This window comes from Botrytis sinoallii (genome assembly GCF_014898435.1).
Source record: "Botrytis sinoallii strain Bc 23 chromosome Unknown BSIN_005, whole genome shotgun sequence".
In the NCBI taxonomy this organism is placed as follows: domain Eukaryota; kingdom Fungi; phylum Ascomycota; class Leotiomycetes; order Helotiales; family Sclerotiniaceae; genus Botrytis; species Botrytis sinoallii.
In genome coordinates, this window is record NW_024066032.1 from 2,296,794 (window position 1) to 2,368,882 (window position 72,089).

Genomic DNA, 72,089 nt, shown 5'->3' on the forward strand with positions numbered 1-72,089 from the left:
TCCTTATTAATATAGAATTTCGATAAATTGACAAAAGATTGTATATTAAAATATATCAATAGTTTCTTATCCCTATCATATCGACCTCTATTGTTCTTCCTATCATTATCACTATTATTGTTATTATCAAGATCTCCTTCTTCGTTACTTTTCTCATTATCTTTTTAATCATTTTTATTATATTCGAAATTGTTGTTAATGAATCTTTAATTATTTCGAATCTAAATTTAGATTCTTTAAAATTACAATCTTTCAGAATTTTCTGAACTTAGTCTTTCATTTATATATCTATAATAGACCTATATAATTAATCATATAAAACTTTAAATACTTCAATACCTAATTTCAGTATCCATACCCCTTAAACACATAATACTATTCGTAGTTTTCGTACATCCAATTAATGGATCTTCATAAATTGCCTATTTATGAATATATTAAAGTTATTATAAAAGACCTCAGCTAACTCATCATTATTGATATTCTTATAATCATATTGCTTATACTTGAATTTGATATATTTAGTAAACTCCTTAGAATCAAAATCAACAATTCCATTATTAGCTTATTATTCCTTTAATAAGCTTAATTACTCTTTACAGTACTCCTCTTCCTCTTCCATATATAATTTCTTACTGATAATCTTAGAAATAATCAGAATGTTATTGCTATCTAATATAATAGAGTGTATATAAAGGTATTTCGAAGATTATAGATATTTCGAAGATTGTAGATAGATTATAGGTATTTCTAAGGTTATAGGTATATTATAGATATAAAAATATAAGAGGGTATATGAAAGATATTTAATAAAAGGTTTACTTTGTACAATATATAATACAAAGATAAATGCATAATAAATACAAAATCGATTCGTTATATTTAACTAATCGATTTTTTTGAATATATTTTCCTGATATAATTATTTAGAGTATATTCTTTAGCACAACAAGGAGAGAAAATACACCATACCCAGTACAATGATATCTTTCTTTATAATCTCTTCAGAATTTCTACCAATCCTGAATACTACTTCTAAACACCTAATGCTTTCTAATAGAATCCAAGGTCCTAATTTGTAATATTACTAATTAGTGTTAGTATCAACTTGATATTGATTAAAGTGTAAAGTACTTCAGTCTTATCAATATAATTGATTGTATTATTCGTTTTGATTATTATTAATTATAAAAAACTAGTACTTGATATAATAGAAGTGCAAGCGCTAGTATTAGCGTTAGTATAATACAGTGCCCTCTTTAGATCACATAATTGATATCCCGACACAGGGTTTCTCTAATTATAGATGATTATAGCAAAGTATACTTTCTTGGCAATCTTGAATTCGATTAGGGTAACCACAGCAGGAAACAAATCGAAATCTAGATTCTCTTCGTTTCAGGATAATATGACTTTGATGTAGAAAGTATTCATCCCCCTCCTTAAAAAGATCTTCTAACCTCCTGATTAGTGTATCAGGTTTGACATCTAGCTTCCCAAAGCAATAGATAATTCGGAAATTAATCAAAACAGAAATTCGGATTAGCAGGCTTAACGGCAATTCAATAGCTTTGTTATAATAAAGTATTCCAGATTTCTATAATCAGTAATTACTTAAATTAATAATACAGCGCCTTTTAATTTAGAATACTATTTTTTGAAGCATAGATAATAGTTAGTAGTTCTTTATTGTAAATCTTGTAATTGTATTCAGCTACCGAATGTTTTTTAAAGAAGAATACAATAGATCTAAGTACTCTATTATCATTATATTGAGAGAGTACTCTAACAGATATATAATCAGAGATATCGGTTTTTATAATTACTTCCTTTTCCCAATTGAAGGAAGCTAGAACAAATACTTTGATAAACACTCGCTTTAATCGATCAAATGCTTTTTAATAGACAGGGCTCTATAGAAACAGAACATTCTTTTTGATTAGATCTATCATCGGGTTGATAATCTTTGAAAATCTCTAATAAACTATCAATAAAAGTTTAAAAACCTAATAAATATTTGAATATTGATTACACTAGCAGACAATTTCTAATCCAAAATTATTCGGATTTCTCTGAGTTTATTCAGATACTATCGCTTTCTATAATAAGGTCTAGAAACTTGATTTCGGATTTCAGGAATTTGTATTTTTCGAATTTAGTGAATAAGCTGGCTTTTCTCAATACTTGCAGGATCTTTTGGATATAGTAAATATATTCCTTTCAAGTTTAGCTATATATCAGAATGTTGTTTAAATAAATAGTACAAAATATATCCAGGTATCCTTGTAGAGAATTATTGATAAACCTTTGGAAGGTTATGGGAGCCCCTGTTAGCTTGAACAATATAATTAAGGATTCGAATAATCCGAATTGGGTACGAAACACAGTCAGGTATTCCTGCTCTTCTTTCACTCTTATATTGTTGAAGGTAGAGATAATATCAATTTTACTGAAATATTTTATTTCTTTTAGATTATTAAAGATTCTTTTGTTAATAATAAGGAATATCAATCTTTAATCAATAAGTATTTAAAATACAATAATCTATACAAAATCGAAGACTTCCATCAGCCTTCTTAATAAACAAGATAAGGGAAGTGATGGGAAAAGAGCTTGGCTTGGATAAACTCTTTCTAAGATTCTTTTCCAATTATTCTTTAAGACTTTTTAATTCGAATAGGAATAGAATATAAGACATTGAAAGGAGAAACAGCTCCTTTTTTGAAACAAATCTTATAATGATATAGTTAATAAAAAATAGCTTCTCTATATTCTTTAAAAAGAAGATATCTTTCCAATTTCGGAATTCGGATAATAAATCTTTAAAATCGAATATCTTTTTTTATTTAAAATATTATCGATTTGTTTAATCGATATCTGGAACATTTCATATTTCCAATAAACATAAGCCAAACAGGCTTTCAAAAAGATTATAGCTATATCCTTATTCTTTAATTCTTCGGAATGGGGTAGACAGATATACAAATTAGACTTTGAAGAAACTTTAGTAAAGCTTTTATACAAAATGAATGGGATGAAGTGTTACAAAATTCGTAATAAAATGGATTATTAAATTAAAACAAGTTTATTGCGAAATCAATATAGGGGTTATATTTCTTAAGCCAAGCTATCCTCAATATAATAAAATAATGGGCTAGTTTAATTATATACAAGATAATCTTCTTCTCAATATAATTGTTAATTTTGAATCCTACTCAGATATAGAAGATAACTCGATTATCAAGCAAAGTATTTCCATTAAATCCTATAATTTCGAATACTATAATAGTTGATATACTAGTATTTTCTAGAAGATATTTAGTTTCGATTTGTAAAGGCAATTTCTTTGCATTTGCTATCGATTATAGTATATATCAGAAGAATATCTTTTTTCAAAAATAGGATAATAAATAGGATTATCAAATCCGCATAATTATTTAGTTATCTTTTAAAGAAAGGTATGAATAGTAGTAGTAGATAAGTGGAGGGTATATAGAAAATCGTTCTAATTATGATTTAGATTAAACGTATCCCGTTTTCCAAACTGATTAAGCTGAATGACGAACGGGGAGGAGAGCGAGGTAAGGAATAAATAAGGACTTGACCCCTAAAGAACTATTCAGTATAAGACTAGTTCTTGTAGGGCTGGTTATAATAATAATAACTCAGAATTGAATAAAATAGATATCGGATATAAGCAATCTCATATCAGATGGCTAACAGAGCTGTAGTAATAGTATTTGTTGCGGTTTTGTTACAAATCCAGGTTTCTAGTAGTATATTCCTTTTTCCCTAAGCTCAGATCTATTGGGTTTTTAGGAGTAACCTTCGGGCTAATAGATTGTAGAAGTGGAGTGGTGGTTATTTTCTAGAATAAAGTTTTAAAAGTGATAGAATGAATATAGTGAATTTATTATTAATATTGATGGAATCAATTATTGAGTTATTATAGATAATTAATATATTAATAAATTCATAAATCAAAATAGAGTTATATAATAATATATCTTGTAGTTTATAAGAGATTCCTTGGAATAGGAATAGGGTTTAGAGCATTATCAAGCATTTCCCTTTTCAGAACGAGTCTCTAAAATTCTGTAAAAAAGATATCAAAATCAAGATGTCTTTATTTCAATATATATAGTTTATTCTATATATTTTGTATTCAATTAGAATCTTTAAAGACATTTTCGAAAATATTCGAGAAGTGTAGTATAATTGGTAAACTAGGAAATTCTATAGAAGATTTTAGATAGTATAAGTTTGTATATCTTTCTAATAAATCTTCCAATAATATAAGTCAATCAGACAGAAGTTATTAGGAATCTATTATTGTTTGCACTCAATTTTCTGTATATCTATTAAACGAATCTATACAAATCAGAGTAGATGCATCAAACTCTTTTGAATCGGGAATATATTTACTTAATCGAATAATCGGAATAGATATAGTAGATTCGGGAATAGAGTTAATAGAGTTTCAAGAAATACAGTTTCCAAACAAATAGATATAATAAATATAGATTCAGTAAAGCAATTAAGTAAACAAACATTTTGAATAGTAACCTACTTATACAAAGCAGTTTGAATATATTCGTAGACTAGGGATTCGGAAATTTCGTATTCAAGTAATCTATAATCTCCTTAACTCGATATAATACATAAATGCTAATTAAAGATATTGATATTAACCTAAAGGTTCTTTGATATAAAAGCACCAAATTCTGAGAAATCCCCAAGCCAACCAGATAGATACAAAGCAACTATCGCAAAAGCGATATTTTAATAAATAGGAGCCATATAGTATTACAGAGCAGGCAAACGGGATAAAGTTCTAATAACTTTGCCCTAATCTAGCAAAGTTATATTAGTTTAGGTAATAGATTCAGATTAAGAATTAAGATATAGCTCAAAAAGCTATAATACAGAATCTTTCAAGTTAAAGATATACAGGATTTTGCTAAGCGAGCTAGTCTGATCAGACCCTAGCTCACTTATGCTCCAGTGCGAGCGCTCAATTCGGTCCCCTCCAAGAGGACCAATATGTCATGTGATCTCACACCGTGACAATAAAGGAGTAAAGAATTGAAATTAAAGAATTATTTTGTAAAGATTCAATAGATTCAATTAGAATAAGAGAATTATAAAAAGATAGATTTATTTATTTATTATTTATTTATAGTGATTATATAAAAAGATAGAAAGTGATTAAATTGAGAGTTATCTTTATAAAGAGTAGGATTAATAGAACTTAGAATATCAGATATATATATAAAAGATATTTTGAAGGATTGAAAGTAGATAGAATAAAATAATAAAAAGAATAATTATTTAAAGATTTTATTTCATTAAATAATAAGAGATTCAACAAAATTACTATTTTATTAATTATTCTAGATCTTTCAAATAATCAAATTCGTAAAAATAATATTCTGATATCGATATTCATATTCAAAGGTATTAAAAGATCAAAATATTCAATAATATTGATAGTTTATTATTAATTAATAATAATTTAATTGAATGTATAGTTTGATATTATTGAAATCTAAAGATAACTTCAAATTCGTATATTTCGGTTATTCTATACTAATTAAAGATTTGTATTCCTATATCTTATCAATAATATTCAATGTTAAGATGATATTGAATATCTTCAGTGGTATCGAATTCCATACCACGTATGTATATATTTCGAAGAAAATCGATATGTACCACTATCTAGCCCGTATACGGATTACGGGAAATACTATTGCCTACACTGATATACCAACAAATGAACAAAACAAAAATTCAAACTTCAATACAGAATTGAAGAATTCAAATATCTCCATTTCGATTTTAAATAGAACGCATTTGACTCATCTCCTTCTCCTTCTCTATATCATATTCTATCAAATGATCTTCCAAGTTTACCATTTACTACTCACTACTTACTACTTATCTAGAATTATATACAGAACTATGAAAGATAATCTACAATACAAAAGAATTTTGATAGTATTGTTTATTTATCTATTTATTTCTTTCTTTCCTTCTTTCTTTATTTCATTATCTAATATCTATATTACATATTCGTAGACAAAAAGACCATTGTCCTCCGCAAGGAGCCTGGCTGGTTCAGTGGTAGAGTGATTGGGTCACTCTCCTATTATTCTATACTTATAACTATAGCGATCTGATTTTATATAGATTCATCCTATATATTGTCTTATAGGTCACCTTAATGTGAACCTCCTAACACAGCTCCACTGAACTCCGATAATCTACTGCTAATCCTAATAGAGCTTTTCTATTATGAACTGCAAAAAGCGATTGATCGAATATTGAAAGGGAATTGATCCCTCTTCCAACTATCACCACTACACTTATACACCACTCCACTACTCAGCGGAACTATATTCCAACTACTCCTCTCAAGCAGCCTAATAACTGAATCCTCTGCTTCCATAAAGCATCATCATACACACACCTGTTTTTTTAAAGCAATATACCTATATATACACTACTCCTGCTCATATGGTTTTATAACAGGAATAATCGTATAATCAGAGCGCTCCTCTCTACGAGTAACAAAAAGTACTAGGAATATAGAGCCGATCAAATAGCTCTATTTGCAAACATTACACTAGCTTGTTTAGAATATATAGAAGGAACTAGGTTTACTCTATAAGATTTTACTAGCATATATATCAGTACCTTTCTATATTTGTAACTCTAGATCTAGCCACATCTTTCATACCCCTAGGGAGGTCCCCCACAAGACGTTAATCACTATAAATAAATAAATAAATAAATATTACATATTCATCCATCCTACTATATTCTATAATCCACAGAACTATCTAGATATACTCTAGACTTAATATCCATTAAAGATTCTATAGTTATCTATTCAAAGATTCCTTTTTTTAAATCAAAGAAAAAGTAGACGAAGTATGTCATAATCAATCTTGAAATTCATAATTTGTACTTTCAGTACCCATAGAAGTAATTAAAGTTCTCTTAAAAAAGAAAATTATTTATTCTAAATTTATATTCCGATATTTCTAGTTTATAAAGATCTAGTAATACAATACAATATAATATAATATAATCTCACATCTCAGAATCTAGAAGATATGATAAGTATTCATCACCTCTTATAACTCATAATATTATTTCCTATTTCGTTCATTTAGTATTCATAACTCTCTGAATATATGTAGGTAATCTAAGTATCAAAAACCGTATCAGAATACTATTCTCGCGGGGAAATCTACAGGGTCATGATGTTAGGAGAGGAGGATTGCAAGAGTTTTCTTTGTATCTCTTATATTCGCTCTCTATTATTATGATTTTGCGATATGGATAGAGGAAATTCGTTCTCGAGTGAGTGGAAGAGGGAGTGGAATGCTATTAGTGTTTGTAACGTAGTATTATCGATGAAGATTTGATTAGAGAGGTTCAAAATTCAAAGGGGTTGAATTAGTTAAGAATCATTTCTTGTAATATTATTTTTTATTTGATCTATTCTGATATCTACCACCAACTTGTAATTTGGAAGTTGGAGTATGTAATTACCTCTCGTATAATCCATATACCTCCCTAGGAAAAGAAGCAAACTCGCATTAAAAAGTCATGGTATCTTGCCCTAGCATGCCAGCCCTCGAAAGCGCAACAGAAACGAAAAAAGCAAACAAATCATCATCTCCCATCCAATTTCTCTTCCTCACCCACTCTACCACCGGGGATCATAAACCTGTTTCCTAATCCAATTCTCCAACGCCACATCACCCCACTCCTCCCACACAGCCCAACACTCCTCACTCAACTCACTAACCCCCTCTCTCCTCGCCGCCTTCATCACCTCCCTCGCAACCACCACACTCGCATCGCGCACCCGCTCAATCTTCGGATAAATAAGTCCCATCATCAATTCCTCCCGATTCAAACATCCCGACAACGCTTCCGCACTCTGATACACCATTGCATCTGTGACTCTCGAGGCCTTGGCCAAGATCGCTCCGAGTCCCAGTCCCGGGAAGACATACACGTTGTTGCCCTGATTGGGGTAGTACGTTGTTGAGTTTTCCGAGGGGGACTCAGAATGTTTGATCGTCACCGGCGAGAAGGGGGATCCGGATGCGAAAATTACGGTTCCCTCGGTCCAAGTAATTGCTTGTTCGAAGGTACATTCTGCTTTCGTGAGGGGATTGCTGAGCGGGAAGAGAATAGGTCTTCGTCCCAATCCGCCCGCATCCACACTCACCTTCAGCGCTCTCACCACCGATTCTGTAAAAACGCCAAAAGTAGCCGTTAACCCGATCAACGCCGTCGGTTTCACATACTCGATGACTTCTTCTAAGGTTTGGAATTGATGACCATTATTATCATCTCTCGCGAAGATTTTCTTATGCGCGGCTAATTTGTCGCCGCGGTCGGTGGTGACGAGGCCTTTGGTATCGACGAGCCAGAATTTGTCACGGGCTTCTTTTTCAGAGAGTCCGCGACGCGTGTAGTATTCCATGACTTGTTTTGCGACTCCGACACCAGCGGAGCCCGCGCCCATAAATACTAATCTCTGGTCTTCGATGGGGACTCCGGAGAGATTGACTGCGCCAATATATCTATATCAAATTAATACATGGGGGAATACGAGGAGAGGGGAGATACATACCCAGCTAAGACGACCGCTCCTGTGCCTTGAATATCATCGTTGAACATTTTTTCGCCCTTGTATCGATCGAGATACTTGAATGCCTTTTCGGATTCGAAATCTTCGAATTGGACGAGCATCTGGGGGTAGACTTCTTTGACGGCAGCCATGAATTCATCCATGAATTGCTGCTCGACTTCGGGGCCGGGTCGCTTCATGCGGAGACCGAGGTAGAGGGGGTCGCGGAGATTTTCTTCATTGGCGGTGCCGCAGTCGAGGACGATGGGGAGGGTTTTTTCGGGATGGATACCGGCTGCTCCGGTGTAGAGGGCTAGTTTACCAATCTGGAAGGGAGGGTTAGTTAGGTTTTGAGAAGGACATAGAGGGAAGGAGGGGATGTTTTGTTCAAAAAGGGGTGAGGGGTACGAACCGAGATTCCAACCACCGTTAACACCGAGATCGCCAAGACCGAGAATGCGTGATCCATCGGTCACGACACAAATTGAAGGATCTGGATATGGCCAATTTCTCAAAATGGTGGTCATGGACTTGCGTTGCTTGATGGAAATATATAATGCTTCTGGACGAGTGTATAATGTGGAGTACTGGAGACAGACATCGCCGATTGTGGGGGTGTAGACGAGGGGCATGAGAGTAGCGATATTATCGATTAAGAGACGGTAGAAAAGATCTGTATTTTGGGCTTTGATGTTGGAGAGGTAGAGATATTTGTCGATGGGGGTTGCTCGATTATTGATCATTCGCATGGCTCGGATACATTGTGTTTCGAGGCTCTCTAGGACGTGAGGGATGAGACCAGTAAGGTTTTTGTTGACTCTGTCTTCGGGAGTAAAGGAGGTACCTTTTGGAAGGTTAGAAATCTGAGGGTTGAAATACTAGGTAGATGAATGATATGAAAATATACCTTTATTCCATGCAGGCTCACGAAGAACCTGATATCCTTTGGCGGCATCTTGAGAGATATATTCGGTATCATTGGATTGAGTAACCGTTGGATAATTCGTCTGACTATAACCTTTCAAATGGTCAAGAGAAGATTGCTTCATGGCCGCTTCAATGGCAGCAATATCAATGCCACCTATGGGATTCATAGCTGTATTTCTCCGACTTGTCGAAATAGAGATGCGTTTACTGATGGTGGTAGAAGAAGAACGACTTGCGACTGAATAAGTAGGAGAAGAAGATCTAGGAGTATATGGAGTTCCGACTTCAGAACTGGATGTGCTGTAATTATAAGAAGAAGCCATTGGAATATAAAGCTTTTTTGACTTTACAGTAGTGCGACGGAATCAGAAGAAAAAAAAGACTCGTGAGAGAATGTTCATCATTGATATATTTGATGGGACAATACGGTTGTTCGCAATACTTTTAAGTGGGTACCTTGACTTTCGATACGGAGGTTATTCATGATGAAGAAACCAGGATATGGACCACAAGCAGCGCGTGAGCTTTGAGAAGAAGAAAATTTGTAACAGCATGCTGGTAGTTTCGTTGGGGTTTCAATAATCGTCCGAAGAATATCGGGACGGGATGGCAGGGTCACACATGGTAAGTGTTGAGATGAAGATGAGGATTTGGGTAGGAAATCAAGCTAGTCGGTTGATGTTTATTCAATACGACCCGCTAAATGGGAACGGGTTGTGGATATCTTTTCCCGTATGGACCTTCCCGGGTGATATTTAGTCGGATGTTAACGGCGAATGAGGCTTATTGTATTAGGTATGTGGTTTGGGATAGTTGTTCTTAGTGAGAGTAGATTAAATGAGTTACAGTAGTAGAATCTTTCTCTCTGGAATACTTGACATATACTGTTTTGTATTGCGGTTGAAAGTTCATCCTCTGTGACCACCAACATAATATCGTCTCATCAATCCCATCCCATCCATCCCATCCCATCCTCGCAATATAATCCCAATCATCAGCTAAACAACACTCACGCATTGTTGAAAAGTAAGGGGGATTTTTTCACCAAACCACCCCTCTCCATGCCACTTGACGTTGAACCCAACTTTTACTACATCGTACATAATTTGTCTTTCGCTTCCAGGACCGAGCCCGATCTACCCCTAAAACAGTAAAGAAGCAGCCTTGTGAGGACCCCTCCCTCTACCCACCTTTTCTCCCAACCCCAGTTTATGCAAGGGGATATCAAGGATATGAAGGGATTTTTACTAATTAGTCATGTCGACTACAAGGTATGTACTTCCGTTCTGCTCCGACATTTTCGTCGTTCGAGCTTTTTTTTCGACGTTGATGTACACACATACATACATGACATCTCTTAGTAACTTTCCATGCATATAACAAATTTCGGGAAGAATCTTTATCCCCTTTTCCTTTCCATTTTATATACAACATCTCTCTAACCATCACAACTTCATCTACCGATTTCCTAGACGGGTGTTGCGAAAACATATATGTGGAAACCTTCATTTTATCTGGCAAGAATCGTATCTAGACGATTTACGAACACGCTGAATGGGAAGAGGAAGCCGATTAAATAACGCATACAAATGTTGTTGCTGATTGATTTTGTCGATTCTATAAAAAGTAAACTGGGTAGAATATCTGGATGAACGATTTCCGACACGAGACATCCAGATGAAATGTTTCATGTATTGCCTGATGGATCCACAATGGAATGAATGATTATCCTGATCCTTCGGAATACTTTTCCATGTGGTGGAACACGGATCGGACCACTCACTGCATACGGAGTTTTGAGAGTAGAGTCGATGGAATTTCTCGAAATTTACTCTTTTGGGACCCATCGATCATACAGTATCAATTGTGACACTGACACGGAATTGAGTTTAAGCATTACCAAGCATTATCAAGCATTTTCAAACCGTTCTTTTCCTCCTCAACTTCCTTCTTCTTCTTCCTTTTCATTTTGTAGGATCGTCCGTCCCATCTTGTAACATTCTTGTCACATGTTGGGGTTACAAGTTAGTTGTTCACGATCTCAATCCTTGTGTTTAAAAGCTTATCGTGCATCTATCCTAACACTGTTACATACAGTCCCATATCTTGAACGTCTGAATATTTCTATCTCAAGATGAGGAATCGTGGAGGTACATCAAACGATTGATTGATATTTGCATAGCTGGTATTTTATGATTGTTTACCCTGTAGCAACAATCTACGGCATGGATTGAGAAACTTCGAGTTGATGTTTATTTCATATCATCTTCACGACCATACTTCAAGCAATGGAATTTGCTACAAAAACGTTTCGGTCTGCTTCATTTGATGTATCAATTTTTCCATCTTTTCTTTTTCCTAATAGTCTGCCTCCACGGCAGTGGCCCCCGAAGGGTCAGCGAAGCGTCGTTCATATCAACATCGATCAATTGACCAGTCAATTGATAAAAAGTATTATTATGGGGGCAAGCCCCCAAACCCCCATAGCTCGCTGCGCTCGAGATTTGCTCTGTACTTATTCTAGTGGCTCCTCGAATGCTACGCTTACAATTACAAAGAACCATCCATGATTTTACCTAAAGACCCGACTTTGGTATACCGCCGCGCTGTTCACTTTATTCCAATAGGAACAGATATAGACTCGAATGCTATCGCCACGGAATATGACCATACAGAGCCTTGAAAATTCCAGAAAGATATCGTATCGAATTCTAGAATATATGTTGAAAGATTCTCCATATCGAATTTGTACACGATCTATTGGGGGTTTTGATACTTTGTCCCCTCTGGTTCGTATAACAGTTAGTCTATGGATAGCCTAGATCTCGACTTGAAATTGCGAATAACCTTATGCTTTGGGTACCATACCATCTATCATAACTTTCCATACTATCTTCTTACAGTTCTCTTTTACATTTTATACGCACCCATACTATCATCCAAACTTTCCTTCGCGCTCAATCGAATAAATGCGTGCAAGAGTTTCACTATACATACATACATACATACATACATACATACATACATACATACATACATACATACATACATACATACCTAGTAGGTACCTAAATTCATTCCGAGTACCGCGCAATCGCAACCTCATGACTTTCCTAGATACCTATCCTCTTCACTCAATCAAACATGAAGAATATCGAGCTTGTCCATCCCCTCAATATCACGCAGCATCTACATTTGCAATAACAAAATTTCAATCAGAACCGAAATGTATTCTTCCGTTTATTATTGTAAGTGTATAGTATACGAGGTTTCATAGTCCTTTTTACTCCCATTATCATTCTATACGGACGGTATCGAGTCTAGTCTTTAGTATAAAAAATGAGAGAAAGGCTTTGTAAATGTTTTTTAGTATATACTTGCTTATATATTTCTCTCGATTTTAGTTTTATTTCTTATTTCTTATTTATATTGTTGGTTCGAGAAAGATACGGAAGACGTGGTTCCCACTATTAGTAGGCCCCTAAATGTCTATTTGTATTCAATCTAAAGAGCTAGCTAAGTGGGAAAATAGTAGGCCTTATATAGGCACTACTGAAAGAGTTAGTCTCTTTCGCATTCGCCTAATACCTTTGATACAGTAGCCATTGTATTGAAGTCATTCCTTTGAAGTGAATACTCTTGTTCATATAACGTGTTTTATCAGTGTGCGGGTCATATCAGTGTGCGGGTCATATCAGTGTGCGGGTCATATCAGTGTGCGGGTCACTTTTATCTCAATTCACTTTTTCAAATTTATATTATTCAATAATCATTGAATCAATTGATTAAAACTATGAAAATTATAATAATCTAGGATTTATTATATTATTTTGATAAGTTTTTATATTATTTTCGTTCTTTCTGTATTTATTATAGTATCGACTAGAAGATGTTTCTTTATTAGAATTCCTTCCTTTTTAATATTTGTTATATTGAATTTGAATATTAATCTTTTGTTGAGATAATATATCAAGAGCTTTTTATTTAGTAAGTATTCCTTCTTAATATAATTGGATTTTTTTTGTGTATTGATATTTGTTTAATGTTTTATTCGTTACTTGAAATGTATGGATTTTTGTATTTAAAAGTGTATTCTTATAAGCTAATCTCTTTATATTTTTAGCTAAAATTAGTATAGTCTTGAATATAGATATAGGGGAGTTTGATTAATAATAAGTTATTCGAGATTTAACTAATATTGATTGAAAAAGAGTTTCAGTTGGGTTGTGAGGGGTTTGAAAGATTTATTGATTTAGGTTGAAAGAGGGGGGAGTAGGTGTATGAATTCGAATATCTAATTTCGAAAGTATGGTTTCAGGATTAAATGGTATTAAATCTGTTTCTCGAAATCCTGATTTCATATTCTGAGAGGTGATTGATTTTTTGTATGTAATTTTAAAAGTTATAAAGAATTCAATCTTCAAAATATGATTGATATATATTTTGATAAATCCATCAATTTGATTATTATATGAATGTTCAGATTACTAAAATAACTTATATTAAGTGGTTGAGTTAGATAACTTGAATATAGTAGTAAATATAAATATATATCACGCTAAAAGTGATATTGTGTGAACAAGGGAATTCACTTCAAAAGAATGACTTCAATACAATGGCTACTGTATCAAAGGTATTTAGGCGAATGCAAAGGAGACTAGCTCTTTCAGTAATGCCTATATAAGACCTACTATTTCCCCTCATTAGCTAGCTCTTTAGATTGAATACAAATAGACATTTAGGGCCTACTGATAGTAGGAACCACGTCTTCTGTATCTCTCTCGAACCAATACTAATTAGTGATATCACAAATTACTTAAATTACTTATTCGAAATACCTTTTCATTTTTACTTCTTTTATTTCCCATTGTCAGCACTATGACATCCCGGGTAAGCGCTAGCACTAGCTTTAAGCAAGCTAGCAAGAAACCCGATACTGGCAAGAAACCTGTTCCATCCAATCAATCCATCGGTATAGGAGGATTTATCGATACGACAACTGACGACACTGATCCTTTGTAACAAGAGTTCAAGACTTCTTTTTACAAAGATATAACCAATACTTTTCCTTACCTTTCTGCTCTTTCAATCCCTATATTCCTAACAAAGTAATAACTGAAAAAAGGAAAACTCAGGAAACTGCTAAGGATTTGAAGTTCAAAGGAAAATCTCAAGACTATTCCTTTCCAAAAGATCTCAATAAAGCTAGGCAGTTCTACAAAGGATATATATTCAAGATGGGGATAAAGTATCAGATTGATGGATACTTTCTTTTTCGAATAGTTGTGTATTTGAATATAGAGATTACTGACACATCTTTTTAGAACACAATTACATTCGATTTCGAGTTTATTTGACAAGCTCTACTCAGGAGTATTGATAAGTTGATATTATATGACTTTTGTAAGGTTTTGTAATGTTATAGAGTATATATTAATATAAATACAAATCTCGATAATGTTTTAATGGAAGCATTTCTTCGCAAAGAGTATTACAATTGGACTGCGGAATAGTTTCTGGAATACTAGATTAATGAGGTACAATTATTTGTATTTATGAAATGGGCCTATCTTTCTGTTGGACTCGGTTCGAAACCACAAGTCGAATCTCTTGCCGATCCTTTTATCGAACCTTTGAACGGTAACCCAGCTAGTTATTTAATTTTATCAAATATCAGCAAAGCTGTTTTATCTGTTCTTTTTGAGGCATATAGATTCCCTCCATTTTATGGTTTTGGGGATATACGAAATGCTTCTACAGGATTATCTGGTAATAATGATGATTCGGATAATGATAATAATTGGGACAGTGGTCAAGATGGTAATAATGATAGAAGTGATAGTAATAGTAATAAAGGCAATGGTAGAGGTGGTAGGGATAGGAATTATAATATTGATTCTGAGATAACTTTGCCAAATTCCGGCAAAGTTATATCACTTCCTTTAGAAACAGCGATTATATATATAACAAATCCAAAGGAACCTTTTTTGGATTTATTCAAGAATGATTAGATGCCTATATCAATATCTTTCCCGTAAGTAGTTATACCTCAAATTCGAGCTTATATATAAAATTACTATCCCGAATATTTTGTTGCTGATTTTAAGAATCTTATTATGTATAAGAAATTTAGAAAAAAAGAAATTGATGGATTGATAATTAAGAGTGTATTTGAGGTTGTATCACTTTCGGATATTTCTTTTAATATATATATTTTTAAGTTGCAATTTATCAATAAAATTAAGATTAAAGGAAGGGATTGGTTCTACTGGTAAAAGGTTAGGGACTTTAGTTAGCAGATAGAGGATTTTTATGATTTTACGAATTTCTTTTTAGTTATTGTATTTGAAGTTATAAAAGAGAGTTTCAAATGTGTGAATAAGGGAATTCATTTCAAAAGAATGATTTCAATACAATAACTACTGTATCAAAGGTATTTAGACGAATGCCAAGGAGACTAGCTCTTTTAGTAGTACCTATATAAGGTCTACTATTTCCTCTCATTAACTAGCTCTTTAGATTAAATACAAATAGACATTTAGGGGCCTACTAATAGTGGGAACCACGTCTTCCGTATCTCTCTCGAACCAACAGATATCACCAAGAGCATTAAGCTAATTGGGTTTATATAGACATATTCTATCGTGACAATATATAATATTATTCTCTTTATAATATACTTGAAAAGCTTTTGATTTGTGGCTTTTATGCTTATCTAATATTAATATTCGATATTTGCTCTTTCTTTAATTCTTAATATACTTATTAAAGTATTTTATTATTTATTTATTTATTAGATATAGATTTAATAGTCCAATCCGTAGGAAAATCGGTTTAAGTATATCAATTAAAAAAATAAATCTGTTTTTGAATTACTAGAAATAGGGGTATAGTTTTATTTTCCCTATTACTATATATAACCGCTATAGTCTATTCTCTATTATCTAATTGTATTATCTTGCTTCTATTATTTTGTTCAGTATCAATTATTATTATTTCGGGGTATATTATATCTATTATAAAGTCCGTTTTATTAAAATTATAAAAATCGTAATCAAGAATATTGTATTTCGTTTGTATATTCGAAACTAATCGAAATCACTTTTTAATAAGTTTAGAATCTTTGTAGAAAGCTTTTTGAAAGTTATAAATATAACTAAAATGTATCTTTAATTTGATTCGATGCTTTACAAATCGATGCGTTTAGAGCTTTCCAATGTGTTTTGTATTTCTTGATTTAAGAATATAATTTGTTATATTTTCTATATTTCTTAATTTAGATGAAAATCCTTTTATATTTATATCGATTGTATATTCAAAAATGATATTCTCTTTTAATTCTGAAAGATTATAAGATTTTGATCAATATTCGGAACAGGAAGTAATATTATTAATTTTATGTTGTAATATTGTATTCGAAATATTATATATCTTTGTAATTTTTCAAATACTTGTTTTTTTGTTTTTTTGAATAGCTTCGATAGTGAGGAATATATGGGCTTTTTGATTATTCGAATTCATTATGGATTATTGATAAAAACGTGTATTGAAAGAGAAGAGAGTGAATTGAGGTGAAAGTGATCTGCATACTGATATGATCTGTACACTAATAAATCACGTTATAGTACTAGTAAATGTTGAATATAAAGTCCACTCAATTATAATAGTTTCAGACTCTAATTAATGAATTCGACCCGGTAAAATTTTTTTTATAATATTCTTTTTAAAATACTAAAATTATATCTTCTATCTTATAAGAGCAAGAACATCTAGAACTTAAAAATTATCAGAGTGATATCTTCGTTCTTCGATTGATTATAGTGTCACGGATTGATTATAACTCTACTTAGTAGATTTGATATTGATCAAACTACTTATATTCTTTTGGGGTTATATAGCTTAGTGGTAGAATATTTGACGTTGTGATAATTAGTTTGATCCTACCCGAAGGCTTTTCGTAATGAAATCCGATTAGTTAGAAAAAAGCGGTTCCGTTTACTTTTAGGTATATAATCAATTTCTACTACTAGAATCCTTAGCAATCCTATTCCAGAATAGAAAACGAGATTCTGTTATACCCATTCCAGGATTGAAAAAGAAAGTAGTGTTATGGATTGGTTATAATTCTATTTAATAAATTTGATATTAATCAAACTACTTATACCCTTTTAGGATTACATGGCTTAGTGGTAGAGTACTTGGCGCCGTAACATATAGTTAATATTATTGTTTTTATTTAAAAAATAATATAATAATATATCTTTTTGAATATATATATATATAATATAGTTCTATATTCATATAGTATACAAGTAGCGAATCACAGGATCACATGATCAAATCACATGATCATCACTCAAAAGAGCTCTTAGCTCAAAACGACCTAAAAATCGATTCTTTATTAATTCTTTATTAGTTCTTTTAATTCATTCGTAGTAAGATCGACATAGTACTAGTGAAATCGAATAAGAAATAAGAAAGAAAAGCTTTATTTGAAGGAATGTCCGGATTAGGAAGAGATCTACAAGAGATAAACGAAAATGGAAAGCTAGATTAGTAGAAAAAAGCATAAAATAAGACCTTTCCCCCTCGAATATAGAATAAGAAAATAAGAGTATTGTGACGAATATCACGTGACACACGTGATGACTCATCACAGCCTAGTTCAAGACTAGCTTGAACTAGACGTATATAAGAGATAAAGAGATCCCTTAAGATTCTCTTTCCTCTTTAGCTTTCTTATTCTAGTTATTTGATCTCTATGATATGCTCTAGTATGTAATCGTAACAAATATCATATACTGTTTCATGGAATCACGTGTTCCATAGCTATTTAATTGTTAATACGAGTCAGCTTCTCATAATAGACTAATATTAGTCTATTCCCTCTTATATTCTATTTATATTAAATACTCATATACTAGCTCATGACCTACGATAATTTTGATGGTTAAAATATATTTGAATAATATTGAAAAATAATAGGGATAGATAATAATGAAGATTTGTTGAAACTTTATTTATAAAGCTTCAAAAAGCTACTTTATAGCTAATATATGAGGATCTTGAAAGCATTTGTTATTTTAAAAATATTTATCAAATAAATTATTAGGAATTATTTAATAGCTTCAAGTGTTCGGTAAATGTGTTTATTTATCAAATAATTCCCTAATAATTTATTTCACAACCTCAAGCGTTCGGTAAATCTATTATTTCAATTATTAGATCTAAATTATTTAGTAAATAACCTCAAATAAGTCAAAATAAGTCGATCCGAACGCACCCTTAATGCTCGTCGGAGATTGCGACGATTAAACTAAGAATGGGAACTATACCATATTTAACCTAGTCTTCAGTCGCTTGTTTTTGGGTCCTGTGATGGAGAGGCACTGCCTATTCGTAGGAGAAAAAACAGGCCGAAATTGACCAATGCGTAATACCTCTCTCTACGCGTTGTTTTGGTGAGGGTGCACGTACCATTGCGCATTGGTCAATACCGGCCTGTTTTTTCTCCTACGAATAGACTGCCTCTACGTAAGCAAAAAAACAGGCGGAGATTGACCACCATTCGAAAGACCTTCAACAATTAATATCTCTTTTCGATATAATATTAAATAATAAAAACATTTAAAATCAATACAAAGAATACTCAAATTTTCGTTTGCTTTTTTCAAATTTCAATATTTAATTTGAAATGAATTTATAATCTATTAAAAAAGTCCTTTGAAAGGTACTCAATTTCCGCCTGTTTTTTCGCTTACGTAGAGACTGCAAACTTTCTCTTTATACCACGTCAAATACAGTCTTCCTATCGCATTGCTCTATCTCCATTTCTATCGCTGTCTCGATATTATCCATCTCTATCGCTGTCTCGATATTATCCATCTCTATCGCTATCTCGATATCCTTCTATCTCTATCGCTGTCTCGATATTATCCATCTCTATCGCTGTCTCGATATTATCCATCTCTATCGCTATCTCGATATCCTTCTATCTCTATCGCTGTCTCGATATTATCCATCTCTATCGCTGTCTCGATATTATCCATCTCTATCGCTATCTCGATATTATCCATCTCTATCGCTGTCTCGATATTATCCATTTCTATTGCTATCTCGATATTATCCATCTCTATCGCACAATATCTATTACGACCATACGAGCATAGTCTTTCTATCACTATCTCTATCACTATCTTTATCGCACAACATCTATTACGACTATACAAGTACAACAATTCTGGCGGTAGTTACGTTCTTCAGCACCTGTAGGTAGATAGATCTTGAGTCTTCTCTACTAGGCGGACTAGGTATCACCTCTTGTAGGCGGGTCAAATGTCACCTATAGACAGATTCTAGATCTCCTCTACTAGGCGGACTAGGTATCACCTCTTGTAGGCGGATCAAATGTCACCTGTAGGCGGATTCTAGGTCTCTTCTACTAGGCGGACTAGGTATCACCTCTTGTAGGCGGGTCAAATGTCACCTATAGGCGGACTAAGTATCACCTCTTGTAGGCGGATCAAATGTCACCTGTAGGCGGATTCTAGGTCTCTTCTACTAGGCGGACTAGGTATCACCTCTTGTAGGCGGGTCAAATGTCACCTATAGGCGGACTAAGTATCACCTCTTGTAGGCGGGTCAAATGTCACCTATAGACAGATTCTAGATCTCCTCTACTAGGCGGACTAGGTATCACCTCTTGTAGGCGGATCAAATGTCACCTGTGGGCGGATGCTAGGTCTCCTCTACTAGACGGACTAGGTATCACCTCTTGTAGGCGGGCCAAATGTCATCTGTAATAAGGAGACCTAGTATTTTCTCTTTACATCGAGTTTGGTTTCTTGATTATCGAGGACAGTATTCCAAGACTTTTCATTCTGCTTCTATCAGTATTATCTTATTATCTATCAGAATAGCGCTAACAATTGTTTTCCCAGACGTTCTATCTTGAATACCGTATAACAATAGGCCGCTATGGATGATCCAATGTGCCCTTCGAAAGACTCGTCGGTTCCATTAAAAACAGCGGTATATTTCCTCTGTTCTCTTTTTTCTCTATCCTCTCCCCTTATTTCCCTCTCTCTATAAAAGCTAACCCTCTTTCTTCCCAGAATTGGATATCCAAACCTTCGTCGTCGGATTTTCTTCCGGAGAACTGCATTACAGATTTACCAGTCGTTATCAGGTGGACAAATAATCGTTCAGCTCACTTTATCGGTGCAGACCATCACCAACTCCGAATGAATATACAACTTGGTACAGACGAAAACCCCGAATTGCTCTTTTGGTTTAGCATATCAGTTTCAGTTAGCGCGAACCCAAAATCCTCTCATACACGTACAAAGTCTCTCTACTTCGTTGTCAAAGGCAGTTTGATTGATCGGGATACAGATAATAACTGTCTATCCTTAGATTATTCACAGTCTAAGTATTGTTTCGATACTTACGCTAGTATACGAAATGCTGGTATAATGACCGATGAGAGCTCTCTTTGCTGTACATTGTTTAAGCTTCACGATCATGGCACAGTATTCATGCCCCCATATCAAAATTGTCCCTTCACTCCTATATCGGATAATGCCTTGGATCTATTGAAGGAGACACAGTCCCTTTCACAGGCCAAAAGATTCCGGGTATTCATATCGTCTGAAGGAGTAGCACTTTCATCTTTTTGGAAAACGATTGATAAAAGATGTCGAGGAACCTTTACAGATGATTTTACAACTCAGAAGAGTGTATATAAAAAGGGTATGGTATGCGACGAATGGAAGAATTTCAATCCGTTTGTGAAACAGAAGAACCCGGCGATACATCAAAATACTCTTCATAGCAAAAAGCATAACTCGGAATCCCTACCTCTATATACTAAGGGATATCAAAGTACTGGAATGAAACGTAAAGGTAATTCAGAATTGACCCAATAGTGAACGATAGTACTGACATCCTAACAATAAAGATAGTGATCGCCTGAATGATTCTAATGGAGTCTGTAGCGAAAATGATGAACTCGATCAACGGTTTATAGGAACCGAAAGCGAGGAAGAAGTGGAAACAGAGCGGCCGAGCAAATACACCAAGATATCTTCCGATAAAATGCCATCAGGTGTTCATAAGACTGTTACTGGTCCTAACCATAAATCTAGTAAGCGATTCATTTTATACCTCTTTTTCTCTCTCTCAACATTTCTTAAGCACTACTAACTATATCCCCTAGATAAATCCTACGCAGATCGTCAAAGTCCCCAAGTTCAGTTCGCTGAACCTTGTAGCGAAGTCTTGAACGCCCTCGAAGAGAGCTACCTCGAAAAGCAATTAGCTGCTTTCATATGCTGGATATTAGAGTTCGACTCACACTTGGAGAAGGCTTGTGAGCAGGTCTTCTTAGATCTTGGCGAAGCAGTGTCTTGTGGAGATAGAATCGAATTTAACAAAATAAAATCGAAATGTATGGCGGAAATTTACTGTACATATACGAAGAGAGGATCTGAATGGGTTTTGAAGAATACTAGGACATGAAAATGAGGAGAGGGGTATGCTTGTTCACTTAGCAATCCCGTGGGGTAGATAAGCTAAAGTCGACCAACAACAACGACTACTGGGGAATTGGGAATTGGGTAGCAATTCATCTTGATTACTATCGCTAAAATCAATTATTCCATCTCCTGCTTGCAAGCGAGGGTCAGCTGCTACAAGCTGCTTATACTCAAAGTTTAGCCGATCCCATGGAAAACTGGAACCAAATTCTAACAAGGCAAGTTGTGTTTTTTGAATTGAGCACGAAGTTCCATATAGTAAACAAATACAACTTGAAGGCAAAAGAACGCAGAAGCTCGGATGAATATTAGAGGTCGCAATCATCAGGTGTCTTCCACACAAGATTATTGACCCAGAGATTGCATACTCGATATAGCGATATGCATCTAGATACAAGTCATTGCATGAATGACGAAGCAGCGAGGATGAACTTCCAGTGGCGTCTAATGTCTCCCTGTTATGACTTCCCCTTGTCCCACTTTCGCCAAGGACAATACCTATCGATCGTCGATTGGAGGGGTAGATGCAACATGATAGTCACCGCAATTTGTTGCTTCTTGAGTCTTCTCCTCACATCTGTAAAGCTGAACGGTCTATTCCCTTGTGTGCTGATTCCTTGCATCTCCTCACCAAAACCTAATCACGAAAGGATTTTATGGTATCTACTTTCCAACTCCGAGACTACATTCAGCAGGTCCTAAAGAAGCACAACATCCCTCTTTTAAAAGAGCATAACCCCTTGGTTTTGAAACACTTGGACCACCGCTTAATTTTCTCATACAAATTTGAGTGAGTAAAAGAAGCACAACGTTGTGCCTTGTTAACCATATAGGTTAGGTCGTTTAGTTTTACTTGGTCGTCTTGTATATATGGCATTAGGTGGTCCAGGGCTTCCTTGTCGAGGACAGAAACAGCATAGCGTAGGCGTTCTTGGTTTCCTATGAAAGTTGCAGCCTCGAGACGTAACTGAGCCAGAAAGGGGCGAAGCTTCTCACGATTGCCGATGAACTTTTCCGGATCAGGGATTTTTGCGTAGGTGGTAGTATTCATGCTTCCTTGTGGTTGACAGGTTAAGGCTAAGTTTATCTCTCGGGTGTTCGAGAGACTTCAATCTTTTATAGTACCTAGCATCCTCTGTACACCGATATAAGAAATTCTCACTAGGTTTCTTTCAAGACTTTTATCAACTCTATCTCATAGAATCTCAATTGCTTGATAACAATTTTCCGAATTTAGGAAAATTATTGTAAATCTTTAGAATTGTTATAATAACAATAATATTATAGTTAATATAATCTAATAGTAGAAAGATAGTATACAAATTCGATATATATAAATAATAGAATCTAAACTCTTCTCAAAAGCTTAGAAGTATTATTTTCTTTCTTTTTCTATTTAACTTGTTATTGATTTCCAAAAGTAATTCGTTTAGGAAAACAATTCTCGTATCTAGATTTAATAATGTTATAGGAGAAAGCAGAAATATAGATTCGTTAATCGTAACTACTTACTAATTATTTATATACTACTGAATTCAGTATCGCTAATCTTATTCGATATATAATTATTAGTATAGTATTACTCATTCTTACCTTTATTACTAAATATTTAATTGATTTTATCTTATAGATTTTTTTAAATATTTTTTTTATACAAATCCTAGACTTCTGTTATATCCGAGAACTTATTAATATAGAAAACTATTATTAAACAACTTTTTCTTTAACTTTATTTTTAATTTCTTTTTATAGTTTTAATAAACTAATATAAAAGATTTAGAATTAAGAAATTGATCGAGAATTATATTATAATAAGAATAAATAATATAAATTTTTAGAGTTCTTATAATTACAATAATAATTTTTCTATAATTATTGTAATATTATAATGAAATAATTATATATTGTTACGGAATTCACTGTATAGTGTAACCCTATGATATTAATCCTAGTATTCCTCCGGAGTATTCATTCCTATGATTACTAAAACTATTTTACTTAGTTCATTTGTATACTCTATATATCTAATTAGGTGACTCTATCGTCTGATCAGGGTATATAAACCAGATATAATCCTTATGATTATACCTCAAGTCAATCTAGTTTATTATTACTCTATATACCTATCTCCTAATCAAAGTGATCATAGCTAATAATTTTATTCAATTCTATAAAGATTAGAAACAGCACACAGCGAATCATTCCATAATTATCAAAAACAAAAGTCGGATACTAGCTATATTATAATAAATCATATTGAAGGAATCTTATAATACTATAATATTGTCAATATATGGTCATAAGCAATCTATCGCGCCGCCGAATACATCAGATCGCGATTCAATCGTTCCAATAATGATAATGATAATTATATCGATAACTGAAACAAATGGAGATAATGATATATAATTTATTTATAAAACAATAACTAATCAATTCTATAAGGAAAATGAAAAGCAATAAATAATCCTAAAGATTACGAGTATAATTGATATATACATTAAAATCCTGAGCAAAACAGAATTGAGCTATATCAATATATTAAAGTCTGTGTGTATCGATGGTATAATCAAAACTATAAGACAAGCTGGGCCTATATAGAGAATCCCTATATTAATCACAAAAACAATCCTAAAGGGAATTGCTAAATCCTATATTGATGTACTTAAGACTGGGGAGGCGTTTTAGATATCGAAAAGTATTAAAGCGAGTATATTTAAAACGATGAAGATGATATAGAAGTATAAACGATGAAAGCGAAATAGTTACACGATTCTTATAAAAATAGGAAGTGAGTAATAGATAATCGCTAATAATCTCTTCGAATTGTAATTAAAGATTATAGAAGCAGTTTCTGAATTAAGGCTTGAACTGATCCCTTTGCTTTATTGCAATAAAATAGAGTAAACCCTGGAATACAAAATACTAGAGGAATACAAGAATCTTTTGTAAAACGAAAATCGTATATAGTTAATTATTGTATTTGATATAAATGATACTCAAATTGTGGAGACTTGATATAACTATATTGTACCTCAAGTTCCTTATAATACATTGGGTATACTTATAATACTCCCAGATACAATTATCTAAAAAAAGATTAAAGTGTAGGTAGAAGAAGAATCAATGTAATATAGAATCTCTAAATACAGAGTGAACCCTTTTATAAAAAGAGCTAACTGGATTATTAGTTTTAAGAAGATAATAAAATCATTCCGGCTATTTAATATCAATAAATACTCGAAGCCCCTTGATAGATTGCAACATCCTCAATCACAACAGTACTTCAACGGGTGCCAGCTATATTGTAACCTATATATGTATTATCGTCTAGCTTGTTGTTCTAGATATAGCAAACTAATTACTAAATACACCAACAGAAAGATTTATGAGCAATGTCAAAACAATGCTTAATATACGGGATGCCTAGAACCCTTTCGATTTGTATATAGCAATTGCTTTATGGTATTATAATCAGTTAATGGAAAATTGATTAGGCTTATCTATCGATAAATGAAAGAAGTCAGGACTGCTGGTTAAAGGGAAATTTAGAAAATATGTAAGGGAAAGGTATCTGCTTTAATGTTAATCAAACAGTCTTAAATAATCATTTTTAGACTCCCTATATCAAAAACCTGCATTATTGTTTACAAGAACGAATAGCAACTGATAAACCGATTACCCAAACAGACCCGATCAGGGGAGAGCCTTTCCAATAGTCTAATTCATATTCCGAATTGTAATTCTTTGTACTATACTAACAAAGGGGTAAACTATAATATAACAGCTATAGCTGAAAAAGCCTTTTCATCTTCCGATTTTGAAATGAGTAAGAGGAGTAAGTCAAATGCCAACAAAGCTATCATCATTTCTATATAAATTGTATAATCAGTGCAAACTCAATAGGAGGAAGGGGGCTTACGATTGTATAAGTGAATATAGGATGCGGACACTCCAATCATATTACTCTTCTATAGGTTGTTGGAGAGGCTGATATGGATATTATCTGTATCCAAGAACCCCGACTATATGATAACTTGATAATCCAAAATCATGTTGTATATAACTAATATCAGTTAATCGATATCTAAAAAGTAGCTAACAGCTTTAAGTGTAAGCTATGAGTAATTATCTATATACGAAAAGAAGGCAATTTGAAGATTAAACAAATAAAACAGACTGAAAATAGGAATCTATTTTAGATTAATATTAATAGATACTTGATTTTCAATATCTATTACGCCTTACTTGATTTGTTGATAATAAAATATATACTCGAATTAGAGATTGCTTTAAGGACTAATACAGTTATCAGAAATAACTTTAATACTAAGTATAATCTATAGGAATCCGGAGTAGCAACTATCAACCAAGGTGATATGCTTGTATAATAGACTATCGAACAAGAAATGGAGTATATCGAAACTCCTGGTGCCCTTATATATATAAGGGGATATATTCTAAATCTGACCTTTTCTAATCTAATTATTGTTATGACGATAATTAATAACAATCTGTATAACGATTTCAATCACGCTACTCAAATCACTATCATCTCAAATAGAGGAATCTCTAAATACGAGCAAGTGTATATCCGGATATATAATTCAGATCTACCCTGTTTAGTAGGTATAATAGCCAATTGCTTAGCGAATCTCTAGAATCCAAACCTTCAATCTATCTATAATATTGATAGACTGATTATTAGACTCACAAGTATACTAAGCGTCTCTATAGTAACTATAAGGCAGAAAGACTACAAACCCTACCGATTATTCCCATAATAGATTGATAAGTGTAAGAAGATATATTAAATATATATATAAACCAGGAGAACTGAAATTATTGATAAAATGGCAACGGTCTAATAGAATCTACAAAGAATTATACAAGTATCGAAACAAACCTATTAGATTAAATACTTAAACAATATATAGAATAATCAGGAATTATATAAAGTCATGAATTGGTATAAGCTAACCCTAGAAATAAGCTTCAAGATCTCTTCTTTAGTAATCGAAGATCAGGAGATTATTGATATTAGAAAAAAAGCCGAAGCACTTTTTATAATAGTATTCGACTACTTCAAAGTATTGAATAATCTACAATACGACCTTCTATAAAAACAGGGCTGTCAGATGATTTTATTATGAAAAAGAATAATCACTACAAAAGAAATGGAAAAACATATAATAGGAGTTAGGAGCATATCACCCAAAATCGATTGGGCAACTATTTGTCTCCTTAAAATATACTAGCCTAATACGAAAAGTGTAATATATAAGATTTTCGCAATCTGCCTCAAGCTTAGCTATTATCTTAACAAATAAAAACTCGTTAAAATAATTATACTACTCAAAATTAATAAAAAGAATAGAATGTTTCTGAAATCGTAAAGACTGATTGTATTGATATTGTATATTGGAAAAGGATTAGAAAGATATATCGTCAGTCAAATTGTATGGATGGCTATAAGATATAATGTTATTAGCCCTTAGCATTATGGAACACTACCAAAAAGAATCAGTATTAATCTCACAACTGCCTTTACTCATAATACTGAATTTATTTTAGTAACTGGCAAAGTGATCACACTAATAATAATGGATATACAAAGTGTTTATAATATATTCCTTAAAAAACGGCTTCTATAATATATAAAGAAATAGAATTGGCCTATAGCGCTTTTATGATTCGTTGATTTATTCCTGACTGGGAAACGTGTGTATATAAGGCTTGAGAGAATCACAACATAGGATTTCCCAATCGTATATAATACTCTCCAGGGATCGCCACTCTTCCTTATTCTGTATATCCTTTATTTTATTAAGCTTTTTAATCAAGATAGAATATAGTGTTTCGAATATACTGACGATATAGCTATATATCATATATCTAAGGACCTATCCACGAATATATATATACTCTACTGAACTATTCGATATATCCTATAATAGGGAGATTAGAATAAGATCTTTTTCGCTTTGGAAAAGTTTGAGCTATTTTATATATCGAGGAAACATGAAATTGCAAATCTGGCTATAAGGATAAGTCGGGATCTAGTTATTATACTAATCTCTTTAGAGCTTATTAACAGAGTACAATCGATCTTATACTAGTTTGGCGTCTTTTTTGATCAATGTCTAATGTTTTTATAATATATCAAAATGCACATTGCAAAAGCTATGTGTATTGTATCCTATATCTAATCAATAGCTTATACAGCCTACGGACTATCTGTAGTCTACTTGTGAAAAGCGATTATTATTTGTATATTCCTTATTGCCCTCTTCGGTTCCAAAATATAGTTTGATGGGCTATACAAACAACACCCAAATACAGGTTATATTCTGATTAGTATTGGAATCAAGAAACATATTAATCTAATTAGCAAAACGATTTATAGTATAGTACAGAAAGCTTTATCTATTTACAAGACAATCCTAATAATTGTATTCCTTATAAAAGTTGATCTCTCAGTTGAAATTGTTATATTAAAGCAAGCTAGATTGAGGTTTGTGTTTTAGCTTTAAACAATGAATATATAATATTTACTTATAAATCAATTAAAGCTATATATTAGAAAAAAAAAATAAGGTACAGATATTCTGAAAGGTTTTAATACAAAATTATAAAGAATGGAATGGGCGATCCCTGTTATCGAGTACTCTAGATTTTTATGGCCTTATTTCTCTTCCGAATGCTATATTGATCCAATAAATGATATGGATAAAGAGAATGTCGCGAAAGCATTTAAGGAATGATGGGACTTAATCCCTTAAGAAGACTACTTTGTATTTTCAGACGGATCTAAACAATATAACGAATACGATTACTATATGGGGTACGGCTTTGTAATCTATTGTGGCAAGCAATAAATCAATAGCGGCTACAGCCGTATATACAAATAATTATATGTTTTTGATGTTGAAACGATTAATGTGTAGTGAGGACTAGAATGCCTCCTGAGTATTATTGATTGTTCTTATTAGAGATAAATATGGTTATATATTAATAACACCTCAATAATTTGGGAAATATAAGGAAGTATTATTGCCTCCTCTCAATAAGCATATCACAAGTATTATCAAATAATGTAATACTACAATATTATAATCAAATAATCCCCTAAGCATACTGAGATTAAGGGCAACAAGGCAGCCGATCGCCTTGCTGATTAAGGCACAACTGGACCGCTTGATCCTAGTTTATCCTGCTTTTCTACAGTCAGCAGCTCCCATTCTATCCTATATGCCAAATATCGGTGTTCCGAGAGTAGATAATAGAAAGAAAAAAGGGGCCTGATCTCCGAAACATATAATACATGAAAACCGATATATGATATCTTGAAGCCGGAAAGCCTCAAGCTCCCTCGCAGGGTACTACACAGACTTATAGCGATGCGGATTGGACACAATGACTTTGTAGCCTATTATATCAGATTCAATCACAAAAATAGCACAAATACCTATATATATAGAATTGAGAAAAGCCCATTACATTTCTTTCAATATTCAATCAATAATCAGATACGCAGCAATTGACTGCTTACACCAAATCGACTTCGATCCGAATAGAATACAATAATATATATCAACCGTATTCTGTGAATATAATATAGTTTTACTAATCTTCTTACTAAATCCAGATTCTATATTAGAATATACTCAAACTACACGGAACTATACGAATTCCAATCTACTCCAATATTTCGAGAATAAGCTTTTTACCCCGATTAATCTAAAATCTGCATCGAATAGCTATAAGCGTTCTGAATGCTCTTTCGATCAACAATAATCGATCTGATTATTTGCTGATATTTAAATGATATACAAAATAAGGCTCTCTAAAACAAAACTACAAATCCTTAAATAGAATAGTTATAGGATTGCTATAAATAATACTGAATAGGGAAATATCAGAAGCAACAAGCCCCTGTTTAACTAATATTATACTATTATGAGCGGCTGGAACACTAGCGGCCTGTAGGCCCGCTCCTTAGTACATCTAGAATACCCCTTGGGAGGTCAGATATTAGATGTTAATCACTATAAATAAATAAATAAATAATCAAAGTGATCATTAGACATAGCTATTACCTCCGTGATCAAAAAACGACAACAGCGAGCTTAGAGCGTACTAAACCGCACCCCTCTACTATATAAGCTCTTGTATCAGATACAGCTATAGTTGTTGCTAACCGCGCGAGTACTATAGCGACTACCCCTACAAGAATACCGATTGCAATCAATTCTCAGTTCATTTGCAATTGATTATTACTCTCACTCTTATTATTCAATAATAATAATACAAATACGCAAAATAAAAACATTACGAGAACTATTGCTCTATTCTTACTGATATTAAAAGGATCCTTTATTACAATCCAACTTGATATTCTTAATAAATAAACACAACTCAGATACAAAATATACAAAGCATTCGAAGCAATACTCTATCAATTCGAAAACAATAGTATACTAGAGAAAGCAGTTTTCAATAAAGAAATATGTGATATAATAATAAATAATATTAAAAATAGTTTAGCACAATTTACAATAGGATTTATAACTGGAAACAAGAATAGCAAGAGCTCCGATTGTATCTATACAGATATCACAAAGACTCCGAAAAACTTGAGTGCGTTTCTGAATGTAATTGTATATGTGTAAAAGCAGATTAGCAAGTAGAGATTAATCAAACTTCAGAAAACTAAGATGGATATTCGAATACTAGTAGTAGGTATTACGATATCGATAATAAATCATCCTAATACTTATATACTGAGAAAAGCAATCGATAAAGCTATCCTTAGCCTGAAAGATACTGATATTGTAATAATCATTTTTATAGCTATTAAATGGGCAATATGTATTGCTAGCAGTATTATATGCGATAAGTTTCTAAAACCAGAAAACACAGAGAAAATCAAAACAATCTTGAAATCCAATAGCCTGAAACAATCTATAATCTGATATCGTTATGTATTAGAGAGGATTCTAATCTTTTTTTATAATCTAAATAAAGATAAAATACTAATTATTAAAAAAATAATAGCTGAAGAAGTATTAATACAAACCGGGGTTATTTCGATCGATTATCGAACTACTACCCAAACAGTCGACTTATATGAGTAGATCTGGATCGTCAGTCTATTAGGAAAAGCCCTTCCCTTTAGTCTTTTTGATAGCTTTAAACAAGCGCGATATATAATATTAAAGCAATATATCATTTATTATAATCCAGGGTATCAGGGCTACTGTAATTCAATAATATATAAAAGCGCCTTAAGATATAATAATTGTAATGCTCTACAAACAGACTATAAAGGCCCTTTTGGGTTGAAATATAAAACTAAAACCGAATATATTAACTGCATAGGACCATTCCCAGCCGAATACAATAGCTGTCCTACAAAATTTCATCAAGTTAATAGGAAAATCGTGTATCTTACAAGATCTGAGATTTACAGAATTAAGAAGCACAGTTGAAGAGCCTGATTAGTAGTTGAAGTATCAGCCAACAAATCGGCTACCCTGATTGCAATAATACTGTAAAGCATTGCTGTAGAAATACCCCCTCCTTCTTGCAGGGAATATATTACAGTATATGAAAATCTAAGTAGCTTCTAATATACCCCCCAGAGTATCCCTTCGATCAACAGTTTATCTAACAATCCTGGTCGCCTCAAAAGGAAATACCCAAATGAGGGCAGTTTGAACAAAAAGATACTTTTCAATACTACAATATTGTAATATACTAGTATGAATATTAATATTAACCTGAATAAATAGCTACTCCTCTAGGTATTACAATGCTAGCCGCCAGATAACTTTAGCTTATCCTCTACGGATTGGCTAGGCGAATATATAGAAAAAGATAGGAGTACATATTGCAATTCTACAAATAGTATACAAATAAGAATTGAAGGTTCTGTATATACAGGAACCCTCGATATACCCTGGATCCCGGATTCAGAATTATTCGGGGTATGATCTCTTTGTGTCGATGGATAATTGGGATAGTCTGAATGGCTCCGAAAGAGAAAGGGAGAGGCTAAAAACAATAATATATGTGTATAAAAGCAGGTGGCTGCATATATAGTAAAGATATATATAATTATACCGGGACCTTTTCTAGATAGAAGTGAATAGTATATAGATTGTTAATATATATCGATAGCTGGATATTAGAAAGATAATGGACTTAGTAGTCTTTATAGCTTTCCCTATCCATATAATAATAAACAATAACTTTAATATTAAGTATAATCTATTCGAGTCTGATATAACTTCAATCGATTAAGAAGTGCTCCTTACAGAATAGTCCCTTTCAAATAGAATGGATTTTATTGGGATCCTAGGGATTCCAATTCATGAAGCAGGTTATACAATCGATCTAACCTTTTCTAATATTCTCTTTACTAATATTATTGTTGATAGTGATTTGAAAAGCAGCTTCGATCACGAAATACAAATAACCATAATCCCGAACCCTACCCTGCTTATTACTAAGTCCCTAGACTAGATAATAAAGGAAAAAGGCATTCTAATCTTTCAGAGAATCATAAAGAATGGGATTCTCTATTTCCTAAACTTAGGGAATATACCTGCCGGGCAGATTAATGAATTAATAGGAATATTGGATTCTTTATTCGAATTAGTACTCCGATTAACAGAAAAGAAGAAAAACACTTTAAGCCGATCTGCCCCTTAATGGACAAGCGAATGTAAAGCAGTATATCAAAACTATAGAATGGCTAGAGCACAAAGCATTGATTAAGCAGAGTATTAGTAATAGGGATTGATAATTACAATTAGGAAAGCGAAGTAACAATATTAGTATAGGATTATTAATAGAATAAACTATAATAAAGATCTGTACAAAGTAATCAGTTAGTATAAGCTTACTGTCAATCTCAGAGTTCTGTTATTAATTATTAATAATATAATAATCAAAGATACTATGAAAAAGGCCCGGGTTCTATAAAAAGAGGTTCTCGAATACTTCAATAATAATAATAACCTTACAATAGATCTATTCCAATCAAACTGTATACCCAACAAATTCTCATAATATATGAAAATATCCTTTAAGAAAATAAAAAAAAATATTATAGAAATTTCGAATATCCTATTAGAGTCTAATTAGATTATCATTTGTTTTTTAAAAGCTTATTGGAATTCTATTAGATTAGTAATTGTTAAAATCTTTAATTAATATTTGTAACTAAGCTATTTTTCTGAGAGATAAAAATGTATAGAAATAATGATAATCTCTAAAATCAGAAAAAAAAAAAATTGTTAGTTCAATTTTAGTGATTGATAATTCTACTTTTATATATTTTAAAGGGTTTGGAATATATAATTATTCAATAAATCTTATAGACTATAATAACAACAGGCATAATCAGCTCTTAATATAAAGAAGTACTCTCTAAACAAGTAGCAATAAATCTGATCACTTTATTTATATATAATATCAAAAAGGCCTTTGTTTGTAAGTAAAAAGTCATAATAATTACACTGAATATACAAAGTGTATTCAATATATTCCTATTGAATAAACTATTGGAATATATACATTAATAAAAATAGCCCTATTCCTTTTTGCAATTAATCCAGGCCTTTCTGAGCGACTACTTAATAAAAGTCCGATTGAAAAATGTGATCACAAAATACAGCCATATCAAGTACAGTATTTTGCAGAGCTCCCTGCTCTTACCTATACTATACATCCTATATCTCACTGAGCTTTTGAATTAAGATACTAAGCTACGCTTCAGATATACTGATGATATTTATATCTGTTGGTATCACCATGGGGATGGTGAAGTAATATAGTACTAATGATTCACACTGTTGTAATATTGCTTGAGGTTCTAAAAGCTAAAGGCTACGAATGTATATGCTATAGTGCGGGGGCGCTAGCGCGGTCATATGATCCCTGTCCCAACACTGGCGACTCTCTAAAGTCGTCGTATCGTGTTTTTTCTAGTTAATGTTCTTTTTTTAGTGTAACCATCTGTACTATTAATCTTTTTCAACCCATTCTATAATCTTAATCTTTATAATATTATTATCAATCAAGTCCTTTAGGGCTTGATTTTTATTTATTTATTTATTTATTTTAATTTACATCTAGGGGGCAAGCTGCAGGGGCTCGCCACGATCTCCCAGGGGGTACTAGGGATGGACTATACTAGCGGGGGTGCCGGTATAGCTATACATTCCGTTTTTCTACAGCTGTGATATAGGTTGGGGGAGAAATGGCCAAAAGTATTATATGTGCTTTTGCTGTTTATCTCCCGCTTACAATATCGGTGCTGTTCAATCCATTTTATGCTGGGTAGTTTAGGTTTGTGGTTAGCCAGAGGGCCCTATATTATCAGTTTTTGTTTAATACAGTTTATACATAGCAGTGGAAAAAGGAAAGCGGCTTCAAAAGGGGTGCAGCTTTGGTTAGTAATGTGAAAGTAGGAGATCAAAGGATCTCTAGAGAGATTGAGTATAGTTGCTTGAAGTGATTGGTAATTACTAGAAAGATTGTAAAATCTGTTGGGGTTTTTAGAAGAAAAGAGAGATAGTCGATTATACTCTTTGTGTTTTACAGGATTAAGCTAGATTTGTTTAGCTAATTATTGAATTAGATACAAGAATGTTAGTAGAGTACTAGGTATTCAGGCTTTTTGCTATATTCATAAGAGTATTCTAAGATAATATTGTTATATTAAAAGTATTGATAATAGAATATAAAGTTCCTATATCCGATTCTGAATGCTATTAGTTATTAAAAAATAAAACGGGGGAAAACAAGTTCCTTAGATTTCTTAACTTAATAATTAAAATACTAGTAACAGTATTAATCAATAAGAATAATCTTATTTCGCTTTTATTATCTTTATTCTATTCTTTATTTGAAGATTCTAGCTATTAAACTTATTCTATTAATAATAGAAAGCAATAAGTTATCATTTTTGATATAATCGCTACAAACGTTCAGATTGACAAGTCAATCGACCTTCTCGTTTTCAAGGATTCCAGTATATCCAAGTGATTATCGGATTACTATTTGTCTATTCCTTATAATCTTATAATAGTGTAGAAATACTTATTGGGATGAGTCAAAGATGTTGCCCCTGATACATTAGATAATTGAGATACTATCGATATATATAGTAATCTGCTCAGCTGGTTTCAATCGGATAGTATACTCCAAACCTTTTAAAGTATTCATTACCTTAGCATCGAAGATGTGTAAGAGTAGGTTAATCATCTTATAGTTAAATGCTATTGGAAATTGTCCCTGGTAGATTGTATAGCTATAGCCGACTATCTTTTGCTCTTGGTAGTATTGTTTAATATTATTCGAGAAGATTATAATATAGCTATTAGATAAACGATTCTATTATTATATAAATTCAAGCGCAACTGCTTTTTTCTTTATGCCTTTTATAGGGTTATTGCGGCTTCTTGTGGAGAAATGTGGTAAGGAGAGTATTGATCTCAATGCTTTTAGAATCAATCTAGTTAGTCTATGGAGGTTGATATTATTCATCTTGTATTAAGGTGCTTATATTAAATGAATCATTAGTGAATGGTTTTTATCTATCTTGTAGAGTCAGAGCGCGAATCTTATTTATACCTATTCGAGTGCTAGCTCATTAAGCGGTAATCCAGAGTTTCTCAGAATTACAATAGTCAGAATTGTATATCAAGTAAGTAGAATTTCTCTTGCTACTAGAATAATTGTTTAATTGATTTTGATAATATAATTATTCAGTCTTATACTTACTATTGTACTGCAAGCAGCTTTCTCTGTTTGATTTGGCTTTATTTAGTTTATATATTATATCTCAAATCTATAGAGGGCAGTGGGGAGGATGCAGGTAATCACCGCCTTGCACAACACCATAGCTAGCGGGCTGTGTCATATCTGTACGAGCCCTCTGATATGCTTTGCGATCTTATAGGCTTTTGCTTTTCGTTCTACTATATGTCTTTTGAAGGAGAGCTTTCGATTAAATCAAACTCTCAGCTAGTATAGGGCTAATTGAACAGTTTTGTTGTCTGTCTCGCTGATTGGGCGGATCGTTATTTTATTGTTTATCTTTAGGTATAGGGTGTATGCCTCTTTCTTTTGGGAGAGGTATATTATCTCTAGCTTTTCTGGTGTAAATATTATGTGGTTTTATTCACTCTATTGGAAAATCTGGTGGAGATTGTGTTTGAGGAGACCAATGTTCTTGCGAATGTTCTTAGATGTGTGGTAGATGCAGATATTGTTAGTATACTCGAAGTGCAGTTTGATATCTTAATTCAAAAGCTTAGTAAGATACAGAATGTATAGTATGGGTGAAAGTGAGGAGCCTTGCGGAGTGTTGTACTTGATATGGCTATATTTTATAGTTGTGTTTTCCAGCCGAACTTTTACTAAGCGATCGCTCAGAAAGACTTGGATTATTTGTAAAAAGAAGTAGGGTCATTCTTGCTGGCACATGCATTCCAGTAATTTGTTCGGTAGGAGTGCATTGAATACATTTTGTATATCTAGTGTAACCATTATAACTTCTTATTTGCAAGCAAAGGCCTCTTCGATATTATATGTAAATAAAGTGATTAGGTTTATTACTGCTTGCTTAGAGAGCGCTTTATTGTATTAGAGGTTGAGTATGCCTGTTATTATCACAATCTATAAAATATATTAAGCAATTATATATTCCAAACCCTTCAAAATACATAAAAGTAGAACTATCAATCGCCAGGATTGTACTGACGATTTGTCTTTCTTTCTGATCTTAGAGATTATTACTATCTCTACCCGTCTTTATTTATCTGGAAAGTAATTAAGTTACAGGCATTTATTGAAAATCCTAGCAATTATCAATCCAATAAAATCCTAACAAACCTTTAGAAGGCAAATAATAATCTAATCAGGTTTTGGTAAGATATTCGAAACTTTTATAATACTCTTTTCTACTTCTTCAAGGAACATTTCTGTATTCCATAGGAGTTTGTTGGGTATGTGGTCTGGCTGGAATAGATCCGTTGTGAGATTGTTGCTGCTATTAAAATACTTGAGGACTTTTTTTTATAGAATTCGGGCTTTTTTTATAGTATCTTCGATTGCTATATTATCAATAACTAGAAGCAATACTTTAAGGTTGATAGCGAGCTTGTACCAGCCTATTATTTTGTATAGATTTTTGTTATAACTAACCCTATCAATAATCCCGTATCAGTACTAGCGTTTCGCTTTTTTGATCGTGGTTATCAATTCCTGTTGTTGTTGTTCTGCCTAGTCAATGCCCTCAGCTCTAACTGTTTTATAGTTTTGATGTACTGTTCTGTATTTGCTTATCCATCAGGGGGTAGAGTGTCCGGAAGTGCTTTTCTTTTTTCCTGTTAAGTGAATTGCTGATTCAAACAAAGAATTCAGTATTCCTACTAATTCATTGATCTACCCAGTAGGCATATTCGTTGAGCTTGGCAGAAATGAATTATATTATAATTACTTTCTAGAATATATTATAATACAAAATAGATTCGCTACACCTACAAACGCTTTCCCGGCTCACTTGTAATAAAGCTATTAATACTAAACTTCTATAAAATCTTCTAACTACATTAAACCACTTATTATATAATTATCTTCAAAAGTTCCAACCAGAACCAAAACTATTCCTTCACACCTTTATTCCTGTTTGCTCCTTAAACCTATCTAATACCTCCATCATACCCTCTGCCCTATAATATCCGATTATAGATTAATATATACATCCATCCTTTCAAGCTATATAGACAATATCGCTATCGTTATCATTATATACTACACCTCACAGCTAATAGCCGTTTCACATTACCTTACCAAATCTCTTCTACACAACAAAACCGATTATATCTCACAGGCTTGTTATTTCAGACCCCTAGCCAGACAGCCCTTTTATAGTATTTCCAACCCATTAACCAAAGCTCTACTTATAAAATCTACTCCCCTAATATATAATTTGTAATCAAAAGTAAAACACTAAAAACACATTATATATATATATTATAGAATTAGCTTTTACCTGAAATCCTTCATTACCATAATACTAATCAAGTATTATCAAATATAGCTTGCTAAAAGCATCCTTCTTATACCAGAACTTCTTTACTACCATATCACTCCCATATATTTAAAAATAAGATACTAAAAACATCCCTTCTTTTATTCTATATATACTCCCACCAACCCCAATAGATATTATCCTAGTCTTTATATATTTCTTACTATTCCCCTCATTATTTGTAAATATCTAATTCAATATATCTGTAGATCATACATATTATTAGATTATAAAAATTCTATACACTAATATTCTAAAAATGTTTTATCGATTTTCATTCATTAAGTTAAAAATATCAACCCTACTCCCAATACAAGCTTTAGTTAGATTCAACTATATTATAAAAACTTTATTATCTACTATTTCAAGAACTAATTTCGTTTTGTAGATACTCTATCACAATATACTCTAGCTCTACTTCCCACACAGATTCATAAAGGTATAATTCCACATCAATCCCACTTTTATCTTCCTTCTATCATCGAATGATTTTTATCTCCGTTTTATTAGTAATTCTTTGTTCCAAGTATCTTCACAATTATTCTTTAATGATTAGCTGTGTGTATCTTTGTTTTCAATACAGCCTCCGATTAATATACAACTACTACCCGGCTTTAGCTAACTTTACTTAGCTCTCCGATTGTACAATCAAAGGTTTGTAGGATACACCACATACAGGTGAGAGTCATCGTATCCCCTTTAGGGCTTGATACGGCTTAGATTTAGTTATTATATTTGTTGGGTTAGATTCTCTATTAATCTATTTGATCTTCACAATCTCTCGTTTCTTGTATACCTTTCAAATCATTATTATGTTAATTATTAATCTCTTTTCGGTAATTATATTAAGCTTTATGAAATAATTATATAATGATTTCGAGTTGATATATATAATCAATAATATCTTACAATTTGGGAAGATCTTGTCAAGTGTGTCTTTGATTGTTATATTAATATCAAAGTCCAAAACCATACCGTAGAGCTCTAATATTAGTATACTTTTAATAAGTCTTTTATATTTGATTAATAACTAATAAATGATATTAGCTTTATCGAATTTATCTATTAGAATAACAATATATCCAATCTGAAAGAATAAATCTTTATTATTAGCAAAGAACACATCTGTGAATACAACCAATTTAAAAGAATCTATATTAAGTGGAACAAATTATAATCCTCTTTCTAAATTATTAATTTATTATTAGATATATTTATTGAAAGTATTAATATCTTCTTATTTTGGATTAATTATTTATGCTGTATATAACAAGTCAAAAGCTGCCTTTAATTAATATATAATTGCTATGTATACTTTTCAAGTATATTATATAATATACTAGTTTTTTATTATCATTGACTTTCTGAACTTGTTATATATACCTTGTATATCAGATAGTTTTAATTTGATTAGACAAAGATTTTTATATTACTTCTTTTGATTGAGATAGATTATACTATTATCCTGTTAAGTAATCAGATCATTATTGAATTTAAATAATATATTTGGTATAAGTATTTCATGCTCTTTTGCTATGAAATTTGTATTTTTAAGTTTAGTCTATTTATAAACTATAAAGATTTTATTAGTTATGATGAGTATATCATTTATTTGTAATTTGATAATACCAAATGCTATATTGTCTTTAATTGTATATAACAAATATGGATTATAGGTTGATTGTATTATTTTGAGAATATTAATGTAATGCTTATAATAAATGCTAAACCAATAATTGTCTATTTTTGAGATATTATATAATGATTATATAATTTATAGAATAAAATCTTTTAAAATATTTATTTCTAGTAGTGATTATTTATTTATTTATTTATAGTGATTAACGTTTTGTAGGGGACCTCCCTAGGGGTATGAAAGACATGGCTAGATCTAGAATTACAAATACAGAAAGGCGTTAATGCGTATACTAGTAAAACCTCATAGAGTAAATCCAGTTCCTTCTATATATCCTAAACAAGCCAATATAATATTTGCAAATAGAGCTATTTGATCAGCCTTATATTCCTAACACTTTCTGCTACTTGTGGAAAGGAGCGCTCTGATTGTACGATTACTTCTATTATAAAACCATATGAGCAGGAGCAGTGTGTACAGGTATGTTGCTTCAAAGAAGCAGGTGTGTATATGATAATACTCCATGAGAGCAAAGGATTTGGCTATTGGACCACTCGAGAGAAGCAACCAGAACAATGGTTCTACTAAGTAGCAAAGTGGTATATAGGTATAGTGATAGCAGTTGAAAGGAGGATTAGTTCCCCCTCAGCATTCGATTGATTGCTTTTGTAGCCTATAATAGAAAAGCTCTATTAGGGTTAGCGGTAGATTATCAGAGCTCAATGGAGCTATATCAAGAGGTCCACACTAAGGTGGCCTATAAAACAACATATAGAATGGATCCATGTAGATTAGATCGCTATAGCCTTAAATCGTAGAACAGTGGGAGAGTAGCCCGATCACTCTACCACTGAACCAGCCGGGTTCCTTGCGGAGGACAATGGTCTTTTTGTCTAAAGTGATCTAGTAGTGATTAAATATAAAACTTTCGAATTAAATTCGATATTGATTGTGTATATATTTATATAATATTGTAAATATTTATGATTATCTTGTTCTTGAGTAGTATTATTATTACTATTAATATAATATATTGATTAATACATTGTATTGTTAATGATTGTATTAAAACAGTACTTTTTCCTTAATCTTTTTATACTTGTATAACCAATTAGGATTTGAAAAATACTTTATTAATTCTTTTATTCTTAATCTTATTAATAAAGCGAGAATTAAAGATTCTTATATTTATAAAGATATTTATAATCTTTATGAGCTGGAAAATATTATTTTCTATAAATTCGTCGATCTTTTTTTGTTTTGATTTTACAAAAATTATTAATAGTGTAATATCAGTAATTGCTGTATAGTATTCAATATATTATATATCATTAGGCTTGTTTTTATTTAATATAAAGATTAACAAATCCAATAGATATTCTATAGATTCAGTATCTTCTTTTTTCGCGAAAAATGTTGATTGTGTTGGGATTACTACTTGAAGGATCTATTGTTGTTAAGATTGGGGGTTCTTGAATATATCCAAAAGGGTTTTCTCTAGATTCCTATTCCTGGTGGTAGCTAGTGAGAGGGTAGATATAACTTTACCAGATTTTGGTAAAATTGTTTTGTTTGTACTAAATATAGTAAGTTGCTTTTACTATATCAATCCAGCTTATATAGATAATATTTGTATTGATTCAGCAAATAATTGAGATTAATCCTGAGACTGATTTTATATATTCTTTGTATAAAGTTTAATCTGAATAATACAGAATTTTGTTAATCCGCTTAATAATTATATTATGTATGTTTTATCTTTTATATTTAATAAATAATATAATTCCATTTATCTCTTATATTCTCTTTATACCCAAATTTTCGAATTGATAGATAAATCGTATAAAGCTATTATAGATAATCCATTTTGCTGATTCAAAGTATCAGATATTTGTTATATAGCTTATAGCTTATAAATCTTATTTATTGTCTTCTTGATTATTAACTATTACTGTAGAACTATAGGTATGAGTAGATCAGATTTAGATATTCGTAGATATACTCTAAAGACTAGAAATATTAGAACTAATCCATTTGGTTCTGTAGTATTATTTATTGCTTTTATAGCTATTTGTAGTATTATCTCTTTTGTGATAAAATTATCGAGCTTGTTGGAGATAATAGTATACACTCTCTTAATGATTGTATAATAACATTTAATTATATCAACTAATCAATATGCTTCAATTAGTATACTCTTTGTTCTTATCGATATAGTTATAGTATATTGAATGAATTCCTTACTTATAAAGTTCTTCTCAGTATTATGTATAATAAAATCTAATGGACTGGTGTAAATATCTATCCAGCATTTTCGAAATATATCGAAAGTATATTTCACAATGATATTGTCCAGTTATTATATAGTTTGGAATTGTATATCTTCATCAATAATGTATAGAATAGAATAAATATCAATATACATGATATCAACTATTATTAAGTAATTAAAGTCAATATCATCTTGTAAATTGAACTTAAATCAATCTAGTAATTTTCTATACTTTTGATAATATTAACAGAATTTATTGAGCTTATCAATTTCGGCTTTTGAAATATCATTATGATTAGCTTGCTGTAATATTCATAAAAGTCTATATACTAATGAATAACCAAAGCGATGGTGTAGATGTTATAATTTTATATTGATAAGGTAACACTCATTATTCTTAATAATTTATTGTATGAATTACTATATATTTATTTGCTATAATAGAACTATATATTTATTGTATCGAATATAAGGATAACTTTCTTTTATTCTTGTAATAACAGTATCGATAATGTTATTGTTGTGATACTTTGCCTTAGAAGAACTGCGAGAGCAGGGTATAATTTATCCTTAGAATCTACAATTACAGAATCGGGAGTAAAGTATTTGTAGAGTGCTTTTATATATTAGTTATGTATATATGATTGTATATATATACAAGTATATATGTAAGCGATCGCAGCTGCAATTAGGTACGATTTGTAATATTACTCCCCCTTTCGAAAAAGCTTGCCTTTAAGCTTTACAATTATCTAATCTATAGATATATCGGTGATCCCAATGAGGCATTGTTATTTACATTGTAATATAACATAATAAACAAGTATATATACAAATTTTGCTTTTTTCGCAACAGAAAGGCGTATAGAAAACGAAGGAAACCATCCTGTAATCTAGTAACAGTGTAAAGCCTTTGAAGTATATAGATTGCTCGAATTTTCCTTTTTCTTTCAAATTTTTTCCAATCATTTATTTTTTTTGTATTTTTTAATCAATAATCAATATGCTTTTCATATTATCAAGAAAACATAGTAGCAAGAGCAAGTTATTATTAGTATAGCTGAAGCAGCGGGAGGATGTATATATAGTAGTGAGTTGTTTATTTTTCTTTTGTATTTGCTTTGCTGATATACTTCTTTATAATTTGTAGTGAAGAGAGTGTTTGCCTCTTTTATTATACAAAGCAAGTATTCTATTAAGGAAAAGAAGGAATCGAGTTATAGTGGGAGTGGTAGTGATTCTATTAATAAGGAGAAGGATAATGAGGAAGATGGGTTGGATAACAAAGATACATGTAAGTGAGACTTTCTTTTGATGTTTCCAGCTTGCGGTCGGTTTATCTAATAAGTACAATTATAAATACCAAAGGCAATATGCCTAAAAATAGGGTTAATCTTCAATATGCTTATTGAATATATTTGTTCTATTATTTTCTAAAATAAAATTCGGAAAAAGAATATAATCTCTTAATTAATCATATTAATAATTACAAAAAGAAGTTTGCTAACAAGTTGATCACAGTGGTATATCATTTTTGTAATCTCGAAAATGATAGTGAGATAGTTGAGGAAGATATTCTGAAAGCCTTGTATCAAAGTCAACCTGATTGTAAATTCGATATATTCTGTTGCAAAAGTGTTGGTTTTGTTGATATCGACGAATAAAGATTTTTAAACAAAAGGTTATCAAAAAAGATAATATCACAGCAAAAACAATATATTCAGAAGGATGGTTGGGTTTGTGCTGGTTGTATATATAGTTATATTTCTGGTAAGGGAGATAGTATCTGCTATCAACTTCCTGGATAATCGTTTAATCAATTTCGCTATCTGCTTTATTTAACTAGCAAGTATAAATGTGAGTGCTTGCCTAATGGAGATATATATAAGATGTTTTTTCAATATCAATTGACTATTGCTGAGTATAGCAATATAATAAAGATAAGTTACAATTTTTATTAACTTTAGCAAAATTAATTTTTGAGATAGTTTAATATACAAAAGAAGCTAAAGAATTGTATTTCGAAAAAAATGCTTTCTCTTATCTTTATTCAAGAAGCCGTAAAGTATTGTATAACGGAGGTTACAGTGCGGGGAAACGAATTAGAGTAGTAATACCAGTTCGTTGTAACTCAGATGGAAACAAAGCTTTCGACAGCTCGCGAATAGTTGGGTGTAATTAAGCACTAGCTTAATCTTATTATCGTATATATTGTAATTAAGAATTATCTTGTTTTTTGGCTTATAATTATTCTGTATGTGCTTATTATCATTATTGGTTGGGGATTCGGCTGGTATTTCGGTTTAAATCATTTAGTCTTTACTATTATATCTCGTTCGATTGTAATTATTGATACTTGTAGAAGCTTTCTTTTTAGTTTGATTTAAGTTTGTTGGATAGGGGAAAAGACTTTCTTTATTGACATTTCATTTTTGTTCAATCGCTTTCAGCTTTTTGTATGATTAGAATTTTTTTTGTTATAATAATAAATTAAAGAAGTTCTTTTTGTCTTTTTTATTTATATATTAATTATTATCTATAAAATTATAATTATTCTTTTTATTCTCATAAAAATAAATCTATTCTGATAAATACACAGGGAGTTCTGACAAAATGGGATTTTGTAGATGGAAGTTACGAAGATGATGTAGGGCAGTTTTTAAGTCAGAGGCAGGGTATCAGGTAAGATTATTATCGGTGTTCAGTTATAATACTCTATACTTAAACTATCAATATACTTTCTTTATAATTAGAATACACTCTACTTTCTATTTAGTATTATTGATAATATTTATTAAAAGTAATAATTCAAGAATTTATTTGAGAAATGGGTTATCTGTTGTTTTATAGAGCTTACTAAATGGAAATACGAGGTGGACTTTTATAGTAAACAGTAAATCTAATTGAAAGGAATCTCCGGCCCGACCAATAATCTTGAATCTACCTTGAATAAAATAATCTAGTTTTTTGAATAATTATTATATTAGAAAGTCCTTCATATTGAGTTATATATAGTTTCCCATATCGAAATTGATTAAGCAGTAATACAAGTTGGCTAATCGAGATATCTTTTTTTATATATATAAGATATTTTCTTTTGCTTAATCGAATATTAATTTATTACATTTAATATATTTTCTAGTATCGATTATATTCAAATTATCAACAAGTACAATAAAGTCGAGTTTCCAATCTCAGGGATTACGGGGTAGATAGCTATACAAGGTTTTGTATAGGGTTTGATTACCTAGTAATTTATAGGGAAGTGTAAGTTGAATGTAGTTTATTATTGATAGAAATTCAGATCAATTATCTTGATAATAGCTTATAAAGGGTTACAAGTATTATTGAAGATATTGATTATAAATCTCAATTTGACTATTAATTTGCGAATAATGAGCAGTAGATAACTTAACTTGCATTTCTAAGATATTATTGAATTCTTACTAGAATTTAAATATAAATTAAGAACCATAATTAGAGATTACAGTTTTCAGAATATTGTAATATTTACATATATAATATAAATACAAGTAGGCCTGATCTCTCGAATCGATTGATTTATAATAGAATATCGAAATAACTTGTTTGATTAATTGGTTGATAATAATAAATATATTATTATAACTATATTTATCCTTATTGAAACTACAGTAGTTTATAATAATGTATTGCTATACTTGTATAAAGATCAGAAGTGAATGGAGGAGATTGGAAATACAATCTTTTGGTATAGAGCTGTACTTGTATTTATAGTAATTCTGTATATATTGGTTGATTATATTGTTTATATTCTTCCAATAGTATTGATTAGTCAAAAGAGCATAAGTCTTTTTGATATTAGGATATATAGTGAAGATTGAATTATAAACTTTGCAAATCAAATAGATTTATAGATTTTCAATATTTGATATATAAAATCGATTATTATAAAGCAAGAGTCCTTTTTCGAATATAAAATACTTATGCGATTTGATAGTCTAAATACATAGAGTTTCTAAATTTGAATAGGATTTATTTGCTTTAATGATGTGATTTATGATATCAAAAAGCGGTATAATTGTGTATATATCGATATTTGCGATTATATCCGGATCTTGTTGTAGAGATTTATATATAATCTTTGTATTCATTTGATTATCTTTTATAAATTATTGAAAACGATTTTTCTTTTTAATACTGTTTTATTAATCCAATTCGTTAATATGGTGTATAAGCGTATCTGTAAAGGAATTGTTCTTTTTAGTACAGTATATAATAATAAAGTTATAATCGGCGAGTAGTTTTACTCAGCATACTTATCGAATATTCAGCTATTTAATAAATATAAAATACTCGAGTACTTTATAATCGATATATACTTTAATCTAATATAGGGATTTGGTAAGTTTAGCTTTCTAATAGTTTAGGGATTTGATGATTATAAATATTTCTTTATTATGAACTTTATAATTTAGTTTAGCGATAATTATCGTTTTTGAAAAGTAGATAACTAGTAATTATTTATTGTTATGCTTTTAAGATAATACACTAGTGACTATATTATCAAATACATTGGTTTTCAGTATATAGAGTAGTATATAATTATAATACTACAGGAGAAAAGTAGAAATAAATCTGTCTTTGAATATATCAAATACGATTTGATAAATTTCGTTGAAATGGAATTTGATATTTGCTTTTATAAATTTGTAAAGAGATTTTGCTATTATATTGTAATTCTTAATAAATTAATAATAAAAATTATAAAAATCTAAGAATGATTGGATACCCTTTATAATAATAGAATAAGTTTAAGTAGCGATTACTTTAATCTTTTCTGGATCGATTTGTACACTGTTTATAGAAATAATAAAATCTAAATACTTTGTATATTTGATATTGAATTTATATTTCTTAAGATTTGCCTGGAGATTAGTGGACTCAAGTCGTTTGAGAATGTACTTGATGTATTCCTTGTATTCATTTTCGTTTTCAGAATATATAAGAATATTATTGAGGTAAATAGTATAGAAGTTATCTAAATAATTAAATAGAATATTGTTTATATATTATTAGTAAGTCGTAGAGCTGTTTGTTAGTCCAAAAGATAAAACTTTGTATTTGTAGGAATCATATCAAGTATGGAAGGTAGTGTATTCTTCAGAAACTGGATTTATACAGATATAATGGAATGCTTATCGAATATCTAATTTAATATATACCTTCACACTAGCAAATCGTGCAAATATCTCATCAATGAGAAATAAAGGATATCTATCTTTATATATTAAAGAATTAAGTAATCAGAAATCTATATAGAACCTTAAGCTTCCATTCGACTTTCTTATAAAGAGAATCGGTACTGTGAATAGTATTTGGCTAAATTCTATAAATTCTTTGACAAGGTTTTCTGTAATATATTCTTTAACAACCTTAAGTTGTTCAAGTGATATTTTATATAAAGGATTGTATTTGAAAGCTTTTTCATCTTTTTCTTCAAATATAATCTTGTAATTGTATAACCAGAAAAAAGATAGGATATCGGATTTGTGTTTAAAGAATACTTAATGATATTATTAATAAACTTCGGGGATCGAAGGTTCTATTTTGATATTTACAATAATGCAATTGAGAGTAACAATAATTTCTGGTTTAGAATTATTTAAGGTAGCAATTGTAATTGAGATTCGATAATTGTTGTTTTGATTAGATTTATAAATCGAAATGATATTATCAATCTCTATATATATAACTATAAAGATCTTATGATCCTTGCTTTTCTTATAAGTAAATTGAAATTGAATCGATTTAAATGTATAGATATTGAATATATCGGAGATACAAAGCGGAAGGGATTTGTAAACAGACTGAATAGAGATTTGACCAAAAATAGATTTCTTTTTTAGATTAACTAAAACCTAAGCTTCAATTGCATTTGAGATTATTATATTAATCTCTTAGAAAAGGATAATAAATATTTCAGATATAATCGGTATTATAATCGATTGTTTATTGTCAAATTGATAGTATATCTCTTTCAATCGGGTATTCTAATCGTTAGCATCTTTCTATCTCAAATAATTGATTCTGAGTTATTAAAGACTATTTTTGGTTAAAAGTATATTTTTTGATAAGAAAATAGTAGAAGGATGTTCGGAAGGCTATTCGAGGTGTTGGTTAAAACAATCGATTTTAACTTAAATCTTTGCTAATCATTTGTAACCTAGGATTATATTATATAAACCCAAATCGATAATAAGAAATGGCAAATAAGACTATTATTGAGCATTAATCGTGAAATTAAGAAATGTGAAATAAGTGATAGCTTCACCTTATACATTATTATAGCTTTTGACTTCAATTAGTAGTTTAAATAGTATAAAGCGGGGTTTGAATATAGGGAATAATAATAAAAGAAGTATTTTATTAATAAAAGCGAAATTATTTGTTCTGGAATCTATAAAAGATTGAGTATTATATAAATATCTGTTTTTCGAAAGTATATATAATAAATTTATGAAATCATTTTTTATTAGTTTTATTAAATCGAGAAATCTCATATCCCGAATCGTGTTTAGAAGGGAATTTCTACCTAAGTGTATTGATTTAAACATTAGTCTTCAGTAGTACAAGTAGACTTGATAGTTTCCGTTTGCATTTCTTGGTTTACATCCTCCTTAATATTCTTTTCTACATTATAGAACTCTTTGTTTTTTCTAATCTCTTAAATCTTGATTATAGTGTTTATATTACCTATATATAATATGAAACTGTGATTTACTCCTGATATAGAAGCGATAGTACTACAATTGAAATTGTTTCCTAAAAATGGAATATTATTTGGCTTGAAGATTCCTATATAGCCAATAGAAGTGCAAGGAGGATATTGAATATAAAACTGAATAGATAGGTTCGAATTACCCAATAAACAGAAAGTGTTTCTAAAAATAGTCGATGAATCGGTGTTATTAGATAGCTTTTTAAAAGGTATCTCTTTAATTGTTCTGTAATGATTATATTCTCGAAGTGTAACTTCAAGTTTATTGATCTTAATAAGCTTGATAGCCAGATTCTTAATAGTATAATATTTATTGATATAAAGGCTAATAGCTTATTAAAGGAAATCGAATATTTTTCTTTCCAGATTATAAAGAAGAGTTATTGGATTGGTGATTTCTGTTTGTGTAACTAATAATTTAAATCTGTAATATTATACTAGAAAATTTCCTTGTTAAGTGTTATTAAACATAATTCAGTATTCATATTTAGTTTGTATATAATCGACTTTAATAAGATTCTTGTAAATAACTGCGAGCTGATTAATCAATTGCTGTCCTGTCAAACAGGGGATTTGAGTATACAGCAAGAACACGTATTTTTGTGCCTTTCTTTTCATCTAATTTATTATATAAAATCGCTATTACACTTTTGAAATAAGCGAATTTTTGTAGAGTTCGAATCGCTTGATAACCAATAACTACCAAAGACTTGCTTTCGGCTCTATACCATCTTTGAGTTTGAATAAAAGATTGATGGGCTTCGGAATATACAGATACTCTACTGCAATAGTAAGTGAACAAAAGTAGAGTGTTCGATAAATTTGTGGGTTGTTCGGTAGGGCAACCGGGTTTGAAAAGAGTTTGCTATCGATATTCGGAAGGGATCATTGTGAAGACTGACTTCGTGAACAGGGGTTTTTTTTATTCTTTTTTTTTCCGATAATAAAAGATGTTTTTTTAATAAAATCGACTAGAATATTAGGAGTCCGGACTTCGCGATTTGCAAGGGAATCTGTATAATATTACTATTAGTGTTTTGGAGGTTGAGATAAATAAATAGTATTAAGATTATATTATAGCAATTCGTCTTTAAATCTTGCAATTTCGTTTTACAAATCTTTAAAGTCTTTAAGGGTTAATACTTATTCTTTTTGTAACAAAAGAATATATATTGATATACTACCTTTGAAAGTTAATATCTCAATCAAAAAGTTATTTCCAGACTGTTTACTCTTTTTATATTTATTAGTATTTATATTAGAACTATAAAAACTATAACCATTGCTCTGTTAAAATTAATTGTCATCAACTAAGAGCACTCAACTAATAAGAAAAGGAAAGCGATAGAGTTTCTTTGAGATAAATGGATTGGATATAATAGTAATACTTATAACTCTGTATATTAAAGGTTTATTGTCTTCCATTAAATAGATTTATTTGGAATCAGCCCTTTTCTTATAAGTAATATCAAATGTTCTCGATATATTCAAGAAGGTATTATAGTTATAAGGTATTATTTAATTAGCTACCAATAGCTATATGATTGTATAGTGAGTTATAGATAATGTAACACTTTGTTTTAAAAGAACTATAAGAATAGGATACAATTTATTCTTAGAATCTATAATTACAGAATCGGGAGCAAAGCATTTATAGAGCGCTTCTATATACTAGTTATGTATACATAATTGTGTATGTGTGCAAATGCGTACGTGAGCGATCGCAGCTGCGATTGGGTGTGATCCGTGACAATTGTAGTATATATCAAGACAATCCATATCATTAAATAATAATAGAAATAGTGTTTCTGTATTTATAATATAAAATTCGATAGTTTCTAGAAATAGATAGAGTTTAATTAATCCGAAAGATTCAGCTCTTTCAATCTCGAATATCACATTTACAACTTCTACTCTGCTTTTGTCTAAGATAATATTCTCAATAATTATCTTATATACTATATATTGATTGAATCCTATTATAAACCATTCCGCTATAGCTATATTAATAATAATGCCCTTGAACTTTTTGGAATTATATCCATTTATAAATATGATTTCCTTTTGAATTTAATATGTTAGGGTATAAATGAGTATTTTATTAGCTAATTTTATTATAATCTTTTTATTATTGATAAGTCCATTTTGAATAATAAAGCTTGAATATGATTCTTGTTTTAATGAATCTTGAAATTTATATTAAGCGAAATAAGCTTCAATCTCCTTATTAATATTAATATTAGATTCCTCAATATTGTCACGGGGTGACACTAAGCTCTTTCTGTCCTGTCCTGTCCTGCTATATATGTGAGAGTAAGGTAGAACTTCCAGTTCTACCTCCTAGTCTTTTGGGCGTTTAGCTCAGCGGTAAAGCTTCTGAATACTCCCAGAGGTGATCCCGTGACAAATATTATTTTAATTAGAATCTTTATATTCAATAAGAAACTGCTCAAAAGCTTTATTAAAATTATTATTAATATCTTTAAACCACTCCTTATATTTATATTATGATTTATTGTGCTCCTCCTTACTATATCTAGTTGATCAATAATTATTCTTTTTATAAATAAAACATTTCTTTTTAGTTTGTGATTTAAATAGTTATCAATTATTTTGTTTAAATTCTTTATTCTAATTATATCCTCCTCCACATTAATATTTCTAGTTAATATAGAATATCATGTTTTCGTTTGGATAAGTTAGTTTCCATATCATAATAATTAAATAAAGTTCTTCAAGAGACTGATATATTGTTAGTTAGACAAAAACAAGCTAAAAAGCATACTGATACTAATATATATACATTAACAATCTTTTGATAAAGTAAATCCTTTATTCTAATTATATCATTAAATCTGTTGGGATAGGGATTATGTGACTGACCGCGCTAGCGCATGCGCTAGCGCCCCCGCACTATAGCATATACGTTTGTAGCCTTTAGCTTTTAGAACCTTGAGCAATATTACAACAGTGTGAATCATTAGTATTATATTACTTCACTATCCCTATGGTGATACCAACATTGATAGTGATATTACAGATCAGGAGCTTGGCATCTTAATTTCAAACGCAATGTGGGTTTGTGACTAAGGTTGGTATTTCTCTAAAGAGGTATAAGCTCTTGTATTAAAGTAATATGGTTTGATACCTGCCTTTATATGAATAAGGATTGTTGGTAATATAGCAGTAGTTCTTGCATTCAGTATTAATCCAATATGGTTTAATACTGATAAACCGAGTTTAATCGGCAATGTGGCGATGACCCTTATAATCAATTTTAGTCTATATTTTATTCTTCAAGGCAATGTGCATTGAAGAATACAAATTAGTAGCTATCAGCTTAAGCTAAGCACTATTTTCTAATGAATAAGTACAACTTTGCCGGATTTTGGCAAAGTTGTATTTAAGCATCTCACCTTATTACTTACCTGTTATCCGTTAATATGGCAGGATCTTACAAAGACGATTCTGTGGAGTACAAGCTTAAATGTGATGATGATGTTGGAAGTGTGGTTGAATCGATTGTATTATTAGTTATTGTGATTGATGATTTTAATATAATGGCTGAGTAATGGCAGGATAACTCTATTGATTTTATAAAGGAAGTAGGTATAAAAGAAGTCAGGGATTTTTGCAAGTACAAATTTTACGAATATTAATGATCGAAGTATTATGATAGTGAGCTATAATCGGATTACTTTCGCGAATTTGAACATTTCAATTTGGGATATTTTCAAGCAATCGGTATATGTCTTTTATACAAGTTGAAACACAAACTATATTTGTATAGTGTGTTTGTTATGAAGCACGAGATTTGTACGATACGATCTGTTTATGATACTTTAGTTGATACAATTCGATTACTGTATAGAGAATAGTTAGATAAAGAGATTGTGGATGTACTTATAGATAAAGGATTTATATTTCGATTGAAAAGTATATAGAAGAGGATAGATGAAAAAGACATTCGAGCTTCTGTATATACATTACTAAAAGAATTCGAGGTATCTCAAGTGAACGATCAGTTTGGACCATTAGGTTTCAATTAATACAGACTACTGTAGTTACTAAGTGTTTTATCTCAGATCGCGATAATTTTAGGATTCAGCTTTTTAGGTAGTAAAGGAAAGAGTGTTGATATTGGATAAAAAGCGTTATCAAAACCATAAGCACCCTATTACTATAAATCCGTTCCCCAACCTAATATTAGCTTTTTATAAGAAAATAATGAATTCAATTTACCTGCATACTTATTCTACAATCAGAAGAAATCATTACCTTCATAATCGATTCAGTATGGATAGTTTCGACCCGAAATACCTTTTCGACAATCCGACCCTCCACCACCACAACTGCCTCCACCATTACAAGAAAGAGGTAGTTAATTATTCGATAATCCATTTGATAGTGATAGTGATTCGAATAAAGGAGGAGGAGGAGGAAGTAACGGAGGTAGAGAAAACGATTTCCCATAAGATGGTTATGGTAGGAATAACAGTGGCGGAGGTAGAGGTGGTATGGAAGAAGGAGGAGGAGGTGATTCAGGATATGATCATAGCATTCCGGAGATCTTTCCAAATCCATTATCAAAAGTTATAAATATCGATCAACTTTTTGGAAATCTTGCAAAACTTTATAATAAGAATAATAAATATAGCGGATAAGATGACAATTTCATACACAAATTCAATATATTCCTTAATAATTACTAATATATTAATCTACCTGATAATCTATTTCTAAAAGTATTTCTTGCTATGCTTATTGATATAGTACTTGATTTCTATTATACGAATTTAGAGATTATACCGGTATTGATATGGGAGATTTGCAAATTGTTTATAGATACATTCGAAGGCCCCGAGCACAAGAGGAATATCATGTGGTAATGGGAAACTGTTATACTAAAGAGTGTAATAGTATAATCAGAGAATGATAGAAAATCAATTACTCACTGTCTACAATAGATGGTGATGAGATTATGTTATTTATACAAAGGATTCAGTAATGTAATTAGGATAAAGGATTTACTTTATCAAAAGATTATTAATATATGTGTATTAATATTAGTATGCTTTTTAATTTGTTTTCGCTTAGCTAATAATATATTAAATCTCCTTAAAAAACTTTGTTCAGCTATTATGATATGGGAGCTGGTTCATTCGAACGAAAATATAATATTCTACACTAACCGGAAATATCAATACAAAAAAGGATACAATCAGAATAGAGGATTTGAATAAGGTAATTAATAATTATTCAAATTACAAACTAAAAAGAAATGTTTTGTTTACAGAAAGAATAATTGTTAATCAATCAAATATAGTAAGAAAAAGTGTAATAAATTATAATGCAAATATAAAAAGCAGTTTAAGGGTATTAGTAATAACTTTAATAAAGGTTTTGAGCAGTTTCTTATTGAATATAAAGATCCCAATTAAGATGATATTGAGGAATCTGATATTGATATTAATAAGGAGATTGAAATTTACTTTACTTAGTATAAACTTCAAGATTTATTAGAATAAGAATTATATTCAAGTTTTGTTATTCAAAATAGATTTATTAATAATAAAAAGATTATAATGAAATTAGCTAATAAAACACTTATTCATACCTTAATATACCAAACTCAAAAGGAAATCATATTTATAAACGGATATAACTCTAAAGAGTTCAAGGGTATTATCATTGATACAGCTATAGCGAAATGATCTACAGTAAGATTCAATCAATATATGGTATATAAGATAACTATCAAGGATATTATTTTAGATAAAAGTAGAACAGGAGTTGTAAATATGGTATTCGGAATCAAAAAAGCTGAATCTTTTGGATTAATCAAACTTCATTTACTTTTAGGAACTATTGAATTTTATATTATAGATACGAAAACACTATTCCTACTATTATTTAATAATATAAATCATTTCGGTATATATTACAATAATATCATCAACATTGTCATTGCAAAAACAGGAGAAAGTTATCCTTACATTCAACACAATAAATATATAGTTTTACTATGGTAAATAAATATACAATAATTTATATAACAAACTATTGAGAATAATAAATATTATCTTACTAATACAGAATTACAATATCTATACTATCGCTTTAATTATCCATTGGCATATAGACTTTTACAAATACTACAGCAAGCTAACTACAATAACATCTCAAAAGCCGAGATTGATAAGCTCAACAAGTTTTATTAATATTATCAAAAGTATAGAAAATCATCAGATCGATTTAAATTCAATTTATAAAATGATATTGATTTCAATTACTCAATAATAATTAATATCATATATATTAATATTCATTTCATTTTACATATTATTAATAAAGATACACGATTCCAAATTACACAATAACTAGATAATATTACTATAAAACATACTTTCGATATATTTCGAAAATACTGAATGAATATTTATACCAATCCACCAGATTTTATTATACATAATACTGAGAAGAACTTTATAAGCAAGAAATTCGTTCAATATACTGTAATTATATTAACAAGAATAAAGAATGTACCAGTTGAAGCATATTAATCAATTAGCATAATTGAACACTATCATACAGTTATTAAGAGAGTGTATACTATTATCTCCAACAAGCTCGATAGCTCTACCACAAAAGAAATGATACTACAAATGACTATAAAAGCAATAAACAACACTACAGAACCAAACAAATTAGTTCCAACACTTCTAGTCTTTGAAGCATATCCGCAAATATCTGAATCTAACCCACCCACACCTATAGTTCTATAGCAGTAATCAGTAATCAAAAAAGCAATAAATGAGATTCATAAACTACAAGCAATACAACAAGTATTTAACACTTTGAATTAGCAAAATAGATTATTTATAATGGCTTTATACGATTTACCTGTCAATTCGAAGGTTTGGGTATAGAAAGAATATAAAGGATAAACAGAATCATATCATTTATTGAATATAAAAGATAAGATATACACAATACGATTATCAAATGGATTAACAGAATTCCGTATTACTCAGATTAAACCTTATATAGAGGATATACAGAATTAGCCTTAAGATCAACCCCAACCATCTGCCAAATCAGCACAAATACCATCTGTATAAACTGGATTGATATAATAAGAACAACTTGTTATATCTAGTGCAAGCAAAACAATTTTATCAAAATCTGGCAAAGTTATATCTACCCCCTCACCAGCTACTACTAGGAATAGAAATCCAGAGGAGACCCTCTTAAATATATCCAGGAACCCCCAACCTCAGTAATAATGGATCCCTCAAGTAGTAATTCCAGTATAATCAATACTTTTCGCGAAAAAAGAAAATATCGAATTTACAGAACACCTACCGGATTTGTTGATTTTTTTATTAGAGAAAAACAAATCTAACAATATACAACATGTTGAGTGCTATATAATGTCTACTGATACCTTACCATCAACAATTTTTGTGAAATCAAAACAAAAGGAGATCGATAGATTTATAGAAAACAGTATTTTCTAATTTATAAAGATTACAGATATCCCCGCAAGTACAAGGATTTTTAACTTTCGTTTTATCGATAAGATTAAGAATAAAAAAATTGACAAAGCATTTCCCAAATTTCGATTAGTCATACAAGTATAAAAAGATCAAGGAAAAGGTACTGTTTTAATACAATCGCTAACAATACAATACATCAGTTAATATATTATACTAACAATGATAGCAATGCTATCTAAGAACGAGATAACTATAAATATTCGCGATATCACACAAGTATATATACAATCGATATCGAATTTAGTTTAGAAATTTTATACTCGATTATCACCAGAAATAAATGTTCCAGAAAACTTTATCCTATAAGTTGTATGATCATTATATGATGTCTCGGAAACAGGCAATCATTGGTTTAGCATTTACTATAAGTATTATACCAATGTTCTCAAAATGATACAATCAATCTATGATTTATATTTATTGCATACAACTAAAGATGATACAGCATTCGGTATTATCAGATTACAAACAAATAATACACTTATCATAACTAATAAAATATTCACAGATTATAAACAAACTGAACTCAAAAACATTAAATTCACAACAAAAAGCATAAAACACTCACACCAGATACACCATTCAAGTTTAATAATGGTTTAATCACTCAACAAGATAATAGTACGATCTACCTCAACCAAAAGAAACAATACGAAAACCTTTGTTTAGTCAATTCAGAACCATCTGACATACAAAACACACACGACAAGCTCAGAAAGTTGGCGACAACAAAAGACTAATATGTTGCATAACGCACTCGAAAAGCATACATAACAACTATATATCAACCAGAGATAGCCTTTAACTTATCATATACAACACAAACAATCAACCCAAAAGAAAAAGATGCTAATATTCTCAATAAACACATCCAATAACAGATTGATAATTCAAAAAGAGAATTACAATTTGTTTTATTTGATATAAACTCTCTCAAATTGATTGTATTCATAAATACATCCTTTATTAACAATAAAGATTTGTCCTCCCAGATTGAATATATTATCATTCTAATAAACAAATTCGACAGGGCTAATATCATTCATTAGTTATCAATCAAATGTAAAAGAGTTACTAGAAATATACTAGCATTAAAGCTTTATAATATAGTTTTGGGCTTTGATATTAGTATAGTAATCAAAAACACACTTAACAAAATCTTCTCAAATTGCAAAATACCATTAGTTATATATATTGATTCGAGATCATTATACAACTATCTTACAAAGCTTAATACAACTACCAAAAAGAGACTAATGATCAACATAATAGCAATTCGAAAGATATACAAGAAATGGAAGATTATAAAGATCAAATGGATTAATAGAAAATCTAACCCAACAAACACGATAACTAAATCTAAACCGTATCAAGCCCTAAAAGACTTGATTGACAATAACACCATAAAGATTAAGATCACAAAATAAATTGAAAGAGATTAATAGCACAAATAGTTATACTGAGAAAAAGACATTAACTAGAAAAAACACAATACAACGACTTTAGAGAATCGTTAGTGTTAGGATAGGGATTATGTGACTGACCGCGCTAGCGTATGCGCTAGCGTCCCCGTATTATAACATATACATTCGTAGCCTTTAGCTTTTAGAACCTCGAGCAATATTACAACAGTGTGAATCATTAGTACTATATTACTTCACCATCCCCATGGTGATACCAACAAAATCCTTTGTATAAGTAATGTAATCTTGTTACTATTTATTACAAATAATAAATAATTGATTTCCCATTATTCTTTGATTATGCTATTATATTCTTTAATATAACAACTTCCCATTACTATATAATATTCCTTTTATACTCAAGACCTTCAAATATATTTACAAACAATTTGTAAATCTCCTATATCAATACTAGTATAATCTCTAAATTCGTATAATAGAAATCAAATGCTATATCAATAAGCATAGCAGAAAATACTCTTGAGAATAGATTATCAAATAGATCAATATATTAGCAATTATTAAGGAATATGTTGAATTTGTACATAAAATTGTTATCTTGTCCGCTGTATTTGTTATTCTTCATTATAATCAATTTATCAGCAAACTTCTTTTTATAATTATCAATACAATTAATTACGAAGTTATAGACACATCAAAACGAGCTCATAACAACCATATCTACGGATATCCCGAAATCATATTATACAATACATACCAGCGCGATCGCTATAGCGCTCCAAGCTGCTTGATTCGAGAATACTGTTGCAATAGAATCAGAGAGGGCCGGCGAGCTAGCCGTTACCTACAGAAACAGCGGGCTCCCTGATTGATCTCGATAACTGCTCCTCAATCACTGTTTCGAAGAGAGTGCGAATTAGTAATAAAAGCACTGGTCCCCTCTCAAGCTTGTTCGAGAGCGGCCAGAATACTATTAAAACAACTATAAAGACAGCTATTCAGAAGAAAATCGATATACAATAGAAGTGCATTGTAGATAAGGTTTTAGTACTCACTAGCTTCGAGACAATCCTTGTACAATTCGTAATGCAATTTGCGGAACAGGATCTGAGCCGATTGATAGGAAAACTAATATGCAGAATATTAATAGTTATTACAAACAGTACAAAAGGGATCTTCAACTCAAAGCTAGTAATAGAAAGCATAAAGTCAACTATATAAATATATACAGAAATACTTCAAACCCCCAAAACTACAACCATTATTCCCTTTAGCTTAATTATAAAAATAGAGGCTATAAATAGATTTAAATGGGTAATTAGTAAAGCATTAAGATTAGAATATATAGATAAAAGACTTTTTCTTTGATTTGATAAACAAATTAAAATAAAATTATTCTTATAAGGAATTAGATAAGTGTTAGTAAAAGTGGTCCCAGAGATTACTATTCTAAGAACTAGAGTTATTGTAGTAGTAATATCTACTCAAACTGGGTGGGCAGTTATAGTTTTTCTAGAAGCCTATATAGTCCTTCTTGCGAATAAATAATAGATTATAGTAGTTATTAAAGCTATAGATTTTGTAATTAATAAGTTATAGTATATATATATAGTATTAGGGGTTCTAATAATTATTATTGATCTTCTGGAAATGTCTACAAAGATTGAGAAAAACAAATGAGGGAAGAAATCTGGTATCAGATAGGACTATGTTTAGTATAAATAGTAAGATCCAAGCTCGAAGTAGATGAGCAGAATCGGATCACCTGGATACTATCTTTTCAGAAACAGCCACTTTGTTATAATATATTTAACAAAATCCGAATATTCCTAGTAAGTAGAAGACAAGCTTTGGGAAGACACAATCTAGAATGTTAGTAATATTATGAAAGCTGGAAATGTAAAAGAGAAATAATATACAGAAAGTACGCATACCCACTATTTATTTATAAACCAACCGGGGATTATAATCACCCAACACAATATACAAAATGCTGCAGGCCCTTTCCAGTGGATTATAACAATTGTCCCATCAAGCTCCAGCAGATAAACAATAAGACAGTATACCCAAATCGAAAGCAGATCTAGATTATTCGATAAGTAGAAAAGATCAATACTATTATCGCCTCAGCACCAGCAGTAATAGTTTAAATATCAGTAATAGTATAAGGAAGGAAAAGGAAATCTAGAATGGATATAGTCTCTCGATACAAAGATAATAGTAACTTGAAAAGCGATACTGAAAGAAAGTAAATGAACAATATTTCGGAAAGCTCAATAAATAAAAAGCGGGATACACAAGGCTAATATATCATCTATAATAGAGCAGCAAAGATCAATAAGAATCTCAACCTTAAAGTTTTGAATAATCAGACTATGACTGAGGGATATAATACAATAATAGAAGATCTATATAAATAGATTAAAGCCGCTATCTATTGTCTAGATAAATACAAGGAAAAGCCTTATACCATATACAACAATATTGTAGTGAGTGTTTAAGGAAAAGATCGATATAATATATATATAAAAGCCCTAGGTATTTAATATACACATTCAAATATATAACGGATATCAATACCTATCCCCAGTAATCTTCTGGAGAGGGAACAGGATGTGCGAGAAAGAGCAGGGACACCCACGAATAATAACATATATCAAAACTGAGACTAGATTATAAATACTACAATTAACAAGAGAGGAGTATAAAGACTATATATGACTTTCTATAAACGGAATTAAATTATTAAATCTATATAGGGAACCGAATACCTCAGAAGTCCTGGAGATAATCTTTGATCTAATATTAATTGGGGATACAATTATTGAGAAAAACTTTAATACTCATTATATACTATTCGAGCCAGGTATGAATACAGCGTATAATAACAATCGGCTTGTGGAATGGTTTAGTGATAGAGGCTTCAAGTTTATGAATATCCTGGGGCAAGCGATATACAGAACAGAATATGTAATCGATCTAGTCTTTTCAATATCCCAGAAATATATATAGAAATAAGGGCTGATATACATTACGGATTCGATTACAATATTCTTTTTATTATTATACAAAAAGCAAGCTTAGCACCGAGATCCCAATATGCATATTATATTAGGAAAGAAGATCTACCTTTATTTCAAAGAATGATATTAATTAATATAATAAAAATCAAACAGAAGATATAGATAATAATCATAAATATAGCTCTAAATCAAATTATTAAAAATATATAGAAAGTATTATAACAGATAATCAAAACAATAGGAAGACCAAATCGGAAAATAGGAAAATTAGTCTTCTAATAGATATCTGACTGTATAATTGCTCGAAATATATATCTTCGAAGCCATATAACCAATAATAATTACTCTATAGAATATAAAGTATTCTTATTATATATATAATAGATTAAAAAAGGATATTAAAGGAAATTCCTTAATAAAATGAAATCAGATCGAGATCTATATAGAATAATCGAATAATACGATCTGAGTTTTATATATTGTTTTTTATTGATTATAGTAGGCAAATGTATTGTTATATTGGATAAAGAAAAGACTGAATTGCTATACTCGGAGATTCTATAGTATTTCAAAGCTATTAACAATCTCCCGAATTCCGGATATAATTAAAATAGGGAAAAACTATTTTAAAGGGAGTTTATCTTTATAAAGGAATTAAAACAAAATACTATAAGAATCTCGAGTATATTCCTAGGGATAGATTGAATTATAATAAGATTATTAAAGGCTATCTAAATGGAAATAGGTTTAATTCTATATATTAATTTCAATAAGTATTTATAGCTTAATTATTTTCCTACAGTATAGAAATAAGCAGAGATAGTTATACTATCAAAAATAGGGAAGACAGATTGAATATCCCTATGATTATAGTGGCCTATTACCCTTCTTTTCTATATTAAAAAGGGCCTTAAAAGGATTATAACAAGACATCTAGCGTGAATAGCTTTAATATAAGAAATACTCAGCCTATAATATTATAATATCTTTTCAAAACAATTAACTATAGATTTAATAGTATCATTTATTTATAATATAGAAGTAGTATTTAATAAAGACTATAAGATTATAATAGTTATACTGAATATATAAGGAGTATTTAATACTCTATTTAAAAATAAACTTCTAAGATAAATGAGGGGATAGGGATTCCCATAAAACCTAATCGCTCTGATTGACTCCTTTTTAATCTAAAGATAATTCAGAATTAGATTTAACAAAACAATAACTGATTACAGCATAATAAAATACAGTATTCCATAAGGCTTACCTTTTTCACTAATCCTATATATACTTTATCTTACAGAGCTACTTCAGCAAGACTCTAAACTCCGATTCGGGTATATAAACAATATCTGTTTATACTGATTATCAATAAGCGTTTAATAAAACATTGCAATATTAATAAGAGATATAAAAAGTATATTCCACTAGAAAGCTAAAAACAAAATAATCTTTGCACCCAAAAAGATAGAGATAATTCATATAATACAATACAAGTATTTTATTAATCCGATATACAAAATAAATTACAATTACATTATCTTTCCAATCGCATTAGGATCGGCTTTATGATAACTAGGCATGTGGTTTGATTACAAGCTTATATTTAAATAGTATATCGAAATGCGAGTAGTCAAAGGCTGGAAATTGACTTATTATATCTAAGGGCTAGTCCGGATTATAAACGGACCTCTAATAGTATTCTTATGGAAAATAGTGATTACTTACTTATATCTAATTCTATTTTATAGGACAAAGGTATAATACATAGGACAAACAAAAACCACTGGATAGCACCAAAACAGGACACTAGTAGTAATAAGCACCCGATTAGAAAGAACAATTCTAACTATCAATAAGATCCTATGAATAGTAATCAGAGGAGTTCTCCCAGTTTGATGAACGATTCCGAATATAATAATAATAAGGGACAGTACTTTCCTATCAGTAGAAATAATATTAAAACAAATAAAATAGAAAGCAGTCCTTTGTATTTAAACTATTAATCCAAAACACCCGCTTTATTATTAAGGGATAAAAGCTATCTATTCCTCTAATAATAGGAAAGGTTAATTGCAATCAGCCAAAATAAAGATCCAGATAATCAGCTAGTACCTTTCCCGAATCAAGGAGATGACTTTAGCAGGGCCCTATTATATATCAGAATATCAAACGGATCCTATTAGAAGCCTTACAAAAGAAATAGCGGCAAAGCAGTTTCAGAAATAATGGAATAAACATATATACAATCAGATCACTATATTCTCTAATAGATCGAAACAGACCGATAAGAATGATAGACAAGTAGGATATAGATATATTATATATAGAGAATAGATAATAGTATACAAAGGAAATAATGGATTACATCATAATTCTTATATATTCGATATAAAAGCAATCGGGGTATACTGAGGCCTTTAAGTAGTAATCAGAAATATCATTGGTATAAAACAAATGGAAATCTGTATATATATCGATAGCATATTGGTGATATAGGGAATGAAAGGTATAGCCTCTATTATATCACAATAGGCTTTCCTCAAATATTACAAACTAATATAAATACACTCAATTCAGATCAAATAATTATTAAATCATATAGAGATCAAAAGAAATAAGTATACAAATATACTTATTAATAAAAGAACAAGAAAATCAGTTTTAAAGTATGCAAATCGATTTATAGTAAATAATATCCGTTTTATAGTAAAAATTACTATGGAATTAGTAGTATAGATGTGGTAGAACAAATAAATACTAATACTCTTTAAATAATACCAGAAATGGAATTTAAAAAGTATAAACAAATACTCTAAGAAACTAGAATTCTCACAAACAACTCTTTATCATATACTAACAATCCGCTTAGTACATAGCGACTTCAAAAACTATTATTAATAATTTAAATACAAGAAAGCAATAATTCATTACTTATATAAAGCATTCAAATCCCCTAAGTATATTATATATTGCCACAAAATCCTTATAATCTATAAAACCTGGCTCCTAGATATTAAGCCCAAATATTCATTCTGTAATCAAGTAGTTTAAGAACAATTACTGAAACAGCTAATACATACACCAGTCAAATTCGCTAAATTTATTATTATAACAGATTTCTATAAAAGCATATACCCTAAAACACTATTAGAAGAATAGAAAGAGAGAAGGAAAGGGATTGATTGATTTAGGTGAACATAAATAGGGAATAGGAGGGGATAGATTTAGAAAAGCTATATAAAAGAAAATTGAAGTATACAATATATCATATTATAATAGAATATATACAAAAGCTATTCTTATAGGATAAAGCAGTTTTCAAATAAATACTATATAGGAGATTGGAAAGCGCGTACGGAGATGCTTAGAGGATCAGAGATGAAGGCGCAAGTGCGCTAACCATCGCTTGGAAGGCTATTAAGGGTATTGAGATCCCATCCCTAGGAAAAGAGGATTATGTAAACTAGAAGATCATCCCGCAGTTAGCCCAACCGTAATGCCCCCTGGGAGGCTCGCCTATACGGCCCGGTTGAAAATTACTAATAATAATAATAATAATAATATTTGTTATTCTTATTATAAAGTTTCACAAGATTTCTGAGAAATTGATTGATATTTATAACTCTTAATAATGGATTTGAGAAGTTCTCCTAAATATTGTGATTATATTCTAGATCACCTTTACCTCCTCCTCCTATACCACCTCGTCCGCCACCGTTTCCATTCCCACCATTTCCATTCCCATCATTTCCATTCCCACCATATCCGCCACCATTTCCATTCCCACCATATCCACCTTATAGGAAACCGTTTCCTCTACCTCTATTACCTTCTTCGCCCTTATTTAACTTATCATCACTACTAAACAGATCACTAAATAATTAATCATCTCTTTTTGTTAATAATAATATTAATTATAATGATAGTGGGTTAAATTATTGAAAAGATTCTTTTGATCGAAAAAGTTCAAAAGTATTCTAAATTGTTTTTAATAATAATAGTTTATTCTAATTGTAGTATTAATATATAATTGATTTATTAGGTTTACTACTTTTTTATTAAAATAAATCGGGATATATATTCTCTGGTGCTAATAATGCTTTTTGTTTAATATTAATACTCTTTCCCTTGATATATAAAGGCTTGAATCATTTTAAATTGAAAATATATAAGGAACCTAAGGCTATATTTCCATTATATATATAATAAAGGAAGAGCAGCCTCAAGGGCTCACCATAATACCGTCAATATACAATCGTAAGCAACCTATCGCGCTGCTGAGTGTGTCGGGTCGCAACCCAATCACTCTAATGACAACGACGACAATCACATTGACAACTAAAACGAATAGAGATAACGATATATGGTTTATCTATAAAGTAATAACCAATCAATTCTATAAAAAGGATGGAAAACAACGAGTAACCCTAAAAATCGCAAACGCGATCGACACATATATTAAAATCCTAAGTAAGACGGAATTAAGCTATGCTGATACATTGAGGTTTATATATATCGATAGTATGATCAAGATTATAAGATAAGCCGGATCTATATAGAGAATCTCTATACCAATTATAAAAATAATCCTAAAGGGAATTACTAAATCCTATATTAATGCACTCAAGACTAAAAAGATGCCTCAAGCACCGAAGAGCGTCAAGACAAGTATGCTTAAGATAACAAAGATAATACAAAAGTACAAACAATAGAAGCAAAATAGCTGTACAATCTTTATAAAAATGGGAAGTGGGTAACAGATAATTATTAATAATTCTTTTGAATTGTGACTGAAGATTATAAAAACAATTCTTGGATTAAGGCTCGAACTAATCCCCTCGCTTTATTGCAATAGAACGGGATAAACCCTAAAACACAAAACGCTAAAGGAATACAAAAACCTCTTGTAAAATGAAAATCGTATATGACTGATCACTATATTTAATGTGGATGATGCTCAAGCCGTAGAGACCTGGTATAATTATATTATGCTCCAGATCCCTTACAATATACTGAGTGTACTCATAACATTCCTAAATATAATTATTCGAAAAGAGATTAAGGTATAGGTAGGAGAAGAATTAATGCAATATAAAGTTTCTAAATATAGAGTGAACCCTTTTATAGGGAGGGCCAACTGAATTGTTAGTTTTAAGAAGATAGTAAAACTATTCTGGTTATTTAATGTCAATAAATATTCAAGCCTTTTAATAGATTGTGATATTTTTAATTATAACAGTACTCCAATAGGTACTAATTATATTGTAATCTGTATATATATTATCGTCTGGTTCGTTACTCTAGATACAGTGAACTGACTACTAAATATATCGATAGAAAGATCTATAAGCAATACCAAAACGATATTCAATATATAGGATACCTAGAATTCTTTCAATCCATATATAGCAATTGCCCAGTGGCATTATAATTAGTTAATAGAAAACTAATCAGATTTGTCTATTGACAAATGAGAGAAGTCAGGATTACTGACTGAAAAAGACTCAGAAAGTATACAAGAAAAAGGTATCTACTCTAATGTTAGCTAAATAATCCCAAATGATTATTTTTAGACTCCCTATATCAGGAACCTGTATTATTGCTTACAAAAACGAATAGCAACTAGTGAATTGATCACTTAAACAGACCTATTCAGAAAAGAACCTATTTAATAACTCGATTTATATCTTGGGCTATAATTCCCTATATTATATTAACAAAAAGGTAAACTATAATATAATAGCTATAGCTAAAAAGGCTTTCTCACTTTCTAATTCTGAAATGAGTAAAGAAAGTGAATTAAATACTAACAAAGTTATTATTATTTTTATATGAGTTATATAATTAGTATAAATTCAATAAAAAGGAGAAAGCTTATAATCGCATAAGTAAATGTGGGGTGTGGACACTTTAATTATATTACTCTTCTATAGATTACAAGAAAGATTGAAATAAATATCATTTATGTTTAAAAGCCCCATTTATATAATAACTTAGTAATCCAAAATTATACTGCATATAACCGATACCAGCCAATCGATACCTGAAAGGCAATTGATGACCCTAAATATAGGCCTCAAATAATTATTTATATATATAAAAGAAACGATTTGAAGGTTAGATAAATAAAGCAGACTGGAAATAGAGATCTATTGTGAATTAATATTAATAGATATTCGATTCTCAATATTTATTATGCCCTACTCGACCTGATAATAATAAACTATATATTTAGATTAAAGATTATTTTAAAAACTAATACAATCATTGAAATAACTTCAATATCAAATACAATTTATAGAAACCCAAAATAGCAACTACTAACCAAAACGACACGCTTATATATTGGATTGCCGAATAGGGAATGGAGTATATCGGGACTTCTAATGCCCTTATATATATAAGGGGATATATTCTAGATCTGATCTTTTCCAATCTGATTATTGCTATGATGATAATCAATAACAATCTACACAGCGGCTTCGATCATATTACTCAAGTTATTATTATTCTGGATAAAGAAACCTCTGAGTATAAACAAACATATATCTAGATATACAATTCAGATTTACCCTGCCTAACAGGTATAATAACTAACCGCTTAGCAATCTTCAGAACCCTAACCCCTAGTCTATCTACGATATTAATAGACTAATTACTAGATTTACAAATACATTAAGTATCTCTATAAAAGCCGTGGAACAAAAAAGCTATAAACCCTATTAATCATCTCTATAATGGATTGATGAGTGTAAGGAGACATATTGCATATATATATAAGCTAGGGAGATTGTTATAACTGATGGTATGGCAATTATTCAATAAGATCTATAAAGGGTTATACGAATATTAAAACAAGCCTACTAGATTAAGTGCTTGGATAATATACAGGATGATCAGGAACTATACAAAGTTATAAACTGGCATAAGCTGATTCCAGAAGCAAATCTTAAGGTCTTTCTTTTAGTGATCGAGGGTTAGGAGATCATCAATATTAGGGAGAAGGTCGAAGCGCTCTTTGTAATGGTATTCAACCACTTCAAAGCATTGGATAATTTATAGTATAATTTACTGTAGGAAAAGAGCTATTAGATAACCTTATCATAGAAAAGGATAATTACTATAAAAAAAGTGGAAAAATATATAATAAGAGTTAGAAGTATATTATCCAGAATCGATTGAGTAATTGTTTGCCTTCTCAAGATATACTAGCCTAATATCAAGAGTATAATATATAAGATTTTTGTAGTTTGCCTTAGGCTTAACTATTACCCTAACAAATGGAAATTTGCTGAAATAGTTATATTATCCAAGGTTAATAAAAAAGACAGATTGTTCTCGAGATTGTGAAGGCCGATTATATTGATATTATATATCGGAAAAGGATTAGAAAGATATATTGCTAATCAAATTGTATGGATGACCATGAAATATAATGTTATTAGCCCTTAGTATTGTGGGGTGTTGCTGAAAAGAGCCGATATTGATTTTATAGCTGTCTTTACTTATAATATTAAGCTTGTATTAACAGTGGGCAAAGTAGTTATATTAATAATAATAGATGTACAAGGTATTTATGATATGCTTCTTAAAAGATAGCTTTTATAATATATAAAGAAGCAGGACTAGCCTATAGCGTTTTTATGATTTGTTAATTCATTTCTGATTAAAAGATATATGCGTATAAGGCTTGAGGAGATTACGATAAAGGATTTTCTGATTGTATATGGTACTTTTAGGGATCGCCGCTCTTCCTGATTCTATATACTCTTTATCTTGTGGAGTTCCTTAATTAAGATAGAGCACAGTGTTTTGGCTATGCTGATAATATAGTTATATATCACATATCTAGAGACCTATTCACGAATATATATGTGCTCTGCTGAATCATACAATGTATCCTAAGATAGGAAGATTAGAATAAGGTCTTTTTTGTTTTGGAAAAGTTTGAGTTATTTTATATATTAAGGAAATATGAAACTACAAACCTGGCTATAAGGATAAGTCGGGATCTGGTTATTACACTAATCCTTTTAGAACTCATTAGTGGAGCATAATTGGTATTATGCTGGCTTAGCATCTTTTTTGATCGGCGTCTAATGTTTCTATAGTATGTTAAGATACACATCGCAAAAGCTATACGAATTGTGTTTCACATCCGATTAATAGTCTATACAGCCCACAGACTCTCTGTAGCCTGTTTGTGAAAAGCGATTATTATCTATATACTCTCTATCACCTTTTATAGTTTTAAGGTATGGTTTAATGGATTATATAAACAACATACAAGTGCAGGTTATATTCCGGTTAACATTGGGATTAGGAAATATGTCGATTTAATTAGCAAGACGATTCACAATACAGTACGGGGAGCTCTATTTGCTTACAAGATAATCCCAACGATCGCCCTTCTTGTAGAGGTTGGTTTCCTAGTAGGAATTGTTATATTAGAATAAGTCAGATTAAGGTTCGCGTTTCGACTATAAATAATGGATATACAATATTTATTTATAAATCAATTAAAGCTGGGTATTAGAAAGAGAGAATAAGGTATAAGCATTTTGAAGGGTTTTAATATAAAACTGTAAAGAATAAGATAGGCAATCCCTACCACCAAGTATCCTAGATTTTTATGGCTGTATTACTCTTTCGGGTGTTATACTGATTTAATAAACAATATAAATAAAAAGGATGTTACAAAAATATTCAAGAAGTGATAGAACTTAATCTCCCAAAACGACTACTTTGTATTTTTAGACGGGTTTGAATAATATAACGAAAACAATTATCGCATAGGATATGGCTTTATAATATATTATGACAAGTAATAAATTGATAGTGGTTATAGTTGAATATACAAATAATTATATATCTTTGATGCTGAGGTGATCGGCGTGTGGCGAGAGCTAGAATGTCTCCTGAACACTATTAATTGCCCCTACCAGGGATAGATATGGTTATATATTGATAGTATGTTAGTAATCTAGGAAATACGAGGAAGTATAGCTATCTCCTCCCAATAGGTATATTACAAGTGCTATCGAATAATACAATATTACAATATTGCAATCAGGTAATCCCCTGGGTATACTGAGATTAAGGGCAACGAGGCAGCCGATCGTCTTGCCGATTAGGGTATGACTGGACTGCTTAATCCTGGCCCCTCCTGCCTTTCTACAGTTAGTAGTACTCACTCTGCTCTATATACCAAATATCTATATTCCGAGAGTAGATGGTGGAAGGAAAAGAGAGACCTGATCTCCAAAATATACGATATATGGAAATCAGTATATGATATCTCGGAACCAGGGAACCTCAAGCTTCTCTGCAGGGTACTTTATAGATTTATAACAATAAGAACTGAATACAGTAATTTTGTAGTTTATTATATTAGATTTAATTATAAAAATAGTATGAATACCTGTATATGTAGGATTGAGCAAAAGCTTACTATACTTCTTTCAATATTCGATCAATAATCAAATATACAGCAACTGGCTGATTACATCAAGTCGTCTTCGATTCGAATGGGATATAATAATATATATTAATTGTGTTCTGCAAATATAAAACAGTTTTATTGATTTCCTCACTAAATCCAGATTCTATATTAGGATATATCCAAACTATATGAAATTGCATGAACATCAACTTACTCTAACACTCTGAGGATAAACTTTCCATTCCAAATAACCTAAAACCCGTACCAATCAGCTATATACACTCCAAGCACACTCCCGATCGATAACGATCGATCTGATTATCCGCTGATATTCGGATGATATATAAAATAAGATTTCTGAAAGAGGATTATAAACTTTAGACAAAACAATTGCAGGATTGCTATAAGCAATATTGAATAGAGGAATATTAGAGGTAACAAGCTTCTGATTAGCTAATATTATATTACTATGAGCGGTGGGAATGTTAGCGGTTTGTAGGCCTGCTTTTTAGTATATCTAGAATACCCTTTGGGAGGTCAGACATTAGATGTTAATCACTATAAATAAATAAATAAAAAATAAAGGCTTGAATTCTAAAATAGTTTTGATTTGTAATAAAATAATTGATATTTGCAATAATTAATATTGATTAAAAACTAGATAATTCAGATTAACTGTTTATTTGAGATACCTCGGGTTTTTTTTAGTAATTCATATATTCGCATATTTTTTTTATTTTTTTCTTCTATATACTTTTCAATCAAAATATAAATCTTTTATTTTATAAAGTATTCTCAATCTCTTTATTAAATCACTCCCTATATAGTAATTAGACTATATCAATTAAAGTATCATAAATAGATTATATCATATATATCTCGTATTTCGTAATAAATATATTACACGAATATAATTCATATCTGAGCTTATATAAAAGATTTATATTGATTACTTGAAAAGCTTCCAAATTGAAGTATTCGAATATACGAAAGTAGTCTGATTATAGCTTACTGTTATAGTAACTCGATTATTGATATTCATAAAATTTGTACTTGCAAAAATCTCTAATCTCTTTTATACTTATTTTCTTTGTAAAATTAATCGGGTTGTCTTACCATCTTTCAATTATTGTATTAAAACTATTATTTATAATAATTAATGGTACAATCAACTCTGTTATACTCCTAATGTTATTATTGGGTTTAGGCTTGTGCTCTATAAAGTTGTCTCTGTATAATCCTATCATATTGATAGATAGCAGGTAGGTAATGAGGTGAGATATATAAATATAATTTTGCCAAAATCTGGCAAAGTTATATTTAGTTATAGAAGGTAATACTTAGCTCGAACTGATAGTTATTGGTTTGTACTCTTTAATATATATTGCCTTAAAGAATAAAATGTAAACTAAGATTGAGTATAAGGATTATTACTATATTACCGATTAAACTCGGTTTTTGTAGTATTAAATTATATTGAATTAATATTGAATACAAGAATTTACCACCACATTACCAACAATCCTTATTTATACAAAGTAGGTATCAAACCATATTACTTTGATACAAGCGTTTATACTTTTTTAAAGAAATATTAACCTTCATTACAAACCCATATTGTATTTGAAATTAAGATGCTAGGCTTTCTGATCTGTAATATCACTGATTAGTATTAGTATTATCATAGGATGATGAAGTAATATAATACTAATGATTCACATTATTGTAATATTGCTTAAG

The 72,089-nt window shown here is 30.5% G+C and overlaps 2 protein-coding genes across 2 annotated transcripts; one reads left to right on the forward strand and one right to left on the reverse strand.

Moving 5' to 3' along the window:
- Positions 1–7,720: 7,720 nt before the first annotated feature.
- On the reverse strand, positions 7,721–9,906 carry EAF02_003791 (uncharacterized protein; the record flags this gene model as incomplete). The annotated part of the gene is made up of 4 exons (XM_038899839.1): positions 7,721–8,609; positions 8,660–8,982; positions 9,091–9,500; positions 9,564–9,906. 4 exons carry the CDS (start codon positions 9,904–9,906, stop codon positions 7,721–7,723), a joined length of 1,965 nt encoding a protein of 654 aa, XP_038760766.1.
- Positions 9,907–20,344: 10,438 nt separating this feature from the next.
- Positions 20,345–23,406, forward strand: EAF02_003792 (uncharacterized protein). The gene is made up of 4 exons (XM_038899840.1): positions 20,345–20,614; positions 20,698–21,487; positions 21,543–21,728; positions 21,801–23,406. Exons 1-4 carry the CDS (start codon positions 20,561–20,563, stop codon positions 22,100–22,102), a joined length of 1,332 nt encoding a protein of 443 aa, XP_038760767.1. The 5' UTR covers positions 20,345–20,560; the 3' UTR covers positions 22,103–23,406.
- Positions 23,407–72,089: the final 48,683 nt, after the last annotated feature.

What these genes read in the sequence shown, in the direction of transcription:
- EAF02_003792 (XM_038899840.1), top strand. Translation starts at nt 20,561, where the DNA reads ATGGATGATCCAATGTGCCCTTCGAAAGACTCGTCGGTTCCATTAAAA. An exon ending in CGGTTCCATTAAAAACAGCG is followed by an intron (nt 20,615 to 20,697) that starts GTATATTTCCTC and finishes CTTTCTTCCCAG; the next exon opens with AATTGGATATCCAAACCTTC. An exon ending in TACTGGAATGAAACGTAAAG is followed by an intron (nt 21,488 to 21,542) that starts GTAATTCAGAAT and finishes CTAACAATAAAG; the next exon opens with ATAGTGATCGCCTGAATGAT.